Raw genomic sequence first — 72089 nt, forward strand, 5'->3', positions numbered from 1 at the left:
AGCGAGTTCATCACCAGGTCAAGATAAACCACTCATTTAATGCTCATCGGGTTAAGAGAAATCTATCCTTATGCAACTATAAGGGTAATGAGGCAAGCGGGAAGAAAACAGGTTATACCTCGGGTTTCCAACATGGCCCAGTACAAAGCAGACTTTTATGGGAACATAATTCCATTCAAGTTCGAGGTACAACATATGTGGAATCAAAAGGTCATTGTAGATAAAGATACTATCGAGGCAGATAGGTACCATACCGGCCATGTATACTTCTACCCATTATGGTTGGTAGATGATATAGCGGGAGATATTAAGCTAGGGATTAATCTAAAAAATAGGGTTATAGATGACGCTGCTGAAGCACAAGTCAAGTATAGGATACTGCGCAAGAGGGTTTTCGAGGTTGAAGCTAGGCATTTGGAACAACACAAAGTGGATATGGAAGCAATCAATGAATGGAATGAAATTACTACTAAATCAATAGAAAGATTGGAATATTTAGAGCAAGGGTTAATGGAACTTGAGGGGAGTATGAGGAAGAGGCTCTCGTATTGTCAGAATACGGAAGGCAATGAGAGAGGGCATCTAGCAAGGGCTTACCTACTATTGGACATGCGCGACCTGGGGAACTTGATTGATGGATCCAAGAAGGTCAAGCATGGAGAAGGTCCCTCTAGGGCTAAGTAGATTAGGAAATGATATTCTTTACTAGCTTAGTTTTATATTTCGATTATAATAAGGCAAATGTCATTAGTAATTTTCTTATTATTGTCATTTTATTACGGATCTGATTCATTTTCGCAGTAATGAAATGACACAATTATTGGCATCAATTTTCTCCAAGTCTATGTGTCGCTTAGGCTTACCTCGGGTACAACGAGGTCCCCCAAATTAAGACGCGAATATGTTACATGATTTTGCAAAGCATGTTCAATATTGCAAGCATTCTTTCAATATCCCTTACTGACTTGGTTACCTTCTTGTTTTTCTTTTCTTTTGTTTATTCCCATTTCCCAAAGGTTGGTTCACGCATACTGGCATTATCCGCATATCACACAAGATCCAGAAGCCCTCCACCTATTCCTCCACCAAGTGATCCTAAATGTAGAAGCAGAGGGAAAGGAAAGATGGGCGATTTAAGTGGTATCATAAAGGACAATGCAGAGAACGTTAAAACTTCGGACGGTCGAAATACTCCAGCACATAATGAATTGGTCCTACGTCTGGAACAGAAAATATTGGATCTACAAGGTGAACTTGAGCAGGTCTGGAACTTGGCAAACCTTTCCCTCACCCTAAACGTCCACGACATTAACCAACAAAATACAAACACCCAAAAACCAGCACCTCCCCAAAACACACAAAATCAAAATCTGCAAAATCGTCCCGCACCACATCAATACGCCACACCTCCTCAGAACCACAACCCTCTACCGGTACCTACTTCTCAACAACACCATCACCACCCAACTCAATACCCACAAACAACCACATACAACACCCCTCATATGCACCACAACATACTCCTGACCCGCAAAACTCAACCAATGACCACCATTATGCCCAGATTCCCGGAGTCCACCAAAGCAATCCCATACATGTGGAAACTTTAACCCACACCCCACAACAGACCCTATACATACCCAAATCCTCCAAGAAGGACCTGCTCATCAAGAACATGGTGGAAGAACTCAAGAAACATACTGACAGAGTTCAAAGTGTCGAAGGGGGCAAATGCATTGAGGGCTTGAATTATGAAGATTTGTATATATTCAACCAGATGTAGAACTGCCAGAAGGTTACAAACCTCCTAAGTTCGAAAATGTTCGACGGGACTGGTGATCCGAAGGTGCACCTGAGAACGTATTGTGACAAGCTTGTGGGAGTTGGCAAGGATGAAAGAATCCGCATTAAGTTGTTCATGAGGAGCCTCACCGGAGATGTCCTGTCTTGGTACATCAGTTAGAACCCAAAGAAATGGGTTAATTGGGTGAGCATGGCATCAGATTTCATGGATCGTTTCAGGTTTAATACAGAAAATGAAGCCAACGAAAACTTTCAGAATCTCAGAATCTCAGAATCTCAGAATCTACATTCAGAATCTCAAAATGAAGCCAACGAAAACTTTCTGCGAGTATGCTACTTGGTAGAGGTCTGAAGCAGCAAAAGTAAGGCTAGCACTGGGAGAAGAACAGATGAATAAGTTCTTCGTCAGAGCTCAGGATCCACAATACTACGAAAGACTGATGGTTATTGAAAATCATAAATTTTCTGACATCATCAAATTAGGAGAAAGAATAGAAGAATGGATCAAAAGTGAAATGGTGACAAATTTTGAAGCACTACAAGCCACAAATAAATCTTTACAGTCGGGAGGTATCTCCGAGAAGAAAGAAGTAGGTGCGGTGATGGTAGTCCAAGGTCGAAGGTCTCCTCTTACATACCAAACAACCCCACCCACATATCAGCCTTCACCTCCCAGATACTAACAACATGCCGCCACTTACCATACTTATAACACCCAACCATCATACTACCACTCACCACCAGCCCGCCAAAACTACCAAAAACCTAGACCAAATTGCGACCGCAGACCACCCAGATAATACACCCCAATTGCTGAACCCATAGACCAACTGTACGAGAGACTAAAGGGTGCCGACTATGTCACTCCCATTCCCGTTGTTGCTATGGAAAACCCCTCTCAGTGGATTAATCCAAATAAGACATGTGCCTCTCACTCAGGCATGAAGGGTCATACTATTGATGAGTGTCGTACTTTGAAAGATAAGATTTAAATATTAATTGACACCAAAGTCATACAGGCAAAGGAGGTTGCACCCAATGTCCATAACAATCCTCTCCCAAATCACAGGGGTGAAGGGGTAAACATGATAGAGACCGATGAAGAATGGGACTCAAAGGGGTCAATTGGACTCATTCGAGAAGGGGATAACCCTAAAACATCTCCAGTCACTCTCACACATATCGTGGTACAAACTCAGACACCGATTGAAGTTGAGGTAGCCGCACCAATTCCATTTAAGATTGAGGTAACAACACCCTTCACTGTGATGGTGGCACCCACGTCGTCTTTTAAGTCCAATGTTATACCTTAGGATTATGTTGCGGAAGCAAGAAGGAAAGGAAAGGCAAAAATGGAAGAAACGGATGCAGCGCAAGGCATGACCAGAACTGGCAGGGTTTATATACCCGAGCATTTGGGAAGAACAAGCAAAGAAGCCGCCTCTAAGCCGCATGTCTTTGAGACTGGCCCAAATGATCTTTGGAGAAAGTTGCAGGCGACAGAGTATTATGTGGTTGATCATCTGAACAAAATCCCTGCTCAAATATCCATTTTATCATTGTTGCAAAACTCCGAGGCACGTAGGAATGCCTCGATGAAGGTGTTATATGAAGCTTATGTACCAAATAACATCACCAGTGGAGAGATGGCCAACATGGTAGGGCAAATGTTAGAAAGTCTCAAGCCACCGGAAGGACTAAGCCACAAAATGGCACTACATATCACAGTGCAGTTTGAGGATAAATTCATTGCCAGGGTCCTGATAGATGGGGGTTCGAGTCTCAACACCTGTCCACTAACTACTTTGAAGAGGTTGGGTAAAGTTCTGCACGAGATACGAGCAAGGAGTATGAATGTGAAAACATTTGATGGGCCTCAAAGGGCCACAATTGGGGAGACCAACCTCAGCCTACAGATAGGCCCGACCTGGTTCGATGTTGAGTTTCAAGTATTGGATATATCTGCTACATACAATCTGTTGTTGGGGCGACCGTGGATACATACTATTGGGGTCGTGGCTTCTACTCTACATCAGGGCGTGAAGTATGAGTGGAACCATCGGGAAGTGATTATCCATGGGGACAGAAGTAATCCCATTTACATTAATCAAACTGTTCCGTTCGTCGAGAATAGAAGGAAGTTGGATGGAGAAACATACCATCGCGTTGAGCGCATCAACACAATTGAAAAAAGACAAATGGTGGAGCAGTAAGATAGAAGGCATATTGGCATGGACAGGGTATGAACCTGGCAAGGGTATCGGTAAGAATATCTAGGGGATCACCAAACCAATACAACTAATGCGTCACGGCATAACTTTTGGGCTTGGGTATGAATACACCTGGCACGAGTATCATAATTGGTCGCCATCGTGGCATGGTCCTTATTACCCTCTAGAGCAGCCAGTACCACGTTTGAGCTAGTCGTTTCATCAAGCTGACATGATGTGGGGGTTTGAAGAAGATGAAGCTCTAACTGGCATAAAGAAGCTATTTATAAATAACAAAGACATGGACTGCAGTGTGAGTTGAGGAGAAGGATGAGGAGGAAGACCTTATTATTCAGATAATAAAGAAGGGAGCTATTCTCAAGAATTGGATTGATGTGCCATCAAGGGCCTGTCGAGTTCCTAGGTAGCCTGGAAATTAACATCATTTATTTTTAAAAGCAATTTTATGGGCATTTAAGACATTTCCAGTATTTTGTTTTTTTAACATTTTTGTTTTGAAATAATTGCTCGAATCATTGAACTGCAGTTGTTTGACATTTTTAAATATTTATCAATGGATTGTTGTTTTAGTATTTATTATTATCCTTTATATATTCTCTCTACATTGTTATTATTACTTATCCTGATGAACCTACGACTATGACATGTAACGAGACAACGCAACATAAGTATGGTGATTCAGAGGATCTGGAAGAGGATATAATACCCGAGGAAATGCCAGAGTAGTGGAAAATTTTAAAAACAAGCCTAAGTTCAATTTGGATGAGACTGAAATCGTTAATTTGGGAGACTCGAAAACAGTCAAGGAAACTTGTGTAAGCATTCACCTATCGCCGTTAGATAAAGAATAATATATCCGGTTCTTGAAGGAGTATGAGGATATTTTTACATGGTCCTACGATGATATGACCAGTTTGAGCACGTCCATAGTGGCTCATAAACTACCTACTAACCCTATGTGTCCGCCTGTAAAGCAGAAGCTTAGAAAGTTCAAACCAGATATGAGTTTGAAAATAAAGGAGGAAGTCACCAAGTAGATCAAAGCCAAGTTTCTCATAGTAGTTGAATATCCAACTTGGTTGGACAACATTGTGCCGGTTCCAAAGAAAAATGGGAAGGTCAAAGTGTGTGTCGACTATCGGGATTTAAACAGAGCAAGTCCCAAAGATGATTTCCCTTTGCCCAATATACATATACTGATTGACAATTGTGCCAAGCATGAACTTCAATCCTTTGTGGATTGCTTCGCGGGATATCATCAGATCTGGATGGATGAAGAGGATGCCGAAAAGACAGCCTTTATTACACCATGGGGCGTATATTTGTTACAAAATGGTGCCATTTGGCCTAAAGAATGCTGGAGCCACCTATATGAGGTCCATGATAACCATTTTTCATGACATGATACACAAGGAGATAGAGGTGCACGTGGATGACGTTATCATCAAATCCAAGAGAAGCACATATCATATAGCAGATTTGAGGAAATTCTTTGATCGACTTCGAAGGTACCACCTGAAACTGAATCCCGCAAAATGTGCCTTCGGAGTCCCTGCTGGAAAGCTGTTAGGGTTCATCGTCAGCCACCGAGGAATTGAGCTAGACCCGTCAAAGGTCAAGGCTATCCAAGATTTGCCACCTCCAAAGAACAAGAAAGATGTGACGAGTTCTTAGGGCGTCTTAATTACATCAGTCCTTTCATAGCATAATCAACTGTGATATGTGAACCAATTTTCAGAATGTTAAAGAAAGACATTGCAACAAGTTGGACTGAAGAATGCCAGAAAGACTTTGACAAGATCAAAGAATATTTATCCAAACCACATGTTCTGGTCCCACCGGAACCTAGGAGACATCTGCTACTCTATTTAGCTGTACTAGATGGGGCTTTCGGATGTGTCTTGTGACAACACGACAAGACGGGAAGAAAGGAACAAGCCATATACTATTTGAACAAGAAGTTCACACCCTACGAAGCATGATATTCTTTGTTGGAACGCACCTGCTGATCTTTGACATGGATAGCGTAAAAGTTGAGGCACTACTTCTGTGCCTACACCACATATCTCATATCAAGGATGGATCCGTTAAAATACATCTTCCAGAAACCCATGCCCACGGGGAACTTAGCAAAATGTCAGATATTACTAAGTGAGTTCGACATCATCTATGTAACTCAGAAGGGTATCAAGGGGCAAGCGTTGGCGGATCATTTGGCAGAAAATCCTGTAGACGGAGAGTACGAACCACTAAAAATATATTTTCTCGACGAAGAGGTATCATTTATATGAGAAGATATCAATGAAACCTATGATGGTTGGAGAATGTTCTTCGATGGAGCTGCAAATTTCAAAGGAGTGGGTATTGAAGCAGTTTTAGTATGCGGACAGGTCAACACTATCCAGTATCTGCAAAGCTCAAATTTTCACGTACCAACAATATGGCAGAATATGAGGCTTGCATCTTGGGACTCAAGTTGGCCATTGAGATGAACGTTCAGGAATTACTAGTAATTGGTGACTCAGACCTTTTGGTACATCAGGTTCTAGGAGAATGGGCTACAAAGAATACCAAAATATTGCCATATTTGTACTATGTACAAGAATTGAAGAAGAGAATCACAAAGATAGAGTTCAAACATATTATGAGAATCCAGAATGAGTTCGCATATGCATTGGCCACTCTATCTTCCATGATACAACACCCAGGCAAGAATTTCATCGACCCTATCCCGATAGGGATTCATAACTAGCCAGCTTATTGTGCTTACGTTAAAGAAGAAATTGATGGAAATCCATGGTTCCATGACATCAAAGAATATTTGGCAAAAGGAGAATACTTGGAGCACGCAAATCATACTCAGAAATGCACACTTTGAAGATTATCTAACCATTCTTCCAAAGTGTGTGGGGGGAGGGGGGGTTCTGTATAGAAGGACTCCAGATTTTGGGTTATTACGGTATGTCAATGCCAAGGAAGCATCCAAATTGCTCGAAGAAATACATGCCGGAACTTGCGGACTAGACATGAATGGCTTTATCTTAGCTAAGAAGATATTAAGAGGAGGTTTTTTTTGGATGACTATGGAAACAGACTGCATCAGGTATGTCCAAAAGTGTCATCAATGCCAAATATATGCTGATATGATACGAGTGCCACCCAATGAACTCAATGCAACAAGTGCACCTTGGCCTTTCTCCGCTTGGGGGATGGATGTCATCGGTCTAATCGAACCCGCCGCTTCAAATGGGCACATGTTCATTCTAGTGGCCATAGACTATTTCACAAAATGGGTTGAAGTCGCATCTTACAAGGCTGTAACTTAGAAGGTCGTATCAGATTTTGTTAGGGATCGTATTATCTGTCGATTTGGGGTACCGGAGTCAATCATCGCCGACAACGCCGACAACCTTAACAGTGATTTAAAAAGATCCATGTGTGAAACCTTCAAGATCAAGCATAAGAATTCCACATCATACATGCCACAAATGAATGGAGCTGTGGAAACCGCTAATAAGAATATCAAGAAGATACTAAGGAAAATGATAGATAATCACAAATAATGGCACGAGAAGTTACCATTTGCCCTACTTGGATATCGCACCATGGTTCGCACATCAACTGGGGCAACTCCTTATTTGCTAGTTTATAGTACTGAAGTCGTCATTCCCGCCGAAGTAGAAATTCCTTCTTTGAGAATCATATAAGAGGCTGAACTTAGTGATGCAAAATGGATACAAAGTCGTTATGAACAACTGGCTCTCCTTGACATAAAAAGAATGAATGCGGTATGTCACGATCAACTTTATCAGAATAGAATGTCCGGAGCTTTCAATAAAAGGGTCAGGCCCAGACAATTCACACCAGGGGCAGTCGGTGCTAAAGCGGATCTTCCCGCATCAAGATGAAGCCAAAGGAAAATTTTTACCCAATTGGCAAGAGCCATACATGGTTCACAGAGTACTAACAGGAGGAGCACTCATACTTGCAGAGATGGACGGAGAGATTTGGCCAAAACCTATCAACTCAGATGCAGTCAAGAGATATTATGTTTAGGATTGTTTACATTTCTTCACTTGATGTAACTGGAACTATGCTTGACCTAATTCCCGTTTAAGAGGGGATACGTAGGCAGCCATGTGGGTTCGGTCACATCTCAATAAGATCTTCATTTTGCCGTGGTCAGAACTAGGGTAGAATTTTGAGGAGGACCCTCAAAATTCTGAAGCAAGTCCAGCCAACTTCGTCATACACAGAACAGTTAAAGAATTCCTTTTAAACTGGGACAAAATTTTGAGGAGGACCCTTAAAATTCTAAAGCAAGAAGGTCGCAATGTCCCTAAAATATGTCACAGTCATGGGTTCATCTAACTTACTCGATATCGCGTAATACTATATTTAAAATCAACTATATTTATCAAATGCATGCATATTTTTTTCGAAAATTTTATTTCTATGGCAGCCAGATGCTACCCAGGGTAACTCAAACAGGATCTAAAGACAGGAGCACAGGCAAGGCAGAAGGCAAAAATACGAATCAACCTTCCCCAATAGAACTCACAATTTTTCTTTGAATGCAGGTATAATAAGATAACGATACTCGCATATACATCAAGACACTGCTTTTAGATTATCTAACATAAATATCTTCAGTTAAGAAATACTTTTCTACTTGCCTTCTGTTATTTGCATGAGGCTAAGCATTGCCTCCTTAACTGTATAAGGTTAAGCATTGCCTTTATTTGCATGAGACTAAGCATTGTCTCCTATTTTGCATGAGGCTAAGCATTGCCTCCTTAACTACATAAGACTAAGCACTGCCTTTCCTTACATCGAGACTAAGCATTGTCTCCTATTTTGCATGAGGCTAAGCCCTGCTTCCTTAACCGCATAAGGCTAAGCACTCTTTCCTTTTCTTGCATGAGGCTAAGCATTGCCTCCCTAATTGCATAAGGCTAATCTCTGCCTTTCCTTGCATCGAGACTAAGCATTGTCTCCTTTTTTTGCATGAGGCTAAGCATTGTCTCCCTAATTGCATAAGGCTAAGCTATGCCTTTCCTTGCAACGAGACTAAGTATTGTCTCATTTTCTTGCACGAGGCTAAGCATTGCCTCCCTAATTGCATAAGGCGAAGCTGTGCCTTTCCTTGCATCGAGACTAAGCACCATCTCATTTTCTTGCATGAGACTAAGCATTGCCTCCCTAGGCTAGCCTCTACCTTTACTTGCATCGAGACTAAGAACTGCCTCTTCTTCTTGCACGAGGCTAAGCATTGCCTCCTTAATTGCCTAAGGCTAAGCATTGCCTTGTCCTTGCATAATACTAAATGCTATCACCACGCTATTTAAAACCTAGCACTATTTTCTATTCGACCGGGGCTAAGCACTACCCCAATCTTACACAAGACTAAGCTCTGTCTTGTTTTACTTCGCATACGATCGAGCATCATATCTTGCATCTCATGGGCTGAAACATCGCCATTTGTCCAGAGGCGTCATAGTCTGAATGCATTATCCTCATATCCGGAAGACACCATGCCATGGCCTGAGGATTTCTCAATATTGCACATCATTATTTAAAGGCGTCATGGTTCAGAGGCACCATTTTCATGGCCCGAGGACATCATTTCATGGCCTGCGAATCCCTTATCAAATGATTCATGGCTCAGGACATCATGGTCTAAGGACATCATCCTCACCGTCCAAAGACAACTTTCATGATCTAAAGGGAATTTGCATCATGTTTAAATTCTCGCAATACCCCGTATATACGTGCATGCATTATGTTTTAAGTTTTGCAGGTAATCCAAGAAGTGACCGTTCTCCTAACGGGAGCAATCTTCGCTCCAGTTTCCACATTCGAATCCTGCAATTATTTCAAACGCAACCAACCACCATCAGTTACCCACTTTTACTTGATAACCGTTCAGATATTCATTTTGAGATACATCCATAACTTTTCAGATTCACATTTATGATTTCGCGTAAATTCATCTGGTATTGTTCTACCCAAAAGAACCCTTTTCCGAAACATACGACCATTCCTATAACAATTCCAGCGGTTCAATTCACAGATGGATCCAGAACTACACACGGCATGATTTCCGTAACACCTGGGATATGTAGGCAACTCAAGAACCAGGGTTCGGCCCCCATTTTTTCAAATCATATTATCCCTCGTTCTATTCGGTCATCATTTTCTTTACCCGACAACTCTGTCATCATTCCCGAGTAAAGAGGGGCAGTTATTGATACCCAATTTTGCCCTCATACTTTTCAAATACATATATACTTTCAAAATAGCATATTTGCATCACTATTTAGTTTATAAACCTACACAAGCATTTTCTATAATTTTTCTTATATTCTAATTATAGATAAAATCCTTTAAATTATTTTCGTGATGACTTACTTGCCTAAAATAATTATTTTGCACCTATAATATATGTTTCAAACATTTTATTTCATTCCATATAATTACATTAGCATTTTTTAACTATTTATCTAATTTTGCAATAATGGCCTATATTCTACAAATAATTGCGTTTATTATATTATTTATGCCAAAGTATTATTTTATATTTTTATAAGGTTGAGTTATTATTTTAAAAATAGTTTTATAGAATAAATTTTATTTTTACCATTTATTAGAAGTTTTAATAATTTATTTTTAATTAATTTTTTAGGGTTTCAAGAGCTGGCCCAAAATAGGCTAATTTTCTAACCAAATTTTGGCCCAAACCATTAGCCCAACACCCCAATTACCCCGCGCCCAACACCAGCAACCCAATACCGGTCCATTAACCCGACTCGGCTCTTTTAAAATCTTGGTTGTTGATCTCTAAGATCAACGACCCACAATCAATCCCCATTTTATTATTCTAACCCCTAACCCTAATCCTCATTCCCTCTTGAACCGCCGCCCTAAAATCCTCTCCCCTCTCTCCCACACAAACCATAGTCGCCCTTTCAATCTTCTCCGAATCCATCTAAATCATGGATTCCTTCCATGATTCTCTTGCCTTTTATGTGTTACCTCAGTATTATTTGCAAGACTATGGTGTTACATAGTACTTGCCCCAATTTTGGCAAGTACCAGTCCTCAAATCGGATTCCACCGCCTTCAACCTTTGAGATTTAGCCATTATTTCGTCTATATGCACTCATTATCAGGCTATATGGTCTGATTCAGTGAGATTTTCGACCATCTGTGCTTTCCTTTTGAACTAGAGTTCGGGATTTTCCTTTATTCTTTACTGATTTTCGACTGATACTCTTCCCTTTCTCGTGGTTGACCGATATTCCTTATTTTTGTTTAACCCACCGTATTTTCCTATTTTTACTTTTATTTGCCCTTAGACTAACTTTAATTGATTTTCGTATGATATTTTCCTTATTCTCTATTCAATCTATTGTATTCCCTTATTTTAAGTATTATTTGCATGTTATTTTTCCTTATTCTCTGTTTAATTTACTAAACTTCATACTCTATGTATTATTTGCCCTAAATTGATTCTAACTGATTCTGGAATATTTCCTTATTTTGTGTTTAATTTTACCATATTTCCTATTTTATGTGTGAAATATGCTACTATATAAACCCCTCCTCTAAAACCCCTAAGACAGTGATTTGAATCCCGATCCCTGCTACTAATTTCACTACTCTCTTCTCTAACTCACTCACTCACTATTACACTCGAGCACTTTCTAAATTATTGAACAACCTCCTCCGGTGCAAGCACTGCTCGGCGCCCATTCTCGAGGCTCTTGTGAACTATGAAGCATCGGGGATTTGGGGTTTTTTCTATTACACTCTTCGTTCTTTGATTCTGCTACTAGTTAGTGTCTAAACTCTTGCAATGTTCAATTTTCATCATTCTTTTGCAATATGTATTTGAACTTGCATGAGCATGATTCAACTATGATAATGTTCAACATTTTGATGTCAGTCTGTGTTAATTATACGCATGAGATAACCTACTGTTTGTGTTATGCTTCTCTATGATTTTCACTCTGCAATCTCTTGTCTTCTGATATGGGTTATGTACCTTGTAGCATCTTAACATGTTTAGTTTTGGACTTCAATAGCAGTCCACTTCAACATGTGCTTGACTATTGTGATTGTATGCTGTTAAGTTACCAATTTCTGCATATTGTCTTTATATATTACCCTAACTTTATGGAAATTCCTCCTTTACTTGAATGAACCTTTTGGTACTGAGTTGTGTGTATATTGGAATGCTCTTTGTGTATTACCTCTAGTTCTACGAATTGTTGGCCTAAAATCTGCTATAAACTTGTTTCATGCTATCCTGATTTTCTAAAAGACAAACACTCTATTTTTCTATTGACTGGGACTTTACTCCCACGCTAATACTTTTCTAGTATGCCTTGGTTCATTTGCTATTCTATCCCTTATGTGATTATCAATGTGTGTATCCCTCCATCATGGCTAAGTATTGATTAATATGGAATTAGGTTAGACTTAAACTTAATTTAGACCCGTAGGTTTCAACCAGTTCAACTTTATGCAACTTATGTATGTTTGCAAACCTGTTTCTTCTCCTAATTCTTGTGATTGTTGTTTATGTGGTACTTTGGCTATGTGAACCTTGCTGAATTTATTGGGCTACTTGACCAATTGTGTTGTATGCTCAGTCTGGTGATTTCTGTCCACTCTTCTTACTTGTTACTGTGATATTCTAAATTTCTATTCTTAGCCGGCTGAAAGCCAAGGCTACCTAGGTTCTATTGTTGGCCTCCCTAGTGTGAGAACTGCTCGGGGTCCAATTGAGGCCCTTGTGAACTCTGACACACTAGGGCTTGGTCCTAGTCATTCTCTCAACCTCCAAAATTGTCCCTAATACTCTACCTCCCTGTCATGTACTGTATATCTATATTGGTTGTTCCAAGTGGTGCAATACTTGGTGCTGTGGCTCATTGAATTGGTATGGGCTCTTCTATGGACCCATAATCTTGTATTGAACGTGGCTCTTTGTTGAAGGCTTAAATATGCTATGTAAGAGATATTGAAGCCCAGTAAGACTGGGTATTTAGTTATTTTATTTAGGCCTACTGTGGGCATGTTCACTGTTATGTAATATTTTTACTCATTGTTGGGTCTGTAATAATCTTTGTATAAACAATTGGGGTTGTTAGTAAAAGGGAATGGGGGTAGATCTTAATATTTACATGTGATGGGTAGATGACATGCCTATAGGACTTAATAATGTGTTTGCTATATGTCTCGTTCACTCTCTGTGTACACTATAGAAATCATGCTATTAGGAGAAGCACACACTCATACTACTTGTCTACCAGCAAAGCATGAGCTCAAATGCTTGAATTATCCTTGTTGCTACGTGTTATTAGAAAACATGCCTATAGGAAATAAATATCGTTGAACTTTCCTTCAATTTGCATTGCTATAAATCATGCCTATATGATTTGGATCATTTCATTTGCTATTGTATCGCACTGTTCACTAGAAACCATGCATATAGGACTAAGTATAACAATAAAATCATTTCCAAGTGCTAATCGTTAAAGATCCTACCTATATGATACCACAATTCGCCTTAATAGCTGTTAATGATGCCCCTCTCAACATTGTTTATTGCTCACTTAGACCACTATCAAAAGCGTGTGTAATTCTGGGTTTCTCCTGATAGATTCCACTGTCTTTACTGAATAAATCACTTAGACGCAACACAACAGGGTTAATATCTGGAAATCTACAATTTCAACAATCGATATGCGACAACTGTACACTCCTGTCTATGGGCGACGCTTGGTATCTGAAATTGCTTGCATGCCTTAACGCCTTGTCACATCGAAATCATGTCTATAGGGATCTAAGTTCTTAATTCTGAACTGCTCAACATATAATTTTGTCTTGCGTGCATTTGTTGCTTAAGTGTGGAGGCAAACTTGAGCCTTGATTGCCTATATGTGTAGTCCAATATGTTTTGTATGTCGCCTAGTTTTGACATTTCTGAGCAGCCTAAGTGAGGTCTAGAACCATCCAAAGTAAAGGTCCAATACCTACTGGACCATAAGTATGGGATGGATAGTGCACGCATAGGGTACGACCTATAATTGAATTAGAACGCTTTTAGGTAACAACTTTAATATAGTAATCGGGTAGCAAGAGATGATAGTCTGTGCCCACTGCATAATATGAGTAACACCCCATCTTGAGTGAGTTACGAAGTATTATTTATGTTGCACTGGGTGATCCTTTAAGCTAAAAAACTTAGGACCCCCCTCCTCTTTATATGTTGTTATTAGATCTAAATAGTTGTATCCCTATATTCGCACTAAGATCTGTATTAATCATGTTGTAATAAAGTTCTTTGATTTCTGAATTCCCTTTGTTTACTTGTATCCCTATATTCGCACTAAGATCTGTATTAATCATGTTGTAATAAGGTTCTTTGACTTCTGAATTCCCTTTGTTTACTTGATCACCTAGCATAATAGTAATCCACATAATCTTAAGTTCGGTCGGGACTCACAGTTGTGGACCTCGAGGAGTGCCTAACACCTTCTCTTTGAGGTAACTTGAGCCCTTACCCGATCTTTGGTGGCGTTGACTAGTCAAACAGAGTTATCTGCATAAAAGGTGCCCTAACGTATCTTAAAAATCGTTAGGTGGCGACTCTTCTCCTTTAGCACTCTATCTCCCAATCTAAAAGGAGTTGTCACGTGTCGAAGCCCACTTTTCGTGAGAAAAACGGGGTCGCGACACCTCATATAGCACATGAAATTTATTTCTCAAAAAGTTCTGTTACAAGGCAAATCCTTAGTTGGTTTTTTCGCAACTTTAATCCAATTTTTTTCAAACTTCATATTTTCTATTCAAACATCATATGTAACCATATTATGACTTTAAAATCATTTAAATCATGATTAACAAGTCTCATATTCATTACGTCACTTTGAGACACATAGAGTGTAACAATTATGCTTCATAACATCTATGTATTTCTATACTAGAGTTGATAAGATTTAAATGTGTTAGTCTTATTTGTTAAATGCTAATGGTAAAAAAAATTATTGTGTTTTTTATACATGAAATTTTAATATGAATAATTAAATATTTTATTTTTTGCTAGATATGGTGAACCTTCACCCATAGCCTAACAATGGTGCTGTAAATCTTTGGAAAGTAGGATGATAGAAAGAAGAGTTTTAATGTTTATATTCGGAAGAAGATGACAAAATGGAGATTCCAATAATTTTTTGAGAAAATTACTAAAAGGGGCGTGGAGTTTTGATTGGAGAGATGATCGGGGGGTCTCTCGACGAAAATGTGATGCAGGGAGGAGGCTTTTTGGCTAACAACGTTTTATCTTTCTTTTTTGGGTTTTTGAGGTATTTTTTTTCCGTTCCAGCTACTCAGGCACATAACCTCGTGTGAATATCACTCCTTATGTCATGTAAACATTATATTGATTGACAAGACGCGTGATGGTGTTAACGAGAGGTTAGAGTTTTGGAGGCAGACCCTCGAGTCTAAAAGTTTCAAGTTGAGTAGGACTAAAATTGAATACTTGGATTGCAAGTTCAGTAGCGTGAATCCGGGAGCGGGTTACGACGTGAGGCTTGATTCGCAAGTCATCTCCAAGAGACACTACTAAAAAACAACAAATTTGTGACCGAGAAATCGGTTGGAAATCGTGTTTTTCCAACGGATTTCCGACTGAAAAGTGTCAGTCGGAAAACACGTGGTCGCAATATATTTGTGACATAAATCAGTCAAAAATTTGCGACGGATTCATTCGCAAACTAAAACATACGGGGCCATTTGAAATTAGGCCATTTTGCGACCGAATCAGTCACAAATTTAGCGACTCATTCGGTCGTTGACTAGAATTTGAAAAAATAAATATAAATTAAAAGTTTCGATTGATTCCGTCGGAAAATTAAAAAATAAAATTAATTTTTAATTAATTATTCCGGCTGAAACAATTGTAAATATTGATCATTAATTAAATTAAAATATCGATATTTCTCCATTTGCGACTAATTCAATCGCAAATCCTAATTAAATTTTGTTAGGAATTTTCAATTTGCGACTAAATCAATCGCAAATCTAGGTAATTACTGGTGAAATTTACGGCTGATTTAGTTGCAAATCTGGGCATTTTTAAGCAGAATTCTGTTGTATTTCTAATTACATCCCCTGCCAAATAAAACAGCCAACCAAACGCCTATCAACCAAACAAAAACCTAATATAACAATCCAAAAACCTAATATAACAATCCAAATCTAATATGTCCTACAAAAAGAATAGTAATATTTATAATAATTCAACCAACTAATCAAACAACCAACTATCAAACAACATAAATTACACATATCTCTAACTTCAACTCTAAAACATTCAAATAGCCTATTCATAATCAATCTCCTTCTCACACTTAGACTCCATTGCACCTCCTTTCTTGCTTTTCTTTTTTAACAAATTTTGAATCAAATCCTCAGTTGCTTGAAATTCTTGTGACATTTGATCCACTTTTTGACGCATAGCTTTCATGTCTTATTGGGAAACTGATGCACCATTGAATAATATTGTCGGTGGACGACTGGAGGATGGATGTACTCCAATCCCGTAGACTTGACCTTTATTTATTATTTTCACGATAAATAAAGAAAATAAAGTAAAAGAAGTAAGAAAACAAACACGCAACTTTCAAACTAATACCAAAATAGATAATTACATAATATTTATACCTTTAATCACGCCACCACCCGCATGTGTCTAAATTGCAGTCATATCCTCCGGGGTCGACTGAGTTTGTCGCCATGCATCAAGATCAATATGATACTTGTCCAGAAATAAAAATAATACACGTTATATAAATAAAACAAACCAAAAGGTAAAAATAATATAGTGTTGGTGTTGGATTGTACAAATGTCTCTCAAGCACGCGATTCGACCCATTATTCTCTTGTGCCGCCCTTCTTCTTCTTCTTGTGGGTTTCTGCAAAGACCTCAGCATAAGTCACATCTCCCCCACGTTCCTTTTCCTGAAAATTAAGAAGTAATTAGTCATATATATATATATATATATATATATATATATATTCAATTTGCATACTTGTAAAACTAAGAATATTTTATAATAAAATTATCATTCTCAAACGATGGCCTGCAAAGCTAATTGAACCTCTAGTATGCAACGCTCCACTCTTAGTAGAAGCTCTGTTTAACTTTACATGTTCACTATTCTTCTTCCACTCACGGGTGTTCCAATTTGCCAAGAGCTGACTCTAGACATCTTCACGTATCCAATCAGGCCTGGTGCCACCTCTCCTATCAACATTATGTGAATTTGATATCTGCTTCTATGCTCTCTTCTCGAAATTCTCATTCACCTGATTTTTAAGTGTAGGCTGCCATACGCACCTAATCTGCAAATTTGAATAAATAATATTAGACGAAATGTGGATAAGTATTAATAAAAATTAATTTATTCTTACCTTAAATTGTTGTCACATATTCATTCTGATATGGTACGGTATCTGTCTCTAGGAATTCCACAACTCATGAAATAATGGCTTCATAGATTTCATCACCATATGCGTGGCCTAAAAGGATGGCAAAAACTTGCATTTAATTTAACAAATAAAATTTCATTAAATTCATTATATGCAAAAATTTATTGAAAGATTTTAAAAGGAAATTGAAGGAAAACTCACATGTTGCCATGGGGAACGATAGCCAGCCGATGAAGATGATCGTACTGTACAATCCCTCCAGTACACTGTCTCGCGGTACCAGCAATTGTAGAAGTACTAGTAGATGGGGATGCAGCTGCGTGAGAGCCTCCAATATCCAAGTTAGATATACTTGAAGTGGATTTATGATGGAGATGATAATTGAGTGGGTGATGTATGAGGCACAAAAGATGAACCACCATGCTGGCTACTATGATAGCTCGGGGATGCAGTCGGTGGTGAGCCATCGAACTGACTAGCAGGATCACACGGGGAAGAAGCTGGAAAATGAGGCGTGGGTATAAAACTAATGGTGGTCGAAGCTGAGCCACCATGAGAAGGCATGGAGTAATACTGAAGTGAGTTAGATGGGGGAGGGGCTGGCATGGAAGGACGAAGAGGGATAGGATGAGGGCTCATATTTGGTGTAAGTGGAGGAATTTGACTTGATATAGGTAAAGTGTGTTTTTTCTTCTTAGATTTTTTTATTTCTTTATCACAAGAATCCATTTCTGTAATGAACATGTAACAAATTAAGCTGAATTAATCGAACAACAACAGACAACTTGGAATGCACCGAGCCTTCATACAACAGACAACTAGCTTCCTCTAACTCTTTGAAGAACTTCTTAGCCTCATTATTTGGTTCAGATTAAGCCTTTGGTAACATCTCAAAGGCATCTCTCATCATGTTATTGGATCTAGAATTTTCAACATTATTCTTCATTACGGGACTACCCTCCTCACCACCATAAGAATTATGAAAATCAACATCATTTACGCTATCAAGAGTCTCCCCACGAGTAGTCCACACATATTAATTTTTCATAAATGCTTTTTTAAAAAGATGACACGTAACAACATCTTCTCCCAATAACTTAACACACTTGTATTTCACAAAAGGGCACCTAATCGTTCCTTCAATACGAAAATCATCAAGTGTCTTTGCCATAACAATAAATCCAGCAACCCCTTCTTTAAATTCATCCCTTAACACCCACACGATTAGGATGATTCCTATTATACGTCCATCTACGATGCACAAATGCCATCTATACAAACAAAAAAACTAGAAGTTGACATATTTTTTTATTTATACTACTTACTAAGTTATATTCTCCCAAAGGTTATCTAAATAGTTTAATTATATATTTTACTGCAATACTTGGGTGGTTTCGGTGTTAATATGTACATTAAACAATTATAAGAATAAAAAAATCCTAAAACATAAAAATTAATCCAATTTGTTTTAAATTAGCATATGATAGCGCTCTAATACTTAATTGATTGCATTTTCTTCTTTTCGTTCTAATAATAAATAATATAGTTAACACATAGATTGGGCATGGAGAATTTCCAAACGAAAAGCCGAAACAGAGAAATATTAGCACTTAAGTTGTTTCTTAACTAACATAATTTGAATGTATACCAATTCTAACTTTTTAAAATATTGTTCAACCCTAACTATTATAACCTAAATTATACGAAGTATTAGCACTTAAGTTGTTTTTTATATAAACAAGAATTTCATACTTATAGAACATACCCAAATTATTCTACTTTTTTTTTTGATTTACTATTGGATACATACAGGTATACTAGCCATTTTCACAAGAACATCTACCTAAAAAGAAAAAAATAACTAATTAATCTAAACAAGTAAATTTTTAGCAAGTCACTATATACATATTGCAAAAATTATTGCTAATTTATTTATACTATATTGCAAATTATATAGCTAATTTTTACATACTATTTTGCTAAATTAATGCAAAAAAAATAATATGGAAGACAACCAATGGATCTGCTGCCGAACCACCATCGGAGGGGAGATGAGTCGCAGGATTCCTGCACCAAAAACGAGTTAAACAACTTGGGAATAAAAAATTTAGGGGGGGGAGGCTTGACGGGTAAATGGAGCGGGTGAGGGAGAGGGAGAGTGAGAGAGAGGGAAATCATACCTTATATGGTTAGATTAGAGGAGAAAAACAAGAAATAGAGTGTGTAGGGGTAGAAGAGAAGAGGAGAGGAGAGGGGAAAAAGCTAGAGTAGAAAGAAGAAAAAATGGGTCAGGGTTGTATTACAAAAAATGATTTGCGAATGAATCGATCGCAAATTAGAAATTTGAATTTTCAAATTACGACAGATTCGGTCGCAAATCCCGTTGACCAGTAAGACCTCATTTTTATTGCAGATTCCGACCAAATCGGTTGAAACATTTAATTTAATTTTTTTAATTTTAATATTTGCTAATAATTCAGTCGCAAGCCATACGATATATTTTTGCGGTATTTTCCGCATAATTGAGCGACTGAATTAGTAACAATTTTGAACCAATTTTTTTTAATAAAAAAAACATGTATTTTTAATAAAATTTTCAATGGGAGAGAGGGAAATCATAACTTATATGGTTAGATTCGAGGAAAAAATTAATAAATAGAGCGGGTGGGGGACAGAAGAGGAGATGGGATGAGAGGGGGAAAAGCTAAAGAAGAAAGAAGAAAAATCTGGTTAGGGCTGTATTACAAAAAAGATTTGCGACCGAATCAGTCGCAAATTTGAAATTTGTATTTTCAAATTGCGACTGATTCGGTCGCAAATCCCGTTGACCACTCAGACCTCGTTTTTATTGCAGATTCCGACCAAATCGGTTGAAATATTTAATTTAATTTTTTAAAATTTTAATTTTTGCGATTGATTCAGTCGCAAACCATAAAAATTATTTTTGCGACTGAATTGGTCGTAATTTTGAGTCAAAAATTAACATGTATTCTTAATAAAATTTCCGACTGACTCAGTCAAAAATTGCGACTGAATTAAACCGGTCGGAATTATTCAGTCGCAAATTTGTTATTTTTTAGTAGTGAGAGAAAGTTTCAAATACCTTGGGTCAGTTATCCAAGAGAATTGGGAGATCGTCGAGGATGTCACACACCATATTTGGGCGAGATTGATAAAATGGAGGCTCGCTTTCGGTGTTATGCTTGATAAGAATGTGCCATCAAAACTTTTTTTATAGAGCGGTGGCCATACCGATTATGCTGCATGAGGCGGAGTGTTGGCCGGTCAAGAACTCCCGTGTCTTGAAGGTGATGGTGGCTTAATGAGGATATTGAGATGGATATGCGGGCATACCAGATTAGATAGAATTATGAATGAAGATATTTGGGACAAGGTGGGCGTGGCTCTTGTGGAGGACAAGATGGTGGAGGCGAGACTTACATGGATGCACTGGTGATGAGGTGTGAGAGGCTGGCATTAGAGGGCCAACGAAAAGGCAGAGATAGGCTGAAGAAGTATTGGGGAGAGGCGATTGGGCGAGATATGGCGTTGCTCTAATTTACTAAGGACATGACCATAGATAAGAAGGTGTGGAGGTTGAGAATAAAAGTAACAGGTTAGGTAGACGAGCATTGTCCGTGTTTGTAGCATTAGCTTTGATATACCACTTAGTGTTTTTTTTATGTATTTTCGTATCTCTATACTTCTGTTATTACTTGTTACTGCCTTTGTTTCGATTTTCTGTTTGCATTTTTTTGTGTTAGTTTTGTATTTTCACTTCGATTGTCAGATTTGATTTGCTTGTTATTGCTCCTTCTATTTATCTTTCCTGAGCCGAGTGTCTACCGGAAACAGCCTCTCTGCCTTCTTAAAGGTAGGGGTAAGGTCTGCGTACACTCTATTCTCCCTAAATTCCACTCATGGGACTACACTAGTTATGTTGTTGTTGTTAAATATTCAATAGATAAATGCGTGAGTTGAGGTGTTTAAAATTAATATCAATTATTAAGAAGCCATTTATATATTTAGCCAATTTACTTATTTGGTAAAGCTTGACCAGATTAATAATTCCATTTTATTTTTATTTTTCTTCAAATTATTTATTTTGAGCCTCGTTTGTCCATAAAACAATTTGGTCTTTTTCAAAAATGTGTTTGTCTATGAAAGTTTGCAAGTTTTAGAAATTTTTTCGAAAATGAGTTTTTTAAGAATTTTAAGAAAACCTTTTTTCCCACCCACAAAACTGCAATATTTTTCAAGTGAAATGCATGTCCAAACATAATTTTAAATTTCAAATACTATTTTTCAACTTAAATCCAAATACTACTTTTTAAAAAAAATTACACTCTTTTTTGGGTAGAAATGGCATGGGATAGCCGTTTTATAACATGGTATTTAGTTTTTATCTAGTATTTTTAATGCTGACCAAAAATAGTCACTACTCTATTAAAATTAATACGAAAAGACATTTGTATCCTTTCTTCATGAATGTTGTGTAAATATTAAGGACACTGTGTCCTTAATATTTACACTGCACACATGAAGTTAAGGACGCCATGTCCTTAACATTTACACTGCACATATGAAGTTAAGGACATGATGTCCTAAAGTTTAACAATGGAAGGTGCAAATACACGACACTTTGTCTTTAATATTTACACAATATTCGTGAAGTTAAGGACACTAGTCATTAATATTTATACAACACTCATAAAGTTAAGGACACTATGTCCTTAATATTTACACAATGCACATGAACTTAAGGACACCATGTCCTTAACATTTACACTGTACATATGAAGTTAAGGACACGAGGTCCTAAAGTTTAACAATAGAAGGTGCAAATACAAGTTAAGGACATTATGTCTTTAACATTTATACTGCACACATGAAGTAAATGACGCCATGTACTTAACATTTACACTGCACATGTGAAGTAAAGGACATGATGTCCTAAAGTTTAACAACGGAAGGTGCAAATAGAGGACATGTTGTCCTTACTATTTACACAACATTCATGGAGTCAAGGACACCATGTCCTTAATATTTACATAGCACCCATGTCTAGCATAAGGGTATTTTTATCTGAATGGGTAAAAATTTATTAAGCACTGACTAAAGAGTAAAAAAATCTCTAATTAGTGGACTTCTTTATCCCCAATATTTTATGAAAGCAATGGGAGACTCCGTATAATTTATTTTATCCAAACACCTACTTAGTCAAACAAGCATCCAAAAAAGATATTAAAATATTAATCACAATCACAACTCTTATGAGGAACTACTCATCATGCCATTTTCATAAGCCATGTGAATATCGTTGATCGATGCGACTAAAAAGAATTAGAAAAATTCGTTAATGTTATAAGAAAAATCAAATTATGGTGGATGTCTACTCTTCCTCCATGATCTTCTCAAATGCTTAATAACATATTCAATGACATGTTTCTATGCTTAATGACATATTCAGTGACATATTTTTTTCACTTTTCATGCCTATATAAAGGCCTTGTAATAGATAGGAAAATACACATAATTGAAGAAGAAATAAGAATCTCTCATCTCTTTCTCTCTATATCTCTTAGCTTATTTTTCTTTGTTCTATATTGTTACTTTGAGCTATATTTCATAACACGTTATCAACACGAAGTCTCTAACCCCAAGGCTGAATTCTACTTTTGGTAAGGTATATCTCGATGATCTATTGTCAAAATTATCAAAATTTTATTCAGAAAGGTATGTAGTGTTACAGACACGTCTTTCTGCTACAACAACAAGTCTGAGCTTTAAACCAGATAAGTTTGTACCACTATTTAGAATAAGCAATGGTCTGGTTATTAGAAAATTAGTATTTATGTGGCTGCTAAAGATGTCACCTTGTTAAATTTTCATGAACTAAATAATAGGTGGCATGCGGTATATTAAATAATCTACAAAATTAAAATAATACTTTATTATGTATGCTAATGGTTTTACCTTATAATACGATTTTAGTATGCTTAGTATAATGATTATACATTAGTTTACGGTAAATATAATATAATAATAATAATTGTAACTATTTTATTTTGATAAGATAAAATATTAGTACAAGAAGTATGTACTACACCAAAATTTTCATTGATGATAGCTCTTATCAAATCAACATTTTGAATCATTTCTATATGGAAACCATATAGTGGTAGATAGCACACAGAGATTTGTCTACTATTTTTTTGATTCCCCGATTGACTTAAAGGTTTTGCTATGTCTTTTTATTTTTCTAGAGAGCATAATACTTAGTAGTGTATGGTAACTAGTAGTACTATTATTATGTTTGATACATAATGTTTTCTTAATGTTACGGTCATATCACTTTCATCTTGGAGTAAGCTTATTGCAGCAAAGAACACATGTGAATTTTCAATATTATTTTGTATTTTCATATATCTCTTTGACACTAATTACTTAGCTGATTTGAGTAAACGAAAGTCTATTGTTGAGAATTATATCCAAATGACATTATGAAGAGTTTAACACAATAGGTAAGCATTTACTTCGTATTTGAAATTATTTTTGTTCTTTGCTATTAATGACATCAACTTCAATATGTTCAAGTCACAATGCACCATGAGGGCAAGACATTAGGATCAAGTCCTGATGCTTCATGATGATAAGAGTTGGGTTTGAATCCCAATTCATTATGGCCTAACATGCATTTATATTGGTAAGACATTGGGTATGAGTCTCACTATACCATATTGATGATATAATAATAATTAAAGAAAAATAATATATTTTTCATGAAAAGGCATGAATATTGTCCCTCTTAATTTGCTCCATTCTTGAAGTGAATGTGGTAGCGACGCATAATAAGTCTAAATGAAGACAAGTGGTTGAACTATGAACGTGTGCGTTCCAAACATCAAAATAATAATAATCATCACTATGATTATAAAAGGAGAATAATAAGGGTTCTCAAAACAGTCCTTCAAAATGTGAAGGCACTGTTTACCATCAAATTTGTATGAAAAATAATAAAGCATACCGCTGATTATGATCAATTCCTTGAAGAGAATATGACTTGTGATAAGCATTGAGAATCCAGACCCATTCTTAAAGGTGAATGTGGCAATATGTGATAAAAGTAATGAATAAAGACATGCAATGCATGATTAGATAAATACCACACAACTCACCTCCAAGGGAGGTTTGAGTGAAATAAAGAAAATAAATATTATTATGTGGTTACATAAATATGCCATTGGTCGCGTACATGTGATACGCCAAAAAAAATATTTTTGTTGTGCCTTATAAAAGGTTATTAAAGGCTAAATTAAAGCAAAAAATGATTTTGCTTATGATGATTTTGACCATGACAATTTATTATGATATAATTTTCTTCGTGAAGGAGATATGTACCACACAAATGGTGTGACAAAAGATCTTGTAGTACAAAAGTTGTTAAGAACTCCGAAAAAATTAATTTGTTATTATCCGAATGAATAAAATTATTCACGACATTGATATTGTAAAGTCTCAAAAGAAACTTTTTGAGTTTCAAATGTATAAGACAAAGTGGTTGGCATATTGAGACTATAAGAATATTGAATATCTTCAGATTTCTATAATCATAACGGGTAAATATGAAAGGTTACCCGATTTTCTTTCTATTTGTATTACACAAATACAAGCATGATGATGGAATTATATGTCACAAGTAAACTGGAGGTTTACTGAAACAAATATTAGTTGGCATGACCGGTTGACCATCCCGGTTCAATTATGATGCGAAAATTAATTGAGAATTACATTGACATATATTGAAGAAATAGAAGATTTTTCAAGAATTCTCTTGTGCTGCTTATTCTCATGATATACCAATTAAGGTTGGGATTGAATCCCTTGATTTCTGGAATAAATAAAAGGTGATAAATATATGGGCCCAGTCACCTTCCATGTGGACCATTTACTATTATATGATTTTAATAGATGCATCTATTCTATGGTCACATGTGCATTTGTTATCAACTTGTATTAACTACTGCCACCCGGATCTGGAGTTACCATTCACGAACATTCTAGAATTTACGACAAGTAATAGTCTCAAAGAAATACAACTGTCTGAATGAAAGAAAACAGTATGACATAAAAGATAGACGGGGACTTCAAGGTCTCTGAACGCCGACACATCTACCTTGAGTCTCCGGACAGCGGACCAGTAGCAAATCTTGATCAACCTGAGCCGGTATCAAAATCTGCATAGAAAGTGCAAAGTGCAGCATCAGTACAACCGACCCCATGTACTAGTAAGTGTCGAGCCTAACTTCTGCGAAGTAGTGACGAGGCTAGGACAAGACACCCACATATAACCTGAATAGTATAATCATGCTAGTGGCAACGACAGTAAATAAAGCAATAACGCATAAATAATGGAAAGGGAACATACAGTAGGGGAATACAACATAAAGAGTGAGAATAATGAAAAGACACAATTAAACAGAAAATACTTAAACGAATTGAGCAATTTAAACAACAAGGAAAACTGTACGACATCACCCTTCGTGCTTTACACTCTTCCTCACAATATAATTAAATTATGCACGGCATCACCCTTCGTGCTTTATACTCTTCCTCACAATATAATTAAATTATGCACGGCATCACCCTTCGTGCTTTATACTCTTCCTCACAATTCACAAATTCCATAACCACAGATTGAGAAAAGTTTCACAAGAAATCAATATTCACAATTTTATCGACCTTGGTGGAACCGGATACAAGTCTCCCAACATTTTAACAACAACAATAAGCATGGATAACAAGATTTAAGACTACAAATTTGCAAGAAATGAAATTTCACTCGCATGCTATGACTCGACCACAACGTATAGATGCTCGTCACCTCAACCATACGTCGTATTCAACAACAAAACACGTAGTAAATACTCACACAATACTTATTCCCTCAAGCCAAAGTTAGACACAACACTTACCTCGCTCCGAAGGCCACTTAATTCTCAATCACAATTTTTTCTTTGGAATTCCCCTCTAAGCCACTCATATTTTTTCAAAAAAGACTCATTCATATCAAATATTGCTAAAGGAATCGATTATATTTCATAAATTAAATTTCCAAAATTTTCCTCCAAAAAGTCAAAAAAATAAAATAAAATATTGACCCCGGGCCCGCTTGGTCAAAACCCGAGGTTCGGACCAAAATCCTCTTACCCATTCACCCCCGAGCCCGAATATGTAATTAGTTTTAGAATCTGACCCCGAATTGAGGTCTAAATCCCCAAATTGCTGAAATCTCTAGTTTCTACCCTAACCCCTAATTCTACCATGAAACTCTAGATTTTAGGTTGAATTCTAGTAAAATAAAGTAAAAGATTGAAAGAAACGAGTTAAGAAACACTTACCTATGATTTGGGGAAGAAAATGTCTTTGAAAAAATGCCCTAGGCCTCCTATCCTTTTGAAAACGAGAAGAAAAATGGCTGGAGTCCGAATTAAATGCTCACTGCCCAGCGACCTTCGCACCTGCGCATCCGCATGTGCGGGCACACCAGATTTGGTGCACCAGCAGCCTTGTTGAGGTTTGAACTCAACCCGCGCATCGCCCGAATGGCACCCGAGGCCTCGAGGTTACAAACAAAACATGCGCGCAAGTCTAAAAACATCATACGGACCTGCTCGCGTGATCAAATCGCAAAAATAACACCTAGAACTCTAAATTTAGCACCAAATCAAATGAAATTCTCAAGAACACTTTAAAAATTCTTATACGTATTGAAACAATCAGGGCGCATGTGGTATAATCGCCTGAGTGAGTACTTGTTGAAAGAAGGGTACAAGAATGATTCAATTTGTCCTTGTGTCTTTATAAAAAGATCTGGATCTAAATTTGTTATAATCACCATACATGTTGATGATTTAAATATCATTGGAACTTTTAGGGAGTTTCCTAAAGTAGTAGACTATTTAAAAAAAGAATTTGAAATAAAAGATCTTGGAAAGACAAAATTTTATCTTGGTCTACAAATTGAGTATATGAAAGATGAAATTTTTGTCCATCAATCAGCATACACTAAAAAGATTTTAAAGCGATTTTATATGGATAAATCACATCCATTGAGTATCCCGATGATTGTGAGATCACTCGATATAAATAAAGATCAATTCCGACCTCATAAAAATAATGAAGAGTTTCTTGACCCCAAAGTACTATATCTTAGTGCAATTAGTGCACTAATGTATCTTTCTAACATTACAAGGTCTAACATAACTTTTTTAGTTAATGTCTTAACAAGATATAACTCTGCTCATACAAGGAGACATTGGAATGGAATCAAATACATATTGCGATATTTAAAAGGGACTACTGATATGAGATTATTTTATAGCAATGATTATAGTCCCGATCTTGTTGGTTACGCCGATGCTAGCTATTTATCTTACCCACAGAAGGCTCGATCTCAAACAGGCTATGTGTTTACATATGGAGGCACTGTCATATCTTGATGATCGACTAAGCAATCAATCGTGGCTACTTCATCTAATCATGCTGAGATAATTGCTATTCATGAAGTAAGTCGAGAATGTGTATGGTTGAGGTCTATAATACATTTTATTCGAGGCAAATATGGTTTGAAGTGTGACAAACTACCCACAATTTTGTATGAAGACAATGCAGCATGCATAACCCAATTGAAGGGAGGATTCATAAAAAAGGGATATGACAAAGCACATTTCACCAAAGTTATTTTTCACACATGATTTAAAAAAAAAGAGTTATATCAATGTGCAACAGATCCGTTCAAGTGATAATATTGCTGATTTGTTCACCAAATCTCTACCGACGTCAACCTTCAAGAAACTAGTGTACACGATTGGGATGTGAAGGCTCAATGATGTGAATTGATACTCTCATCAAGGGGAGTTAATACGCGTTGTACTCTTTTTTCCTTATAAGGTTTTGTCCCATTGGATTTTCCTTGCAAGGTTTTTAACGAGGCAACCAAAAGGCGTATTTCTAAACATGTGTACTCTTTTTCCTTCACTAGGATTTTTTCCCTTAGGGTTTTTTCATAATAAGATTTTAACGAGGCACATTATCTATGGACATCCAAGGTGGAGTGTTATAAGAAAAATCAAATTATGGTGGATGTGTACTCTTCCTCCACGATCTTCTCAAATGCTTAATGACATATTCAATGACATATTTCTATGCTTAATGACATATTCAATGACATATTTTTTTCCACTTTTCATGGCTATATAAAAGCCTTGTAATAGATAGGAAAATACACACAATTGAAGAATAAATAAGAATCTCTCATCTCTTTCTCTCTATGTCTCTTAGTTTGTTTTTCCTTATTCTATATTATTACTTTGAGCTATATTTCATAACAGTTAATTTTTTCCGCTTAACCAATCCTAATCACTTCAAAACTCCAAGATAAGACATAAGCCTTTGTCTTTTCTTTTTTCTTTTTTTCCCCCTTCTTTTGCTTCAATTCACAAACCAACATTATTGTGTAAAAATGACACGAGCAAATACTGACTCGAATACAAAGTTAGTGAGCTTTGATTTACATACTCAGAGGTCCGATATGTAATATTTGTTAGTTGTGAAAGAACTGATTCTGAAAATTAATTGAAAATAATTTTGAATCGAATTTAAATGTCTCTGTTTCAATTTATGTGGTGGTGTTCGAATTTTTATAAGTCAATTTATTTTTCTTTAGTCGTAATTTTTTTGTATGTCTTTTAAATATTTCAAATTATTAATTATTGTGACTTATAATATTTTTTAAAGGGATGTTTTTCAAATATGTAACTTATATTTCAAAATTTTATAAAATTTATGTTCGAATTCATAGTCAAAATTAAAAAGTTTGACTATAAAAATCTAAACTATGCCACGTAAATTAGGATAAAAGGAATAATAGATTGTGCTTGAGTTAGCTTGCCCGTTTTCTGTGAACAAATAATACTCTATTCAAAATGCGACAATTTTGCCTCTTACATGTTGGTTTTCGTCAAAAAGTGCCCTCGCACTCTAGGAGAGTATTTTTGAGCTACCTGGTTAATGATAACACACATTTGGACAAATAAATGACGCATAGGGCAAAATTTTCCAATTTTGAATAGTTCAGCAGCGAAATTATAGCTTGTTTGACCAAGTTTTATTTTGGGCCAAAAGTTCTTTTGGCAAAAAAATGAGTTGTCTGGCTGGACTTTTAGAAGGAAAAAATTATTTTTGAGTAGAAGTAAAATCAAATTTTGAGAAAACAGAAAAATATAGCTTTTCTCCAAAAATACTTTTGAGAAAAATACACTTAGAAACGGTTTTCAAAAGGTTGACCAAACACTAATTACTGCTTAAAAATACTTTTTAAATTAATTAACCAAACACAAATTGTTTCTCAACAAAATTACTTTTTTGAAAAGCAATTTTTTAAAAAGTATTTACCAAAATAAATAAATTTTAAAAGTTTGACCAAACAAACTATTAATCTTGTTATCTCAACATTAGTTTATATCAGTAATGAGTTATAATGCATTAAACTCAAAAATTGTGGAACAAGCAGAAAACATCTTAGAAGAGAAGTTTACAAATTTGTATAACGAAAACAAAATTACTCGAGAGTCTAGTATAGGAGTGCTGGGCGGGAAAATGAAGCGTCTCACGAGTATCGAGGGGGAAAAAAGTGAATTTTGAAGCCAGCTTCGTTCGCTTATTTTGCTCTCTTCACTGTGTCGCAACTCTTTCATCCTAACTAGCAGCTATTCATTAAAACCCTACAAATTCAAAAAAGCAGAATCCCCAAAATGGTGGTTGCCGAGCTTTCCGATCACAACAATGACTGCACGGAAGTGGTGGTCCCAAGACGTTGCAGTGCTAGAATCAAGACTTTGCAGAGTCAACAGGAAGCTCAGCGAACACGGTGCCGCTCCAACGACGACCCAGCTCTTGAGAAGAAAGCAAAGGCTCATAAGGCGAGAAAGGCGGATACTCCCGCTATGACACCACAAGCTATTGATAATGACATCACGGGGACCAATCCGCCAAATGACTGCACCTACGATAATCATCATCCTGTTGCTGAAGCCTCCCAGAGTCAGAGTCCCCATCTTAACGGGGACGGGACTGAGAAAAGTGCGCATCTAAGGGTAACAGAGACTGTTCGGAGATTTAACAAGCATTATCTCCATCTCGTTCAGGTACATTTCATAAAAACATGAGAGGAATCAGCTTTAAAGCATCTCTCTCTCTCTCTCTCTCTCTCTCTCTCTCTCTCTCTCTCTCATGTGCTAATGATTTTCTTGACCATGGTCAGGAAGAGGAGATAAGGTGTAGAAGAGTTCAAGATGAACAGAAAACAAAGAAGCATTCAAAATCTAAGGTCAGCCCTCCCCCGACCCTGCTTAGTTAAATTAGAAAAGTACAGTAGGTAGTTAGAACCAGGATACATATCAACATACAACTTCAGTATCATCCTATTCTCTCTTTGCGCTCAAATTTTGTTTTAGTCGTTTGTCCTTTTAGTGCTCCTTTACTCATATTTGATTTATGATTTCAATCAATAAATTTTCAGTTTTTCTGATTATCCTCATCGTCATTTAAATTGCAGACTCACCTTAAAATTGGTGGATGTTTATTCCATGCACACTTTACATCTTGAGTTTGTTCACCCTGTATGCCCCAACACTCCCTCAAGCACTCATTATGCATTATATGGTTTGTTTTTTTACCTCTCAAAAGTCAAAACATTCTTGTAAAATTTCCTTTATAAATATTTAACAATAACTTATGTTGTTATCCTATCATAACAAAATTTGGCGACTTAGAATTTTTTTATGTACATATCCCAGGAAAATTGATTTTTATGTACACATAGTATACCATATTAAATGGCTATTTTCTTATTAGAAATTCATTTATGTACAGAAGTTATACAAATTTAATCTTTCATATTTGAATCTATTGTTAAAAATGTGAAGTCCGGGACTTATGCCTATGCTTAGGAGCTAACATTAAGTAAAATAGCCTGTTATGTGTCTTTGCTTTTCAAACAATGATGTTCATCTCCATGCGCCTTAATTTTTGTTATATTTTTATTATGATGGTAGTCCTTGACCTCTTCATTTTGGATAAAATAAGCAAAACATGGTAGTCCTTAACGTTTTTCGCTTTGTAAATTGTAACACATATGTGCAGGAAGCTGAAGATGATGGTAAACGCAGTTCCAAGCGCCCTGATCTAAAAGCGATTTCTAAGGCATGTATTGCGTCATAAGTTCATCCTGGTCGTGTTAATACCCTTATTTGCCTTAATGTGGATACTTCATAAAAGATTTGAGGCTCTGTTGAGTAGTTCTACTCTAGTACTACTGATTCTTAACGAGAAAAGCTTGCAGATGATATTGGCAAAGGAGGTTTTGAATTCTGAGAAAATTGGCTCCATTCCAGGTTGTTTGTCTACTCTTGTCATGCAAATATACGTTTCATTATATGATTGATTTAGCAAATGATGGCCATTTGTGTATGGTTGAGAATTATAAGTCTCCACTTGCTTTTCTCAGAAAAACAACTTCCTGCTTCTAGAAGCTTACTTTCTATTTGAATTTTAGGTAATATCATAAGATTTTATGCTTATTAATCACTTAATACCTCTTAACATATATTTTTATTTTACGTTGAATAGAGCTTCATTTCATATTTAATTTCTAGATAAAGGTTAGCAATTGCAATAATATTAATCCACATAGTTTTGCTTTGGTGGCTCTCAAATTTTAATGTTAATTACTTTCACCCATCAAATAATAGCCTTAACTTCCCTTTCCGATTAGTTCCAACATAGTTCCTACCTTGCATGGTATAAAATTTTTACGTGAACCTCTTTTACTCTTATCAATGCAACCTAAAGAGAACTTAATTAATTCTCTTAGTTTCCTCTTCTCTCACTTGGATTTTCACATGTATAAAGAGGCTCTATGATGATGGTAGGGACTTAATTAGCTTTTGCCTAACAATGATTGGCCTTTTCCTTAAAGTTTTTTCTTCTTGTCATAGTTTTTCTATTCCTTATAATTTTGGTGATTGTTCCTGCTATATTACTATTTCTTTGGCGATTGTTCTAATGGCAACTTATTTGAGCAACTTGAGTTTAAGGGAGCTTGTTCAAAGTCAATACAGATATTGACTTAGTAAATATGTCAGTACATGCACCATTGTTTTCTATTTATTGTGTTTACACATGTATTTGCATTTAATACTATATTGTACTCTTGGCTTGAGGGTTTGAGGTTATGAAGTTTACCATATCACCCAAAATTAAAAAACAAGAAAAGAAAAACCAAATTTGTTCTCTCCTTCTCTATCAGATTTCATGGACCCAACATGGTCTCTCAACATGTATTAAACAAATCTAATTTCTTGCGTTTGGGTCAATCCGGTACAGTGAATGCAGAGGAAGAGTGTCTTAAGTTTGATAATGTGATTTACAGATTTTTCTTGCAGCATGTAACTTTTCTCTTTTGCATGAAATGCAATAGAAATTGATTTACCATCTGGCTTTTCAAACAAAGTAAATGTTTGCATTTTGACCAAACGTACACATCTATGGCATACTTTGGCTATAGAAAATGAGAACTTTGATGATGATGAATGGGCTAACAAGCTTCTAACATAGCACATCTAGAGATTAGACCTTTAACTTATGTGTCAAGTAACTTCTAGAAGCCTGCATAACATTAATATTGGTCCTTGTCCTTTACGTTTGAAAATCCAATCAATCTATATGGTTTAATGGTATGTTCTCGCATCCAATTATGTTTTGGGTGGCTACATTTGTTTTTGAGAATTATAGGTTTAAGTTTATTGTGGCAGGCATTGATGTTGGTCATCAATTCTTTTCGCGTGCGGAGATGGTCGTTGTTGGATTCCATAACCATTGGCTAAACGGCATTGATTATGTTGGCCAAACTGCTGGGAAAAAAGGGGTATACAATTGGCCTTTGAGTTTGAGAAACAGTTGACTAGCAAAGAATTTCATTCTTGAATTACATATATTCTTCCTTGCTCTACCTAGAATAGTGAATACTGTTTGCTTTTCATTTCTTCTTATAACTCATTTTCCTCCAAATGTCACGAGAATTTCTTTTTACTCAACATTTATGGGCGTAATTTCAAAACAAACATATTCAAGGATGTTGTGGTGGTGCCTTGGAGAAAGAAGATAAGTTGTGTCATGAAGGATGTCGGTTATCTGGTTCATTGTTAGAGAAATTTTGATCCTTCATGATCACAGTCCTTTACTGCCTAGTCTGTTTTTGCAGTTAGACATTCTAGAGGTCTTTTTTTTTTTTTGGTTAAAACTTGTGTTGCCGCCTGTTGAAATATGACCCCTTCACATCATATAGGAGTACAGAGGCTACAGATTGCCCCTTGCTGTATCTATTGTCCTATCAGGACAGTATGAGGACGACCAGGACAACTATGAAGAGGTTGTCTATACTGGTCAAGGTGGAAATGATCTACTTGGTAACAAGCGCCAAATAAAGGATCAAGTCATGGAACGGGGTAATCTAGGGCTCAAGGTTCGCAATTTTTCTTCTTTCTTTGAAGCTATTTTTGTTAGTATCACTTCATTTATTCTGAATTTAATATATTATGCTCTGTCATGGGCTTGTGACAGGTTAACTGACAATCCCAGTTTATGCAACTCTGCTTTCATTTACCGTTCCATTCCTATAGAAATATGACTTGCAATTTTATACTTTGATGTGTTATTTCTCTATCTAACTAATTTTTTCAACCACTACATTAGTTTTTTCTTCTATTTTGTTTAATATAAGTCAGATTTAACATCTTAATCCGTGCCAAGACAAATACCTGTTTTATAAAATGGAAAAAAGGCAGTAACTTTATGAATTGAAAGAAAGACTCATTTTATGCTCTCTATGGTTTCTCAAGCATAAAAATCTTGACAACCAAGGTTCAAAGGGAGACTTTTAGAGAAAGGGGCATGTTGTTCTCTCTTGTCTGGTGAACTGAGTCTCTTACATTGCATGAGTTCAATGTATGTGTTTAGTGTGGGAAATAAGAAATGTTTGCCCGCTTTAATTTCTTTCGCTTTAGAGACAATGATAGAAACGTGAAATAGTTTTGTTATAAAATCAATTATTATAACTTCTTTGGAGTAAGTCAATTATTAAACGCTTGATGTCCTACTATCTTGTTTGTCAGACAGGTTTCATGTCGTTTTCTTTGCTGTCAATTCTTTTGTCTAACAATGAAGAATAAGCTAAGTGGGGGAAGAGTGGAATAGTGGTATTTACCTGAATAAGCAGTGAGAAAGATACCCAATTGTAAATTGTGTATTGTGGAGGTTTTTGGTTGGGATTGTGGAAAAAAACATTTGAACAAGGGAATTTTATTTTTTTTGAATTAACATCAAGGGTAACAAATAAGCAGAGATGAAAACCCAAAGCTTGGAAATATTTTATCAGCAGTAACTTTTCCAGTGAGATTTTGGTGATCTTGTTCTGATATTTTAATAAGCAATAAGCAACTCTAGGTGATTTTCCTTTCCCACATTTAGCTGGTGAAAATATTTCTAAAGAGGCATGATTAAGAGCCCGTTTGGACATAAGAAATTTTTCCTTTTTTTCCAAAAAAAAATCACTTTTTTTTTGAAATCAGCGTTTGTTCATAAAATTTCCAATTTTCACTTGAAAATGCATTTTGGAAATTTTTGAAAATTTGAAAAACTCCAAAAAGTTATTTTTCAAAATTTTCACTCAATCAGTCACAACTTCAAAAACAACCCAAAATTATATTCATGTCCAAACATAACTCTAAATTTCAAATACCATTTTCACTTGAAAATTTTTTCCCCCTATTTTGGAATTTTACGATTCTTATGTCCAAACGCCCACTAAAATACGATACTAGTACATTGGTGAAATTCATGATTTCGATGAAGCCATTTATATAGTAGCACATATTGTTCTATCTGTTCATATTGTTCATGCTGTGGTGTTTTGCGGATAATGTTTCAGCTCTTTAGGATTTGATTGGTATTTTTTGGCACTTATCTATGTTTTTATATTGTAAAATCTTCATGACTAATGATGTTTTGCTTTTTTGAATGTTTAGTTTAATTTCTTTTCTTTTTGATAGTTAATATTGTGGTGCTTATTGTTTTTTTGAAGTCTTTAGGAGTGGTCAAGTTGTTTGTCTACATGACTTGCTCTCTATTTGCAGAATTGTATGGAGCAATCTGTCCCTGTTAGGGTTACACGTGGACATCGGTGTGTGAATAGTTACGTTGGAAAGGTTTACACCTATGACGGCTTGTATAGGGTAATCAATTTCCTCATCTTTGAATCCCGAAAGATTTCTTTCTGAATAGATGCAGAATGTGCTTGTAAAAGTTGAGACATATTTCTATTTGTTGATACGAGGTTTGTCATTCAGAGCTTCCCATCTTTGTTCTATCTTTAGCATTAGTTTAAATGGGTTGTTTTTAGAGTTAGTATGTATGTAAACAGCTGTTGCTAGCTGCTAGCAACACAACAGTAACCAAATAGGAGAATATGAAAGCAACATTCAATCAACATCTGGATGTGTGAGTGTTGGCTATGTAGGGTGATTTGAGTGGTTTACTGTTGGTGAATATGTGCTTAATCTCGTGATATTGGACCATTTAATCTGGTCAGATGTGGATTCTGACCGTGACATGTTTAGTTATGTAGGACTGACCAATCTACCTGATATTTCTCTTAATGGCTAAATGGCCATCAAATTGAAAAGGAAAAGCGCTGAAAAAAAGTAAAGAATATAAATCAGCAATGTCATTTTTTAGCCTTCTGTTGTTTGTGCCAGTCAATTTTTACTTTCTTCAAAATTATGGTGGTGAAGATTTGGGTGCTGTTCAAATGTTAAAACATGGATATATTCAAGTATTAAGTCAAATTAGCTTTGTTTTGCAGGTTGTAAATTACTGGGCAGAGAAGGGTATTTCTGGATTCACCGTTTTTAAATACCGATTAAAGCGTATCGAGGGACAACCTGTGTTAACCACCAACCAGGTTTCTTTCCTTTTTTAACTTCACTTCTTTTGCTGTGGTATTTTATGCTTTAATTTTAAGCTTTTGTTCATGTGCCAAAATATTAAATGTCCTTTTGCACTCTTTGGTTTTCTATCTTGGAGTTTGGGGACTGAAAAATAACGAATCTCTTATATTTTAAGGTAGAAACTTCGAATTTGTAATTTCACTGATGAGTAGATACCTATGTTTCTTGAATTTGTTGTCCAAAAAGTTCAAGCAGTTTGTTTCTTGAAAGTCTTTCTTCTCTAGATCTTCACTCGTTTTACATTGTCTTTGTGTCACTTCTAAAGTTACCTCCAAATTCAAAGCTTTCACGTGGTTTTGAATTCATAGTAGGCTACACACCTTTGATTTCTTCTAATTAGGGGCAAAAGAATCTATTTCTCCTAATGGATGTTTAATATCAAGAAATTTTGAGCATACTCCTTTTTGCAATTTTGGAGAAACAAAGCTCCCTGGGCCTAGCTCAAGTGGCAAAGGGTGGTGGATTTGTGTCTTAAGTCACAGGTTCAAGCCCCCACACCATGCAAAGCAAAGCCTGGTATTTAAGTGGAGAAGGGTAGAGGGGCGTGCCCATTATCCACCGAGTTTCGAAGGCTGCGGTTGGTCCAAAGGATCGGCCACAGACGGATTTCTCGATCATCAAAATTTTTTTTTTTTTGGAGAAACAAACCAAATGATGTGTTACTAGTTCCGGTTTAACTTATACGAGAATGTGTGTAATATTTTTTACGGAATAAAATGTAGATTAAGAATACAAGAATTAGCTCTAAGGGCCTGTTTGGCCATAAAAAAGGATTCCTTTTTTTGATTTTTTTTCACTTTTTTTTTTAAAATCAGCGATTGGCCATAAAAAATTTAATTTTTCACTTGAAGTTGAATTTCGGAATTTTCCGGAATTTGAAAAACTCCAAAAAATTATTTTTCAAAATTTTCACTTCAAAGCACTCACAAAAATTCAAAAACAGCTCCATATTGTATTCATGTCCAAACACGACTCTAATTTTCAAATACCATTTTCAACTTGAATTTTTCCCCCACTTTTTTCAGAATTTCACAATTCTTGTGTCCAAACGCCCACTAAGTAGATAAGAGTATGTGAAGACAAAGGTGCCCTTAAATTAGGCAATCCTTCCATGTGTTACTATTTACAGCATAACAATCCCATGCATTATTATTCAATGCGTAGCAATTCCTGTATTATTATGCACCGCATAAACAATCCTCGCATTATAATTTCTGCATAACTAGACCGTAAACCAACTATCCCTAAATGTTGCAAGGTGATATTTGTTGTTTTGAGTGTTGGTTAAATGAATAATATATAATAAAATAATATTTCTAATGGTTGTAGGGCAAAAGCACCACTTTCTAATTTAGTAGCAACTTTATATGACACTTGTTATGTGGTTGCTCCTTTCCTTTATGTACTTTCTTCAAAATATTTCCTTTATATACTATCTATGTAGCTGCTTTTTTCTTTATTTGCAGTAAGATGCAGTGGGATTTGCGAGCAACTCTTAGTTTGTGCTTTACTTGTTTCATAACTTCTGATATCGCTTATTGAACTTACAACTCATGGGCATTTTGGTTTACTGTCCCCAAATTCTCTTTTGTGCGCTGCTTCTCTTTAGCTTTGGGATTGCATCCGTCCCTAGAGCTTTAGTGCCTAGATGCCTCTTTCTTTTGGAAGACAGTAGAAGCTTATTATAGATTACCAGTAGTCATTGAAAATGAGGTCCACTATTTTTTAACTTTGGTACTGCGATTTTTTCCCGATAAGTTAATAAATTTCATTAAAGAGTGGCAAAAATGTGCCTGTATAAAATAGGTATACCAAAAAATAGAAAACCTTACTCTACTTGCAACAGCCTTATATTTTGAGCTAAGAGCTAATGTAGTACAACGAGAGAAGGGATTTCATGTGCCTTAGCTTTTTGCTTATTACAATCAACGATGCAAGTGCCTTCATGCAGAAATAGAATTCTTTAGGTGCTGATCTTAATTAGCTTAATTATTTAGTCACCTTGATCTCGCCTACTATTCTACTGGGGCTTGGTGTCCTTATCTTATGTTCATTAGTGTTGTGTGACCTACTCATCTCCTCACTTCATAAAGCTTTACCAGTTGCTTATCTTTTTTTTTTTTTTTTTAAAAAGTATCCATATGCCTTTTCTGCTCTGAAGCAGCATCTCTACTTCAGTTAGTGAGCTAGCTGCAACTATGGTTAAAAATTCAGTTGTGCAAGTGGCTTGTTAGTTGGCTTAATCACGCTTAAAGTCCTGTAGCTAAATGACCTCTTTGTATTTTGTCGCTCCCTGCACCTTCAGCCACTTCCTTGCCTTCAACTGATCGAATTTTAACTTTCCATATTATTTTGCTTCTGTTGCATGCAGGTACATTTTACTCGAGGCTGTATTCCCAATTCTATTTCTGAAATACGAGGGTAATTAAATTAGAACTGATTAATATTGTGAATTAAATTAAAAGAAGGCAAACTCTTACATTTTCAATATATAGGTTGGTATGTGAGGACATTTCTGGTGGACTGGAGGATATTCCTATTCCCGCAACCAATTTAGTTGATGATCCACCTGTAGCACCGACAGGCAAGTACCTATGTCTTGGTATTATGCTGTTCTGATGGCTTTCTTAATACCTCCTTCCTCATTAGCAACGACTTTCATGTTAAAGCCCGAAATCATTTTGTACCTATAGAAAATTTTGACTTGTCTGTACTATTAACTTTTAGCTCGATCTGAAGATAAGATAGCAGAGAAGATATAACGAGGCAGTTGTCTCCAAGTTGAGACAGCAGCCTGGAAAATCTATGAATTGGAAAATATCTTCTCTAAGCTTTATATTGGAGAATAAATTACTTATATTTGTGTATTTCAGAGTGCTCATTTTACTTTAACTTGTATAGATGACTGGTTGAGCGTTGTGAAAAGCCACCCTTTTCTCATGAAAAACTATTGCAATGTGTTAAATGCAATGGAGATCGGATTCGAGGGTAAGGGTTCTCTATGTTATATCCATCTCCTACCCACAAACTGTAGTGGTATTTCTCCTACACAGACACTCTTCCAGCCTTACATGCTTGTTTTAAGGTGGCTGGAAAGGTACTTATCTTTAAAGCAACACCATCTCCATCCTCCTAACTCTTTTCCATTTGTTTCCTTACTTTTTCTTATTACGTTATTTTGTCCAAATGATTAGGGTTTTTAATCTATCGAAGGAAGTTATGTTAAAAGACTTATTTATCTCTTGGTTTTCATACATATTTTGCTGAAAGTATTGGTAAGAGTTAGGAAATTATTAATGTGAAAAGTACCCATTCGTTGTATATAGAGGAAAAGGTTTAGAATCCCTATAATTGTGTAAGTAGGAATACGAATTATTAAGAATTACTTTCCTTTCTTTTTTAGGATTACTTGCATACTTCCCTTTCTGTTTTGGGATTACTTGTAAGCACAATATAAACCCCAACATGCTTGAGGGAATAAAAAAGCAATCCATTTTCAAATCTCTTCGTTCTTTACAAATATATCATAGTTAAGAAAAAGTTCATATATGCAATACTAATTTGTTAGCATTAACGGCAAGTTATTGTTACACTTGCATTAGTTTTGGTATTTGTCAAGATTATTTGTAGTCTAGTTAGAGTTTTGCATGTAATTACAAAGATAAGGTTTCATGATTATATTTCACGGAATGGATATATGGAAGATTTATATAGATGATGACAGCTGGCTTGGGATAGAGGTATAGTTGATTGATTATCTTATGATTAGGGTTCTGAATATTTTTGAGTTTTGAATTGCGATCATAGCAGCTTGGTTTTTGATACTTGATGAAGGATCCTGGTTGCACTTTCTGCCACCAAAATAGTTCACATGCTACTCTTGTGCCGTTTAAATTTGCATTATCGCGTCTCCGTCTTACCTACTGCATGAATCCTCCAAGCTTTATCAATTTCTACAGGAACTACCTAAATGTGTTTTCGTGTTCCGATTTTTAACTTCCCTTGATTCTTGTCAGTCTTATGTGCTTAACAAGGGATTTCTGATGGAAGTCGTAGAGTTAGTGGAGATATGAGTAAGTTAGTTGGGAGCTTTTGCTGTCGGTCTTAGACTGATTGAAGCTTAAATTTAGGCAATGTCGTGCACGTAAACATCTTGCCAATGTGAATGTATTGCTCTTATCCATTTGTGCCTATCTTTTTGACGTTAAAACTTTACACAACATTCAGGTTTCACTTATAGCAAGCATATTATATGCGCCAAAGGTATAAAGCTCCCTTCAGCTTCCACAGGATGCAAGTGTCGTGGTTCATGTCTTGATCCAAGAGTTTGTTCTTGCGCTAAACTCAATGGTTCTGATTTTCCCTATGTTCACAAAGATGGTGGAAGGTGAGTGCAGTATTTCTATCCTTTGTCAGAGTATGTTAGTTTAAATTAAAGATGAATTTCATTTTCCTTGTTTTCTAACATCCACTTGTGCTGCTAACTTTACATGTTTACTGGCACAAGAATTGCCTACTGTCGATGCATGATTATCTGGGCTTACATGCTATGTGTTTCCTTCTTTATGTTATTTGCACTTTGATCTTCTCTTTCACATATAAATAGTGCTCCTTTTCCTCTTATTGTCCTTTTTTAATTCTTGGTTTGGTATATCATGGGTGATGCCAATTGCCAAGCATTGTCAAGGAGTTAATGTTCATTTGGAAATGTGGGTCGTGGGATGAGGAGGACATGGCACAGGGCATGGAATGTTGGTCCACTAGCACTTATGTGGGTTATTTGGAGAGAGAAACGGGAGAGCTTTTGAAGGGGTAGAGATGATTTTTTATTGAGTTAAGGAGTAGCCGTCAATCCCATATTTTCTTTTGGCACCCATGAAGATCCTTCTTGTGTAAATGATTGGGTGTCTTTCATAGAAAAACCATGTCTTTTTGTAGGTTTTCTACTTTTTTGGTATACTTGTATACAAGTCGTTTTGGCCCATACAATAATGAAATGTATTCACTTTATAAAAGAAAGAATAAATATATTAAGGTCTCTTCGGAGTTCTTGGTGAATTAGCAAGGGTACCTCCTTTAACTGCTTCTTTTCCCATTTGTGATGAAAGTCCTCAATTTACTAATGGAGAAAAAAGTTGGAAGGAGGTTTTATCAGGGTATTCGTTGTACACAATAAAGTAGAGGAAGAATTTCTATATCTGATTGCTCTCTCATGATGCTTTATCTTTTGTGGGCCTTAGGTTATGCCGAACATTATTATGGTTCTATAAGCCCTGAAGATAGGTGCAAGACATGATATCTGCTTTCCTGAAGTCTCATTTAGCAGGTTCTTTAGTGCAGTCACCAAGACTCTTAAGGCATACGTATCATTGCCAATGGGCGTTATCCTGAAGAGCCATGACACGAAACAGTAAATATTTCTGATATAAGAACCAAGAATTCTTTAAGGTCCCTGGTCTATTATAAAAAGCATTTTCTGGTCCCTGTTATTAACTATTTTTGATTAATAGAACAAAAAATATTTCAAGGTCCCTTTTATATGTATATCACTTATCTCGTATCTATTTGGTTTATTATAGTTCTGATAGACAATTTACTTGCCCGTTAGCTCAGTGTAACTATATGAGATAACATAATGCAGTGTTACGAGTGTTGTTTAATTTGTGAGAAGTGTTGATTGGGCTTTGTCTGGTGCTTGACAGCAAAGTGCAGAGCTTATTAATGTTCTGTTTGCAGTTGACTTGCAATAGAATTCTTTTAACATGCCTTCTGTTTTCGGTATATTTTTCTCTGTAGACTTATTGAGCCAAAGGCTGTTGTTTTTGAATGTGGTCCAAATTGTGGATGTGGACCTGCCTGTGTCAACCGCACTTCTCAGAAAGGATTGAGATATCGGCTTGAGGTTCTTTCACTTGTCCATTAACCAGAGTTCAGATTTTTCTATACAGAAGAGTGCTGCATATTCATTTCTGTGGATGTTTCATTGTCAATGGGAACAGGTTTTTCGTACTCCAAACAAGGGCTGGGGTGTGAGATCATGGGATTATATACCTTCTGGAGCAACCATTTGTGAATACATTGGTTTTCTAATGAAGACAGATCATATTGACCCTGCAGCAGAAAACAACTATGTTTTTGACATTGATTGCTTGCAAACAATGAAAGGGCTGGATGGGAGGGAGGCAAGTGTTCATATATTTGAATCCTTAGTTTTCCTTTTCCGTTTTTCTTATTCATATACATTTCTTCTAGGATTAGCCGTATGTCGTTTTCATAACTATAGTCTTATTCTTATCATTTGCTTCCAGACATAAAATAAAGATTTAGCCATGTACAGATCATCACTCTTTTGTGCTCTCATATTTTTGGCTGTTGCAGTTTTCTCAGAGATCAGGAATCATAATAATAGCATTAGTGGGCATTGGTCCTTTAGTTTGTCTTTGTTTTCTTATCCATGTCATCTTCTTATGTTCTGTAGAGACGGTTGGGTGAGGTTTCTTTGCCAGGATATTGGCAGAAGGATGTTGAGAAGACTTCAGATGGAGGGCCAGAGTATTGCATTGATGCAGTCTCTGTTGGCAATGTTGCGAGGTTTATTAATCATAGTTGTCAACCTAATTTATTTGTTCAATGTGTGTTAAGCTCCCATCACGACATTGGCTTGGCAAGAGTGGTGCTAATGGCAGCTGACAACATACCACCTCTGCAGGTTCTTGCTGAATCTTTGTTACTCGTGTGTTTAATGAACTCAATAAAAATTATTCTTTTTGTTTCTAATTGGACATCAATGGTTAACTTGGTGTGGTAATGGAAAGTAGGGTTGTGATAAGAAGATTGTGATCCAGAATCATGGAAAATGTAAAAATATCAACAAAAGGGTTACATGAGATGGATCTTTTGGTGAGGAAGCAGTGAGAAAGCACTCCAGCTTTTCTAAAGGTTAAAAGGACTGCTGCCTAAAGCCCCTCAAAATCTTGAGAAAGTCTACTTCGGACTGGCTGAAAATACAACCTCTCCATGTTTATGCCTTCAGTTTGCACTATTATGAAGTTGAATAATGTGCTTGGAAATATTCATATAAAAGAAAATGAACCTTTATATACTTGTGCTGAATTAATTTCTAACAAGTTAGTGCTTCAAGATTAATAATTCATCTCACCTGAAACTCTGTGACTGGAAGCTGTGGCTTCCAAACTAGTGAACTCCTCATTGAAAGCTGTAGCTTTATAGTAAACTGTTTGGACCAATCAAACAACAACAACAACAACAAAAAACCCTGTGTATTCCCATAAATGGGGTCCGGGGAGGGTAGTGTGTACACAGACCTTACCCCTACCTTATAAAGATAAATGCTGTTTCCGATAGACCCTCGGCTCAAGGAACAGTGGAGTGGAGATAAAATAACAAGTAACAAACAATAGTAACAATAATATATTAAGTTAACGGTAGCGAACGACACATCATGTAATAGTAAAGAACCATGAATAAGATAATACAAAAATAATCCTAGTACTACTGGTAAGCCTAGGAGGAACACACTACTATCTGTCAACCTATAACCCGAATCTTCGACCAACACACCTCTATCGTGGGTCACATACTCGGTAAGCTAGAGCAATGACATGTCCTGCCTAACTACCACTCCCCACTACTTCTTAGGCCCTCCCCTTCCCTTCCTCATACCCGCAATGGACAACCTCTCACACTTCCTGACCGGAGCATCTATGTCTCTCCTTTTCACATGCCCGAACCATCTTAGCCTCGACTCCCGCACAACTTGTCCTCCACCGATGCCACTCCTACCTTGTTCTTAATAACTTCATTCCTGATCCTGTCCTTTCTGGTATGACTACATATCTATCTCAACATCCTCATTTCAGCTACTTTCATCTTCTTGACATGGGACTTCTTGACGGGCCAACACTCAGCCCCATACAACATAGCCGGTCTAACCACCACTCTGCAAAACTTGCCCTTTAGTCCATGTGGCACACTCTTATCACAGAAAACCCCCGAGGCGAGCCTCCATCTCATCCACCTCGCTCCAATACGATGGGTAACATCTTCGTCAATCTCCCCGTTGTTTAGATCAATCAACATGCTAGAAAAAAGGCTTCTTACTTCAAGAGAAGGAGAAGATGTCTGTTTGCCGGGTTTGGTGGAAGGTGTTTCTCATTTCTTTTCTTTCCTATTTTTAAGTGGGAGGAGCTTGTTGAAAGTGTTGGGGGCAGAAGTGCACAGGTTTGATTGTGTGATTCAGATCTAGCCTGACCCTTAATACTTAGAATGGTTGGATAAGAATGAACGGAAGATGGAATTTATCCCTTACTGAGCAATACTATAATATGAAAAACAGTACGAAGCAGCCTTTATACTATTAAATTGCTCATTGATTTGTTTATGTTTCCCTGTAGGAACTCACATATGATTATGGCTATGTGCTGGATAGTGTTATGGATCGTGATGGCAAGGTTAGACAAATGGCTTGCCACTGCGGTGCTGCTGATTGTCGTAGGCGTCTGTATTAATGGGATTTATAACCATTCTTTAGGTGTTACCTGTAGCATACATTACACATTTTTTGGGAATTTATATGTTGATTTCTCATCATCTGCTCTTCTGCGAAGTGGTTACCGAATGCTGCTGGGAATTTGCCCTAGTGTGCATCTCCCTGTCCAAATGAGAAAAGGAACTTGTTCTTTTGATTTCCCACTCATTGTGAACGTGCATGCTCTTGTTAAGTATATATTACCAAGTTCCTGTGACTGTCTTTAAGTAACGTGAGATTAAATTAGCTAGCAGGTCGATTTCTTTTATTATGTTCTGGTTTTCATTGTGCTGTAGATTGATTATCTGTCTTATCCATAGCATAAACTGAAGAGAAATGATGAAAAGTTCGGCACTGGAACTTATTTTTGAGTTTGTTTTGGGACTGCCCAGTTTATGAACCGCCAGCCTTTGACTTCTATAGAAGTGGCATGTCCCAACCCAATGCATTTTCACGTTGCATAAATTTAGACTTCAGATACTGAAATGAGCGAAAAACAGTGCAAAGATTGTGTGCGTCGCAAGTAATGAAAATTAACTGAAGTGACGCCTGATCAATACATTGATAGTTATGCTTCCTGTAGATGAGGTGTGTTGAGACTAGTACTTCCTAGTGTGTCGATCTGGAGGATAAGGCATTAGATTACACAAACAAATGTCTGAGAGGATCTGTCTGATTCACAACCATGCGAACTGCTTTGCGTTTTCATTTCCTCAGATTGTACCAATGTTATAGAGAGGCAAATGACTTGTGTTTGCAGTTTCTTTTCATTTTGTTATTCGGATGGAGGATGCCCCAAAGATCAATAATTGGTTGTTGTTGATAATGATTTTTTTCCCTCACTTAAAAACAAAAGGACAGACAGAACAGGTGTAGACTCTATCCAAAATGTATCACACAAAAGTGAAAATCAAGCATTGTGGTCGTCAATGTCCATAGTGGCCCTAGTTCTATAGCGTCTGCTGTGCTTCTGCAGACTTCCAGGTCTACTAGCTCTGTCAGCTGCTCATCTTCTTTCATCGCAGAGACTTGAGCATTATCGGATTTTTTTCTCACTTGCATTTGTTTTGCCTTAGCGCCTTTCTTACCCATGCGCTTCATTCTCAGGTTAAATGTGGAGGCAATTTCTGGAAATTAGTGGAGCTATCATCCTCCAGATGTGCTCGCTAAGAAGTCCATGTAGGCTTTCCTGTTGGATGCTTCATCCATATCATCTTAGGCATCAAGCGTATACTTGGAAGGTTTCCTTATATAATCTGGGTCGCGCGGATAAGCAAATTAGAATCTTCCTTCAACTTGAACCCTTTAGGAGAATATTGTGCATCATCGATCAGGAGGTGGCATGGAAGTGAAATGAGCGCGCATCTTCCTGGAGCCTGAGCTTGGCGGCCAGGTTAATTAGCGCGAGGATCTCTCTCTCAACTTCCTCAAGTGTAAGAGGAAACTCATGGTAGGTGCCCGTAGCCCCGCAACTGTTGCTTCTTTTTCCCTACCGACGGTCACTTAATTAATTTGTGAAATTCGTCTTCTTCCTCCCTCCTGGTTATAATCAGCGTATGCATGTGCTTCTTTAGCAGGTAAATAGGGCTGCCCTGCCGTCGGTTATTCTTTGTGAATTATGATAATTAATCCTGACCCTAAATTTGTTCATATTGGTATTGAATTTGGTATTGTATTAAGGATTTGTTTAATTATTTTAATTATAATTTGGTATTGTATAGATTTCATGGGCTTACGCGCTAAAAAAAATGCCTTATAAAATACTAATAGAAGGTTATACTATTTCATAAGGAATTAAATTTTTAAGACATTTTAAGTTATGACATTATAAATATCACCTATGTGAAATTAATTTGGTATTACAAACTTGAGCATTTCCCCTTAAGCTCAAATCTTTTAACATTTAACACCACAATAGTGAATACCATGGCATCTCAATCGAAATAAATAGAGTGTTAATGTTATTTATTTTATCTATCATGGTGCTATTAGACAAGAGTGGGTTGCTCTAGTGGCAGTGAGTTCTTGCTACTTGTCATGATTGAATTAAATGGTAGAAATGATACCAGATAGTTACGCTAAAGGGATGTTTTTAAGAATTAGTCGGTGCGTCCTGTATTTCAATTTTTCAGTTCAAATTCTTGGGATAAAAATATCCTAAAGTTAAAGATTTTTAGTTTAAAATTTCAGGACAAAATAAGTACCGACTAATTTTTAAATAACATTCCTGAGAATGACTATTTGTGCACTTGCCCAATTAAATGATATCTTAAAAAACTTTTAAGACATTTCAAAATTCATAATCAAGGGGAGGAAAATAAAAGAAGTGTTTAAACTATAACCTATAAAAATTAACTTGAGACCATAATTAAAAGAACTATTTTGAAATGTCTTAAAAGTAAAGAACTATTTTGTACTAGTTAATGCAATGTTAGAAGTAATGTATTCATTAACTAAACTGTTGGAATGGCTAAAGGGTGTTTTTGCCAAGTTGTTCCCCCGGGGGGTTGGGGGTCCCGGGGGGGGGGGGGGTTATATATTTGGGTCTTCGGAGGCTAAAGCCCGAAAAGATCAACAGCAGTAACCCCCGCTCTCTGTAATCTCCCAGGAAATCTTTGTGGGAATTTCATGTCCATCTTGTCCGCCCATAGCGACAATCACACGGCTTCCTCTTCTTCTTCCCCAAGCTCTCCAAACCCTAACTCCAATCATGGATCCAAACAGCAACAAGAACCCTCTCGCCCACTCGGCGACTCTCCCTCAATTTCCTCCGACAACTTCTCAGGTATTATGCTCTTTTACCTAATTCAACTCTGCCTATGTTATAATGTCATATTGTTGCATTTTTCTTGCGTCATACCTCTTTTTCAGTTGAGTTTTCCTTTTCCTCTGTTTGTTTTTCAAGGGAATGAGTACCTCTATCATAGTACTCTTCAGCTTGCCCAATGTAGATGTTTTCTCCATATCATGCTTTAGTTTTTGTTTTCTCAGGAAACATGGATCCTACTACATCACATGCTACTGGTGGATCTTCCAAAAAGGTAAAATTTTGCACTTTGCAACTTCTCTTCTCTTAAACCATTTAATTATGCAGCTCTTTCACAAATGCACCCCTTAGACGCTAAATGTCATGATCTGTTTTTTAACTCCTTATTTGTTCATCCCATTGCCTGTTACTTGGATGATTTGCGCTCTTCAAAATATTGCAGGTGAATAGCCTCAGTGCCAGTCAAGATGGTTTCAGAAGTTTGGGACGCCACAAAAATGGTAGAATCTCACTGCATGAACCAGGGAAATCAGCTGGGACGATTGATCCTTCCAGCAGACGCGACCATTTTGGCTCCAACAGTCCTCAAGGAATTGCAACGCGCTCAGCTCCAAGAAGAACCCAGATGGTTAGTGGCAACCACTTGCTGAATTTTCATTATGATCCCATTTCTCGTCCACAAACTAGGGCGCCACCTCCAAGGAGATACATGAAGAGAAAGCCTTACAACAAAGACTTGTTTCTCCAAGCAAATTACAAGTTTGTTCTGTTGGATTCAGGCAATTACACGCCTGACTCAATGGATCCAGACAAAATTTTACAATGGGAGGATATTGTTTGTGTGAGATATTCCACTCCATTTCATGTGCAATGCCCAATATGCTTAGAGGATCCTTTGTGTCCTCAGATAACATCATGTGGTCATATCTTTTGTTTTCCTTGTGTTATGCAATATTTAATGATCTACGAAGACGATGAGCATAAAGACGTTTTCAAGAAGAAATGTCCCTTGTGCTTTATGATGATATCTTCGAAGGATTTGTACACCATCCAAATTGAGAACGTTAAGCAACATCGTGTTGGTGATGCCGTAGAGTTTGTCCTTTTGACCCGCCACAAGGATTCATTTACTTTATCTTTGAAAAATAATGATGGCACTGGTGCTACAGAGGAGGTTCAGAAGTCCTTTTCTAAGTTCACATTTACTTCAGATGTCGACCTTTCTGTCCGACAGGCAGTGTCTGATCTTGATAGTTGGTTAGCTAGAGCAGATTCAGGCCTAGTTGATGACATGGAGAAACTTCCCTTTGTCTGTGCCGCAATGGAACAATTGGAGCAGAGGAAGAAATACTGGAATGAGCAACACATTGCTGTCAAAAAAAACAACACTAGCAGAGACCATTATTTGGGAAAGTGTCCTAATGGATCTCTGTCACCAGAAAGTTCTCAGACCCCGTCTGCTGGTCAATCTACTCCAGAAATGCCATCCAGTCATCCCGCTGATAAGCTGATATCGCAGGAGAAATCAACTCTCTATAAGGCAATGAGGGACTCTCAGCTTATTCAAGCTGCAGATGCTGAATCAGTAGGAGATTGTGCGTTGACCTTATATGATAATAACAAGAGCCTACAGAAAGACAATAGTGGCGTTACAGACAGAGAAGAGATCAATTCCTACAGTTTCTACCAGGTGAATTTAATTGCAGATCATGTTTTTTGGTACCATATGCATAGGGGAGGAATGATTAAATAACCTTTTTGTGAGTAATTATTTTCTGTAAGTATGTGGAATTCAAGAGCGGGAAGGTGGGCGTGGCTTCCATGGAAGACAAGATGTGGGAAGTTAGGCTTAGATGGTTCGGGCACGTGCGGAGGAGAAGCATGGATGCCCCGGTAAGGAGGTGTGAGCGGCTTGCCTTGATGGGTATGAGTAGAGGTAGAGGGCGGCCTAAAAAGTTTAGGGAGAGGTGATCAGGCAGGACATGGTACGACTTCAGATTTCCGAGGACATGGCCCTTCATAAGAAGCTGTGGAGGTCGAGCATTAAGGTTGTAGGTTAGGAGGTAGGAGGCTAGTCTGATAGTGTTGTGTCTTAGGCTGGTGGTAGCTCCTATGTGTCCATATTACTTCATTAGGGTTGCAGGTTAGGCTAGTGGCTCTTGTTGTGTCATTATTACTTCCATTATGTCTGCAGTGCTATACCTTTGTTACTGCTTATTGTTATTGCTTTTCTTTCTGCTGTCTGGTTATCACGTTGGTGTTATTTTTCTGACTTCCTTTGATGTTACAGCTTCACTGTCCTTTACTATCGTCGTGAGCCGATGGTCTATCGGAAACAGCCTCTACTCCGGAGGGTAAGGTCTGCGTACACACTAAGGGTGTTAATCGGGCCAGCCCGGCCCACTAACGACCCAGTTCGACCTGGTTCGGCCCGGGTCAGCCCGGTTCAGTAAGGGGTAGGACGGTTTGGCTAGGGTAGGGGGGTTGTGCCGGACGGGGTCGGGCCTTTTTTGGCTACCGGTGCACCGGAACCCGGCTAGCCTGCTAACACTTCCAGCCCGGTCCAGCTCGATCCAGCCCGGTTTATGTTGTAATTTATTTTTTTTAAATTCTGACCGTTGCCAATGGTCAAAATAAAAAATGACCGTTGGGCAACGACCATTTTTTGCACTTTTAGCCATTTCGGCCTATCCCCTTGCTATAATAGCCCATCCACCCTCTAATAATTGATAAATTACATTCTTAGTCTTTTAATAACTATAAATAGCCCCCTTTTCTTCATTTTTTTCACAACTTGTTCTCTTCTTCACTCTAATTCTCTCTCAATTCCCTTGATTATTGAATTGCTTATTGCTCTCAACTTCTCAATTAATTAATATTTCAAGTTTTATCAATTATTTATGGTAGCCACTACAAAATTACAATTATCAAGTGAAGTGTGGTTATCATTTTTGTTAGGTTCAAGTTAAATCATGCCTCGTGCTTCTAGAGTGCGCTTACATATTTGGGGACACTTTGAGGTGGTAGAAGAAAATGAAGAAGTTCGCAAAGTAGAGTGCAAGAACTGTGGTCGAGTCTTTAATGTTCATCGAAAGTGGGAGGCACAACTGGTTTAAGGAGGCATATCAAGGGTTGTCTTGTCCGTCCTCTAGTAATTCGTATTTAAGTTGATTTGAGATAATTTGGGTTATTTTGAATTTGTTAGACTTATTTAAGTTTAATGTGTTAGTTTATAAGACAAGTTAATTAAAATATTATTATGCAATGAAAATATAAAATGGAAAGCCTTTGAAGTTTGATCCTTACATATTGGTCTTATTAATTAATTTTATGTAGCCACTTAATTTCAATTTTAAAATTCAAATTTCAAATTTAAAACTTTAAACTTTTAAGTTTAAAAGTTTAATTTTATGCCTTAAAATACATATTTTATTATTTAAAAGTTTGCAAACACTTAAAGTAACAATTACATTGAACAAGGAAACATAATACACTAAAAAAAAAAAAAATAACCCGGACCTGATAAGCCCGAACCCGGGCGGGCCCACCAAAACCCGGAATATCCCAGCCCACTACTAGCCCGGAATCCCAGTCCACTAACCAGCCCGCCCCACTAACCGGACGGGCTGTTTTTTCCCATGTCCAGCCCTTCCGGTAAACATCCATAGTGCACACTACACACTACCCTCCTCAGACCCCACTTGTGGATTCCACTGGGTCGTTGTTGTTGTTGTTGTAAGTATGTGGAATTCAAACTGCCATATTCTCGAGGGAACATCTCAATTCAAACCTTGTCATGTTTTCAAAAGAACATCTTAATCCTTCTCAAAAAAAGAACATCTTAATCATTATGTTGTCTTTCTTATGCAAGTACTTGTGTACTATATTTAGATGCATGTTTATTGTTAAGAAACTGGACATTTGGCTTAACTCACCCCTAAAGCTAGCTCATGAGGTGAGGATTACCCGGAAAAATATAAGGAGGCAGTAACCAATTTTTTTTTACAAATATGAGACACTTATGTTAAACCCCCCCTCCTCTGGTCCTGCCCCTTACGTCAAGGACTGGACATTTGGAGAGTAGACAACATAGCATGGTAGCCACTATTGAGTAACAAAGAATAGGGATGAATCTAGCTCTGATACATAGCTAAGCAAATGGACCTTGAGCGTAGCTCATACTAAAAGTTAGCTCATGAGGTGATTAGACCTTGTAAGAAGAAAATAACCTATTTCTTCAACGACTGTGGCATACTTGACAACAAAAGTAGTAAGATCATATGTGCTTGACAGGTACCAATGAAATAGCCAAAGATCACTATTTTCTTATAATGATGGTGCCATGTCCAGCTTGGTGTGCACTATTTTACCGAGGACCTGCCAAGCACAAGTACTCGGTAACCATGTCCATCAAGGTTTGGCAGATGGAAAAACATCCCGAAGCGTTTTTTTTTTTCTTTTTTGGAATTTGAACCTTGGTCTCTAAGATCACTATTTTTGTTGGATATTTGGTTCTTTTCTGTTTGCATGGTACTTATTCCTCACCTGAGTTTCATAACATTATTGAATTGAAGGGAGGTATAAAAGAGAAGTCTTTCCAGTGTTTTCATAACATTGTGGGTTCGAGTCCCACCGGACGTGTATCGTTTTCCGACCCCACTTGTGGGATTTTACTGGGTCGTCGTTGTTGTTTCCAGTGTTTTCAGGCACTCAGTTTGTTGCTGGTGGTTGGGATGACTTGTAGCAAGTTTCAGACTTTATTGTTGTTTTGAAGTGATTGATTTCATTCTGTTGAATCTACCTTTTCATGAACAAGTTCTTCGGTGGGGTTTTAGCTGCTGATCAAAAACTCTATATGTAGATATAGATATAGATAGTTTCCCTTACTTAAATACATCAGGCAAAGTGGGGGTAAAGCCATTTTCCACAAAGAAAATTCCGTTCTTAATTTTGTGTAGAACCTAGTGATGGGATTTCATTGACAGAAACGGGAAGCCCATGTATGCAAAAATATAGATGTACCATACAAAGATATTGTTTTCCATGATGGTCATCTGATCATTCGTAGAAACTTGAATGCTTTGGCTTCAAAAATAGACTGAAAAGAGTGACAGACTTTCCACTTGTGAATATGTGTTATTGACACCTTCAAAGGTCCTCTTTTGCCTCTTCTTCAAATGGTCCAATTAATTGCCTGGGGGTCATTTCTCATGCTTTCTTCTGCTTCCGGGGTCTGGGGAGGGTAGTGTGTACGCAGACCTTACCCCTACCCTGGGGTAGAGAGGCTGTTTCCAATAGACCCTCGGCATCCTTCCCTCCAAGAACTCCCCACCTTGCTCTTGGGGTGACTCGAACTCACAACCTCTTGGTTGGAAGTGGAGGGTGCTTACCATCAGAGCAATCCACCTTGTCAACTCAAACTAAGCATAACATTTCTGTTTAGTCAATATCCTTCTTTTTTCTTTTTGTTGTGTGTGTGAGATATGTAATGCACAACTTTATACATGTTTTATGTTTTTCTGATTATTTCAGGCAATTGATGGTCAGCACCTTATCCTTAATCCACTGAACATGAAGTGTCTTCTGCATTATTACGGTGGCTATGATAGTCTTCCTAACAGGTTTGAAAGCTAATTACATTCTTACAGTAAGTTATGCTGTATTTTCCAGTGATAGGTGGCATAGGGGTCTCTGTTTTGTTTTTTTGATTGTTCATTCCTCATTGACATCGGCGAAAGGGATCTCTGTTTTATTGTGTCTATTTTAGTTGGTTTCAAAGGAACTGCACACCTAAGGACCCATCAATATCAGTTTTGATACATTTAGGTTGTTTTATACTTTACCGTCATTTGTAAGGAGGCAATGATCAGATTGTACGAATGTCTTAAGTGGATTAATTTACTCCTTGATGGAAGTTGCAATTTCGTCCCTATTCTTCTGGGGTTTCAATTTTGTCCTTGATAGATGTATTCTGTTCCGGATGGTCCTTGGTGCGATTGGCTACTAGAACTTAGCTCTATTTTGAAACATGTGACCTACTGGACAAAGTTTGGAGGTACAATTTGAAAAATCTTCTTTTGCTAGATAGCTGGCAAGCCAACAAACAGATTAAATCCCAATACTCACTTTTCATCAGAGAATAGCTAATTCAGAAAGGGATTCTGGAAGAGGTGTTCTGTGAAGGGGGAGGTTTTGACGATCTCGGCAAGCAAAGGAAGGGCGTGATGCATCTGAATCATAGGAAAAAAAATGGTTACGACAAGTTCTAGGGAGGGACAGAGATAGTGAATAGTGATTGGGAAAGGAGCAGGGGATATGCTAAGCTTGGGGTGTAGAGGAGTTTGCACAGGGCTATGGTGTGCAGGGGGTCTCAAAGGGTGTGAGAGTATGAATTATAAGGGGCGTTGAGGGGAGAATTTCTGCAACAATGAAGGAATGTTTCGGCAAAGCAGGCGAGAACAGAGTGGCCGGCTGGTAGTGTCAACAGTCTGTTGAATGTGGTCCTCCCTTTCTTTTCCCTCTTTTCTTGCCTTTTTTTTTTTCTTTTCCTTTTTAGTGCTTATTATTTTGCTCAACTTTATCCTTAATATTCACCATATCTAGCTTGTGCAATTTCATCCTTCGTCAAATTTTGGTTTCATCTATAGACCAAATCATAGATTGGTTATGATATTGGCACAACCAGGTAACTGGTGAATCTATCGCAACTTAGGTCACATTGGGGGAAAGATGAATGTTACTCACCCTATGTTCTTCTTGCGGGTAAGAACGGTGAGGTTTGTGTTAATGTCCCTCCAGCCCCTTAAAGGTTACCTTTTTATGTATGCATCTTTTATAAGGCCCCTTCTCCCAAAATATGAAGTGGGGATTATTAGACCAATTTATCTAAGTTGCATAAAAAGGAAAAGAGGGCTTTACATGACATGAAGGGGGGAGTCCCCTCCCCTCAAAGTTTCAGCTTAAATCTCATTTCAACCCCCTTTACCTTCTCTCACCTACGTAACAGAAGGTAGTTAGCTTCATTTTCAGTTCTCGAACTGTGATTCAAAGTGAATTTGGGTAGGGGAGTCATATAATTTGGACATATTCTAGAGGAACTGTAGGTGCTGCTGGTAAACTGACCAGAAGGGTTGGGGATGGCGATTCCCTCTGGCTTGCGAAGGCCATAGGAAGGATGGATTTGCTATGACAAAGGGGAAGGATGGATTTGCTATGATAAAGGGGAAGGATGGATATGTGGGAGTTAGAAAAGGCACAGGGTTGCCGCTTGCTGTGACAGGTTTCTTTTATTTTGGGGTAGGTGGGTGAGGTGAGGGAATAGGTTTACCAGTGGGGAGGGACAGAGGCTAAAGGGTGGTAAATACCATGCTTACCCAAAAATAACATTATATACCTGTCTATGTGAATATATTTGAGCATATGCCATTTGTTAACCACTTAGAAGAGGAAATTTTGGGTACAGAATTTGTGGGAAAATATTACAAATGGAGTCTGTGACGCAATCTGAGGCCATGAGAAGGCGCTACCGCTTCTTAAGTCATTTTTCTTTGACAACAACGTTTCAGGTACTTGCTACTATGATTCTTATTTCTGGAAGTGTGTTGACTTTCCTTCATTAATTGTTTGGTTTGCTCTAATTATTTTCGCTTGTAATTTTCAGCTCTGTGAAATTGATCTCAGCAAGATATTGCCCATGGATGCACTTTCTCCATTTATGGAGGAGATCAAAAGTAGGGAAAAACAAAGGAAGTGGCTAGCTAGGAAGGTTTGTAGCCCATGCTTCTCATCAGAATTTCAGTTGATTTTTCTGTTCTTGTGCAATTGATTGGTTTAACATCATGGGTTTATGATCCTTAGAAAATCCCAGAGTGAACAACGGAAAGTGCTAAAAGATTCAAGTGCAGGATATAAATAACACCTGCTGAAGATCAGTGGAGGGACTTTTAAGAGAGAAAATGTGTAGGATTCCACGGTCTACCTTTAGCATGTAACTAGATCCTTTTTGTGTTATAAGATTAATTTTCTTATAGCAAAATAAGAACGCTTAAGATCAACATATATGTTATAAGCTAAAAACGCATCAGAATTGCTCTGGTTCACAATAAGATTGACAAGTAAAACCGTTAAGCCAGTCCTTAACTGATAGTTTTATACTAGGAAGTCCCTAATCCATCCTACTTCAACAACAACAACAACCCAGTAAAATCTCACAAGTGGGGTTTGGGGAGGGTAGAGTGTACGCATACCTTACCCATACCCCCAAGGGGTAGAGAGGCTGTTTCCGATAGACCCTCAGCTCAAGCAGACGAAAAGACAATATATCAGTACCAACAACAGAAGGCATAAAAATAGTAACAGAATCAAAAGTACCAGAAAATAGATGAAAAACAATAACAGTAGCACGTAAGAAAGGCCCAGTACTATGAAAAGTGAAAGAGAAGTGTGGACACAACAATAACCACTAGCACTCTAGGACACAACCCTGTCAGACTAGCCTCTCATCCGGTGCAGAGTAGCAAAGAGCTCCGCTACCCCCTATCCTACAACCCTAATGCTAGACCTCTACACTTTCCTATCAAGGGCCGTGTCCTCGGAAATCTTAAGCCTCGCCATTTCCTGCATGATCATCTCTCCCCAATACTTCTTGGGCCACCCTCTGACTTTTCTTATACTTGTCAAAGCCAACCGCTCACATCTCCTAACTAGGGCGTTTGGACTTCTCCTCCGCACGTGCCCGAACCATCTGAGCCTAGCTTCCCGCATCTTGTCATCCATCGGGGCCACACCCACCTTCTCCTGAATATCTTCATTCCTAATCTTATCCATCCTAGTGTGCCCGCATATCCACCTCAACATCCTCATTTCTGCTACTTTCATTCTCTGGATATGCGAGTTCTTAACCGGCCAACACTCTGTCCCATACAACATGACTGGTCTAACCACCGCTCTATAGAATTTACCTTTGAGCCTCAGTGGCACCTTCTTGTCACATATGACTCCAGGTTAGCATCCTGAGTCCTCTTTTTTTTTTGATAAGGTAAATTGTATTAATCAAAAGGAAGAAAAAACTCCCGCATACAAGAAGTATACCAAAAAGTAGAGAATTTACATCAGAACATGATTCTCTACAAAAGATGCTCAATCTTCTACACATGTAGGGGTTGTATGTGTGCACCAAAAAGCGATCAAAGATAAAAGACTATTCTTAAGATGTAAAGTTGTATGTGTGCACCAAAAAGCGATCAAAGATAAAAGACTATTCTTAAGATGTAAAAACGGAGACTCAATCCCCTCAAAAACTCTCCTATTTCTCTCTCCCCACACTATCCACATGAGAGCTAACGAGGCGAATTTCCATGCCTTTTGCTTGCTTCTTCTACGGAAACCGGCCCAGCTATATAGCATTTCCTTTACAGTGTTTGGCATCACCCATTGAACACAAAAAAGATTCAAGATTTCCCTCCACAAACCCCAGGACACAGGGTAATGCAGCAGAAGATGATCAACTTCTTCCCCTGAGCTTTTACACATGTAGCACCAACTAACAAGTGTAATTCCTCTCTTTCGCAGATTTTCAGCTGTCAAGATCACTCCTCTCGCTGTTAGCCATGCAAAAAAGCACACCTTCGTGGGCGCTTTAGGAATCCAGATCGATGAGTATGGAAAAGTGGCCTCCTCTCTCGCCAACACTCTGGTAAAATGACTTTACGGTGAACAAACCATCGCCACACAACCCCCATCTCCAAGAATCGCAAGATGGATGGGGCCTGTCTTGCCCGTATAGCAGTGCTAACAAATTTTGGAGCTCTGAAATCTCTCAATCTTGCATGTTCCTTCTAAAAGAGAGGTCCCATACTACCCCCTCTTCATGCTTCTTGCGAATCTGTTGGACCATCAATTCCTTCTGGTTTGAAACTCTGAAGACGTGGGGGAAAAACCCCCTCAAAGTATCCTCTCCACACCACCTGTGATTCCAAAAGTTGATTCTCCTTCAATCTCCCACCCTGTAAGTGATGTTGTCATAGAAAGCTTCCCGATTTTCCATGATGTTCTTCTGATGTAAATTCTCTACTTTTTGGTATACTTCTTGTATGCGGGAGTTTTTTCTTCCTTTTGATTAATACAATTTACCTTATAAAAAAAAAGAATTTCGGATGCTAACCTGGAGTCCTATGTGACAAGAAGGTGTCACTGAGGCTCAAAGGTAAATTCTATAGAGCGGTGGTTAGACCAGCCATGTTGTATGGGACAGAGTGTTGGTCGGTTAAGAATTCGCATATAGAGATGCTAATCCATCCTACTTCATTTAACCCAAAATAAGATGGACAGTTGGGCCCAAGAGATGACTTATAAAGCCTCTAGAGATGCTCTCACATCTTATATATAAAAAAGAAATCAAAATGATATAAAAAAAATTGACGAGAAGAAAAATAAGTAAAGCGGTGAAAGAGAAGAAAAACTAACCTAACGGGGGGAGTACATCATTGACATCCCTTTACCCAGCTATAGATGGCCTTGCCCCACTGCCATCCCTTTTCTTGGCTAGATTGGAATAAGGTCGTTATACTGGTTTGGATGTCTTGTATTGAAAAACAACTTGTTAATGCTCTGTCCACATCTCTTTCTTCTCAGCATTGGTTACGCTCTGATGATACCCCAAGTTGACAGTGCACACGATTTGATAAGAAACTTGGTTTGGATGATTCCTTCTTTTTTTTATTGTTGAGAAACTCTTCAAAGATGATATTTTTCTTTTTTCAGGAACTGCGTGAAAAAGTTAAAGCTGAAGCCATTGGCATGCACTTAGAGCCTTTGCCTTTTAGCTTTGCAGGACCTTCTTACACAGAACAGCCTAATTTCACTAGCGATGACTTCGAAGGTACGTCAAAAATTGCTATTTATGTAAATGGGTTTATGTTCTCATCTTACGTGGTTTGGAATTTTAACCATCCCAGAGTATATATGCTAATTTCCCAGTCTTTATATAAGTGGAAGATGATCATACCATTACTTGGTTGGTTATAAGACAACTATATTCCTTTAAGTGCATAATCTTCATCTAATAAAGTGCTTAATTTGTGCACATTGTTGAAGTGTGTGATCTATCTTATCTAAAAGTTTAAGTTGTTAGAGAGATTACACTTGTCTTTATTTAATTGTCTCTTTCACACGCCCCTTACCTGCGAGATTTGATTCAATTTCATGTACCAAGCACGTGAAATTCATTTCTAATAATGGGTGGCGGTGAGACTTGAACTTAGAACATTTGCCGGCTCTGCTACCATGTTGAAGTATTTGATCATATCATCTAAAAGCTTAAGCTATTAGAAAGAACATACTGTTATTTACTTAATTATGTCTCAACATATACAATCACTTTCTTGCTAGTAAGTATGTGAGTCAAATCGTTATAGAAAATGGTTACTGTTGGAAGCTAAATTGAGCTTGAATACTGGTGGGTTTTTGAGAAGTTTGACTTTTGCCGTATGCAATATTGACACCGACGCTATTAACTGTTTATCTCTTCTTCATGATTGCAAAAGCCTTGGTACATTTGGCATTTTTTGAAGTTCTTATAATATTGCTTTACCTATGTGCTAGCCGTTATCCCGTTAGTTGAAATGATTGTTCTTGTGTTTGCACCTGTGATAAGCTTTGGGAAGTACGAGTACGACTGTTACATCATCAAGCTCCCTAGTGCCTGGAGGCAAGCAACTGTTTTCCAATGTTGCAAGGCTTGGTTTTGCCGCTGGATGTGATCTTCCAGCACTGAAGACGGATGAGCCCAGACGTGATTCTACTGTTGCATCTGGTATCTTTTTAATTCTCATAGTTGACTTTTGACATTGAATATCTGCTATAATCTCAATTCTTCTCTATCATGTTTTCATCACAATTTGCTGTAAACATGCTATTGTTTGGTTTTGCTTATGTGGGATTAGTGCTCATAACCTGTGGACTTCAGTTCTCTCAGGAACAAGGAGTTCTGAAACCCTGTCCTTTGCAAATGTAACGTCCAAAGCAAAAGCTGTTGAAGGTCCCAATGCGTCTAAATCAAATGATGCTGCAGGGAAGAGGGGGAAGAAGCCAAATCGAATCCTAATGTCAACGTCTGGTGGTAGGCGTTACTGAATCTTGAAGGGACATGATAAGGAAACCTATCTGTATATTAATAGTTGTTTTACCTTTTATCTGGAACCGAGATTTGCTAGTTGTGACTCACCTAGATTTGAGCATGGTGTTTTTGCAGTGTTGTGAAGTTGTAGAGTCAACCTTTTTTGCTTCCTATATCATCTTCCTTTTTTAGTTTACTGTGTTAACTTTGATAGTTATGTCCTATCCTTCCTAGTATATGATAAAACTAAACACGGTGAGGAAATATTTAAGCAAACATGAAGTTCCAATATACTTTTAAACTTTCAACTTCAAATATTCTTTTTTTTCAACTTCAACTAAATATTGTCCAAATGCTTACTATACCTTCTGTGAAATATCAAAAAATGAAAAAAGATCTCTCATACTAACTCATGACCTAATAATATTGTACCAAGTTATCGAGTACTAGATAATAAAACAAAAACATACCATGTGAATTGTGGTTCAATATGTAAAAGTAAGTTAAAGAATGAAATATTTTGGTGCGTATGAGCTCAAGCAGTATAGCACATATTGGTTAATACCTCATGAGGCTTTTGGTCCTTGTTAATGTTGGGGGAAGTGTACATAAAGCCACTGATTAGAGATGTCTTTACTTTTTAGCCACTGTTTTAAATGTATTTACTCTTTAGCTAGTGCTTAATAAATTTTTATCCGCCGGACAAAAATACCCTTGTGCTAGACATAGGTGTTGTGTAAATATTAAGGACATGGTGTCCTTAACTTCATGAATGTTGTGTAAATATTTAGGACAATGTGCCCTGTATTTGCACCTTCTGCTGCTAAATTTTAGGACACCATGTCCTTAACTTCATATGTGCAGTGTAAATGTTAAGGACATGGTGTCCTTAACTTAATGTGTGCAATGTAAATGTTAAGGACATAATATCATTAACTTGTACTTGCAACTTCTGTTGTTAAACTTTAGGACATCATGTCCTTAACTTCATATGTATAGTGTAAATGTTAAGGACGTGGTGTCCTTAACTTCATGTATGCAATGTAAATGTTAAAGACATAATGTCCTTAACTTGTATTTGTACCTCCTGTTGTTAAACTTTAGGACATCATGTCCTTAACTTCATGTGTTCATTGTAAATGTTAAGGACATAGTGTCCTTAACTTCATGAGTGATGTGTAAATATTAAGGATAAAATGTCCTATATTTGCACCTTCTGCTGATAAACTTTAGGACATTACGTCCTTAACTTCATATGTGCAGTAAATGATGTATAAAAAATAAGGACATGGTGTCCTTAACTTCATATGTGCTGTGTAAATGTTAAGGGCATAATATCATTAACTTGTATTTGCAACTTCTGTTGTTAAACTTTAGGACATCGTCTCCTTAACTTCATATGTGCAATGTAAATATTAAGGACATGGTGTCCTTAACTTCATGTGTGCAGTGTAAATGTTAAGGACATAATATCATTAACCTGTATTTGCAACTTCTGTTGTTAAACTTTAGGACATCATGTCCTTAACTTCATATGTGCATTGTAAATGTTAAGGACATGGTGTCCTTAATATTTTACACATCACTAACGAAATTAAGGACACCATATCCTTAATATTTACACATCACTCATGAAGAAAGGGTAAAAACAGACTTTTCGTATCAATTTTAATAGAGTAGTGGCTATTTTTGCTCAACATTAAAAACACTGGCTAAAAAGTAAATACCACTTAAAAAAATAGCTATATCACGCCATTTCTACGTTAATGTTCCGTATATGGCTGGCAAATGGACCGGTCTAAGCCCGGAATCGTGGGCCAAATGGGCCAAACGGGCCAGGACCGTTAGGACCGGTTTTAGTGGGTTTGGTCCGGTCTCGTGGGCAGGTCCTATACTTTGAGCCCGCCAGGACCGGGACCGGACCGGGCCAAACGGTCCCAACAGTCAACTTTAAAAAAAAACTAAAAATTAAATATGTATACATATGTTATTGTATACATATGTTGTTGGGGAAGAAACCACGGAAAGAAGAAGAGGCATGCAAATAGACACAGAAGACCTAGACAAAAAGTGTAAAAATGACGTGTGGTAGCCACTAAATAAGGTGGTGTTTATTTTTTATCCATTAATTCTAATGTTGAGCATAAATAGCTACTACTCTATTAAAATTAATATGAAAAGATATTTTTACTCTTTCTTCTATTTCTTTTATTCTCAAACCCTTCCTTTATACGCTTCTCTCATTTAAGTTCAGAGCCAAAATTTCATAGGCAAAATTTCGCTCTCTCAATATCGTTCCTCCATGCAACTCTCTTCTCTCGATTGAAGTTCAGAGCCAAAATTTCATAAGCAAAATTTCGCTCCCTCAAAATCGTTCCTTCCCAGCCCACAACAATTCTCTGTGTATACTTTGTCCAACTTAATCTCTTCTCCTTTGTCATCTTCTCTGCAGCGAACCAACGTATTAGTATGTTTTCGATTTTGCTTTTATGCATTTTTCTTTTTGTATATCTCTAATCGTGATCAATACTGTGTTTGTCATCAACTATGTGTGAAATGTCCAAAATAATGATTATAACTTGATTCGCTGAGGAATAAGGTGCAGATTTTTGTGAGAAAGTTATAGAGAACCTTTTGATATTGAAATGTGTTTGTGGTTCAATCAATATATTGATTATGTAAGGACATTTCAGAAAAATAGTCCTAAGAATTTGTAAGCTAACTGTGTTTAGGAATTTTAGTTAACTGTGCTTCTATTAAAGATGCATCTAATTAGGTCCTGGATTTTAGTTTTTTAGTTTAAATATTAAGGACATTTTAGAAAAATATTCCTAAGAATTTGTAAGCTAATTTTAGTTAATTGTGCTTCTATTAAAGATGCATCTAATTAGGTCCTGGATTTTAGTTTTTTAGTTTAAATATTAAGGACATTTCAGAAAAATAGTCCTAAGAATTTGTAAGCTAATTTTAGTTTATTGTTCTTCTATTAAAGATGCATTTACTTAGGTCCTGGATTTTAGTTTTGTAGTTTAATTATTAAGGACATTTCAGAAAAATAGTCCTAAGAATTTGTAAACTAATTTTAGTTTACTGTTCTTCTATTAAAGATGCATCTACTTAGGTCCTGAATTTTAGTTTTGTAGTTTAAATATTAAGGACATTTCAGAAAAATAGTCCTAATGTTTACGTTCTATTTCCTTCTTTGTAGTGTGCTAATGGAAGGAGATCGTGTTTTCGAGTTTGATGATTGGCGTAATTCGATGAGCTATTGGAAAGGAGATTTTCTGTATAAGGAAATAATAAAAAGTTTCTTGTCGAACACGCAATGGAAGAAGTTGAGGGATGGTGTTTTCAGAAACTTTTTCCGATTACAAGGTGTGAAGTTCTGTGGTAGACTTATTCATTGTGTGTTGCTTTCAGAAATTATAAGCAATGACTCGCATTCAATGACATTCAAATTTTTTATCATGAAGTAAAATTTACACGTGAAACGTTCCAGTGATAATTACTGGGTTGAAATGTTCTTCTTCAGTGGACTTCAAAGTTTTACGTGAAAGAGAGAATAGGCTTTCAAAAGACTACTTCCCTAGAAAGGATAGAATCGAGTTAGGCGATTTGTGGCATTTTATTATTAGTCACCCATATGGTACAACTGCATTATTTGTAGGCAGCCATGACGATGCAGTGAAGTTGGCAATAATTTATTTTGTTGAATCTGTGTTGATGGGGAAGTGCAAGAATCGGAATGTGTCTGAGCGGGTAATGAAAATCGTAGATGACGATGAACTCTGCTCTTCTTTCAATTGGGGCTCTCTTTATTATGAAAAGTTACTAAAATCATTGAAGAGTTGCTTGAAGCCCAAACAAAATACTTCAGAGAATGAGAATGAGAATGAGAATGAGAATGAGAATGAGAATGAGAAAGAGAAAGAGAAAGATAAAGAGAAGGACAGTTATACTATACTTAGCTTCCCTTTCGCCTTCTGTGTTTGGATTATGGAAGTATTCCCAATTTTTCAGGAAAAATAATTTGTGAACTTCAGAGAATGTGGGTTCTCTCGGATGCTATGTTATTCAGATATGAAATCTCCACATTATGACACCCTATGTAAAAATTACTTTCATAATGAAAAAGTAAGTTAACAGGATTACTAGCTATTTTTTTGTTTATGTGTTTTAGTTCTGAATACTTACATTTTTTTTCTTATATAATAGTTGTATCAGTTGCTCGAGATGGTACCATTTCTTTCTTCTGAAGTAGATGCGGAGCCCGCTAGTGTGCACGTGCCATTGTCTCAAGATCAAAGTTCAATGCCTTCAACACAATTTGATGAAGTCTTGCTTAAAAAAATTGTTAACGTATGTTTTCTGTCTTTGAATACCATTAGTTTTTGATTCAGAGATTATCGGAGAAGTTCAAAAAGGATATGGAGGTAGAATGTACTAGAATACATCAAAAAATAGCTTTATCAGAAAAAAAGATTCAAAATGACATCAAGGTAATATCCTTAATTTCTGTGCTTGTAACTCTAAGTTAAGGACACCATGTCCTTAATTTTTGAGCTTGCAACTCTCAATTTAGGACTTCCTATCCTTAACTTTTGAACTTGTAACTCTAAGTTGAGGACTACTTGTCCTTAACTTTTTAACTAGTAACTCTAAGTTCAGGACTACATGTCCTTATTTTTTGAACTTGGAACTCTAAGTTAAGGACTATATGTCCTTAGTTTCTGTGCTTGTAACTCTAAGTTAAAGACCAAGTGTCCTTAATTTGTGAGCTTGTAACTTGAAGTTTAGGACTGCTTGTCCTTAACTTTTTAACTTGTAACTCTAAGTTCAGGACTACATATCCTTAACTTTTTAACTTGTAACTCTAAGTTCAGGACTGCATGTCCTTATTTTTGAACTTGGAACTCTAAGTTCAGGACTACCTGTCCTTAATTTCTGTGCTTGTAACTCTAAGTTAAAGACCAAGTGTCCTTAATTTGTGAGCTTGTAACTTGAAGTTTAGGACTACTTGTCCTTAACTTTTGAACTTGTAACTCTAAGTTCAGGACTACATGTCCTTAACTTTTTAACTTGTAACTCTAAGTTCAGGACTACATGTCCTTAATTTCTATGCTTGTAACTCTAAGTTAAGGACCAAGTGTCCTTAATTTGTGAGCTTGTAACTAGAAGTTTAGGACTACCTGTCCTTAACTTTTTAACTTGTAACTCTAAGTTCAGGACTACATGTCCTTAACTTTTTAACTTGTAGCTCTAAGTTCAGGACTACATGTCCTTAATTTCTATGCTTGTAACTCTAAGTTAAGGACCAAGTGTCCTTAATTTGTGAGCTTGTAACTTGAAGTTTAGGACTACCTGTCCTTAACTTTTTAACTTGTAACTCTAAGTTCAGGACTACATGTCCTTAACTTTTTAACTTGTAGCTCTAAGTTCAGGACTACATGTCCTTAACTTTTTAACTTGTAACTCTAAGTTCATGACTACATGTCCTTAAATTATGTGCTTGTAACTCTAAGTTAAGGACCAAGTGTCCTTAATTTCTGTGCTTGTAACTTGAAGTTTAGGACTACTTGTCCTTAACTTCTTAACTTGTAACTCTAAGTTCACGACTACATGTCCTTAACTTTTTAACTTGTAACTATACTTGTTAATCGAGCCGGGCTGACCCGTTTACAATCCGGTTCAGCCCGGGTCAGCCCGGTACTATAGCGTGGGGGGCGGGCTGGGACGAGTTGGGCGGAGAGCGGGTTTCAAACGAACAGTTTTTTGATACTGGTGCACCGGAACCTCTAAGCCCGTTAACGGGTTGTTAACGGGCTACAACCCAGTTCAGCCCCCACACCCCTAGTATTTGATAAATTACAATTTTAACCTTTTAAAAATTATAAATAGCCCCCCTTCTTCTTCATTTTTCCTCACAATTCACTCTTTTACTACTCTAATTCTCTCTTGATATTATTGATTATTGTTCTTAAATTCTCAATTACTTATTATTTCAAGTTTCATCAAATATTTAGTTTAGCCATTACAAAATTATTATTATCAAATATCAAGTATTCAAGTGAAGTGTGGTATCAACTATCAAGTATCGATCTATCAATTGAAGTTTGGTTTTTGATATCAAATTTAGTGCGGCATCCGGAATCCCGGTACACTCGTTCTATATCTTTCTCTTCTTTGGTGTACATTTATTTTATTATTTACAATTATTAATTTAATTTACATAATGGATATATTTAGAGCAGCCAAAAAAGCGTGCACTAGTAGAGGTGGTAGTAAGAAAACTTCCAAAAGATCAAGAGGTGGTGCTTGTTCTTCTAGTAGCTTTACACATATTTCTGAAAGTTCACATGAAAATTTAAATGTAGATTATGAGGGACTTCAAGAAAATTATGGTATAGATGATGATTTAGATAATATTCCATTTTCCATCACCTGATAATCTTGAAACACCACCAGCTACACCTGGATAATGCTAGTCAAACTCAAAATATTAGAGGTGGAAGTCATGGCAATACAAGTAGATCTTCCCTCCCTATTAAGAAGAATCGAAGATTAAGAAGTAAGTGTTGGAATTTTTTTGACAGACTAGAAGAAGATAAAAATTATGTAAGATGTAGAATTTGTAAGGATATTTATAAACATGAGACCGGTAAGGAAGGGGGAACGGGTCAACTTCGTAGGCACATGGTAGACAACTACCCTCTTGATTGGGGAGTAGATGAGGAAGATGGGCAATAAAAACTTAACCAGGGTACTGGAGGGTTAATGAGTAAATACGATATTAAGAAAGATCGGGAAGAATTAGCTAAAATGATTGTTTTAGGTTGTTTACCATTTAGTTTTGCTGCTTCACCATATCTTGTTACTTATATTCAAAGAATTTGTAACCCTTTGTTTAAAGGTATTCCTAGAAGTACTTGTAGAGCTGATATCTGTAGCCTTTTTGGACAATATCAGACATATATATATTATTTATTCGCCAGTCTTTCTTGTAGAATTTCTCTTACTTCTGATATTGGTCGTGCTGTAAATGGTAATGATTATTTGACTGTTATATGCCATTAGATAGATGGTAATTTTTGTATGCAAAAACGTATTATTGCTTTTAAATATGATGAAGATCAAAGTCATACTGGTGCATTTATAAGTAATACTATCCATGAAGTTGCTATATTTTATAATCTTTCAGAAAAAATTTTGTGTGTGTCATTTGATAATGCTTCTAACAACAATGCTGCTATTACAATATTACAATTGCATCTACGCCCACCACTTCCTGAAATATATCATGTTAGATGTGCATGTCATATTTATAATTTGATTGTGAAGAGTGGCCTTGAATTATTTAGAGATGATATCACTTTAGTTAGAAGAGTTGTTGGTGTAATTCAAGAAAATAATAGAAGTGCTAGATTAAATGCATTTAAAGAAAAATGTCTACACTATGGACTAAAATCAAGACTCATGCCTGAAGAAATAGTTACTAGGTGGAATTATACTTATTTATTCTTAAAATATTGTTATAAATATAGAATGCCTATAACTGAAGTTGCTAATTCTCATTGTACCGATCCTAGCCGTTTGTTAGCATCTAGAACTTGGAATGTCATTGAAGATGTTGTAAAGTTTTTATAAAAAATTTATGCGGCTACACTTGAGTTTTCTGGAGCTTATTATTCTACTATTGCAAATGGTTTAGTTCATATTGCTGAAATTTCTCTTTTACTACATAATTTGAAGAAGAAAGAAGGATATACTTATGTTGTTGAATCTATGCTAGATAAGTTTAAAAAATATTTTTACCCAATTCCCCCTATTTACCTAATTGGTGCTATTTTAAACCCTTCTATCAAAATGGCCACTTGTCGCCAATTAATCACTGCTTTATATTCTTATATGGATATTGGACCAACTGAAACTCCTGATATTGACACTTGTATTTCTGATCTACATAAATATTTAGAAATATTATATAATTATTATGCTAACATTGTTGATGCTTCTTCTATTATAGATGCAAATATTCCTTCAAGATCAGTTTCAACATCTGGGACCAATGCTTTGGATGATAATGATGGTGTTGAAGATTATTTGATTTGGTCTACAATAGGGGAGCATCAACAAACCAGTAGCAGGAATATTGATGAACTTCAATTCTACTTGAAAAAGTTAGCAGAGCCCCACACAAAGGAATTTCTACCACTGGGTTGGTGGAGGAGCAACTCAAATCAATTTCTTGTTCTTTCGGCCATGGCTCGAGACGTGCTAAATGTACCGATTTCAACAGTCGCATCAGAGAGCGCATTTAGCCAAGCAAGGCAGCAACTAGGAGATACCCGCCATTCATTGGGTAGCAACGCTTTGGAAATTCTAGTGTGCTTCAGAGATTGGATAAGATCAGAAAGACGAAATCAAGGGCGTGACGAGGTAGATGAAGCGGAGGACCAAGAAATTAGAGATATAATAGTTTATGGTTCTGATTCAACTAATGCCGGAAATCAAGAACCTCATGTTGACATGGATGAACTTACAAAAATGATGCAAAGCATGTGATGTACTATTTATTTTTTATAATTATTATAAACTTTTAATTTGCAAGTTCAAAAATAACAAAATCAAAAAAGAACTTGCAACTTAATTTGAAGTATTATATATTATTCAATAAAAATATCAAATAAAAGTCTTCGGAGCTTGATCCTTACATATAGGTCTTATTAAATAATTTTTTGTAGCCACTTACTTTCAAATTTTAATTTTAACATTATAAAATTCAAATATAAAATTTAAAATTTTAAACTTCAAAGTTTAATTCTAGGCCTTAAAAGTTTGCAAACACTTAAGTATCAATAACATTGAATAAGAAAAATAAAATTTACTTTAAAAAAAAATAAAAAAATCCACGGGCCGATAACAACGAACCCGGACGGACAAAAAAAAAACTCGAAAAAGTACAGCCCGCAACGTTAATCGGGCGGACTGATTTTTTTTGTGTCCAACCCGTCCCAACCCGCCCGTTAAACACCCATACTTGGAACTCTAAGTTCAGGACTACATGTCCTTAATTTCTATTCTTGTAACTCTAAGTTAAGGAACACTTGTCCTTAATTTGTGAGCTTGTACCTCTATGTTAAGGACCAAGTGTCCGTAACTTATAAGCAACTAACATTCTGATTCTTATTTTGAATACTATCTCACAGGCTTTAAAGAAAAACCTAGGATTAAAGATTGATACTTTATTGAAGCTTCTTGACAAACCTCATGAAAGGACCATAGAGAGAGAACCTAGTGTTCCAATTAGCAAAGATGCAGTTGATGATCAATGTGATGATATAGATGTGCATGTAGAAGATCATTATGAAAGCGATTATAGAGATGCGCATCTAGAAGATGAAACTGATATTGACATCGAAATTGGGAATGGTTAGATACAGTTTTTGAATTTGTTATCATTGAAATTTATATTCAAATGCGTAATACATATAAACTTTTTTTGTGATTACAAATGTGTGTAGAATCTTTTGATGGAGTGCAAGTTTAATATGGACTGGAATGTCAAGACCAGGAAAATCCAAAAGAGACAAGTGTAACAGAAATAATTTATAAATATGGAGTGCAATCTCAGGATTTAGAAAATCCATTGGAAACAAGTATAAGTGAGATTGTATGCAAATGTGTTGAAGAAATATATGATCTATCTACACCTCTCTCACTTAAATGAAATTTTCATGATATGTTGAATGTTAGTTTTAGTAAACTATTAGTAACAAGTATTAATTGTAAATGTTACAGAATCTTTTGAAGCTGCAAGGAAAGAAGATGGAGTGGACTATCAAGATGATGAAATTTCAAAAGAGAGAAGTGGAGGAGAATCTCAAGACATAGAAAATACCCAAGGAACAAGCATAAGTGAGATTGTTTGCAAATGTATAGAAGGAACATATGATATCTCTACCCCTCTCTCTCTTACAGACAATATTGGAAGCCAAACAAATGCTAGTCAAGATAATAATTTAGCTGGCATGATCTTGACAGTTGCAAAAGGTTAGACCGAGTTTTTTTCATCTTATACATGCTTATTTTAATCAAAGATTAGTAACAAGTACTAATTGTTTTAGCTCTTGTAAATATTTTGCAGAATCTTGTGAACTTGCAATCGAAGAACATGGAGAACAGTTGCAAGATAAAGAAAATGCAATCAATATGTCAGCTCCATTGTCTGTTAAAGATATACAAAAAGGCAGTGTGGCCAACACAGGTATTGATTGTGTCCTTAATATTGTATTCATAATTCAAATTGTCAGGACATTTAAAAAATTATGCCCTTAGTTTTTGTCTCTTCATTTGACATTTTGTCATAGAATTGACGACTTGCACCAAACTAATGTATATGTAGTGTTGCTTGCAGAGCAAAACAAAAATGAAGTCGTTAACCAATATACTAGGAAAAGGAAGAGTGATAGTATTGGTTTTGATGGTCCATCATTTGCTATTCTTACTCCTACTCCTCCGACTACACAAATGAGCATTGATGAGGGTTTGTCTATGGAGGTTGAAGGAAATGTTGAAGAAGAGCTTGGTCGAGGGAAAAGGAATAAGAAGCTTAGTTGGCAATTGAAATCTCTTTTTGAACAGAAAAGAAAAAGAGGAATATCGATGGCGCACAATGAAAATACTCCCAAGTATACAAGCTGGATAAAATCAAAATATACTCGTACATGTATTTTTTATTATGCCAAAGATGATGAAAACTTATTGAAGAAATTCATTGGGTGGTTGGGCAAGGAGAAAAGGAAAGGTCGCAAAAAAGTGTAAGTCCCTAAATGTATTCATTATTTCTTAATTGCTTACATTTGTGTCTTGAACTTGTAATTTTAAATTCAGGACTAAGTGTATTGAGCTTCCAACTCTAACTTCATGACTAAATGTCCTAAATTTTTGAGCTTGTAACTCTAAGTTAAGGATTAAGTGTTCTTAACTTTTGAGATTGTAAGTCTAAGTTCAGGACTAAGTGTCCTTAACTTTTTAACTTGTAACTGTAAGTTAAGGACTACATGTCCTTAATATTTGAATTTGCAACTCTAACTTCAGGACCAAGTGTCCTTAATTTTTGAACTTTCACTCTAAATTCAGGACCAATTGTCCTTAACTTATGAGCTTGTTACTCTAAATTCAGGACTTTAATTTATGAGCTTGTAAGTGTAAGCTAAGGACCAAGTGTCCTTAACTTTTGAACTTGTAATTGTAAGTTAAGGACTATTCGTCCTTAATTTTTGAATTTGCAACTCTAACTTCAGAATCAAGTGTCCTTAATTTTTGAACTTCCATTCTAAGTTCAGGACCAATTGTCCTTAAGTTATGAGCTTGTTACTCTAAGTTCAGGACTAATTGTCCTTTAATTTATGAGCTAGTAAGTCTAAGTTCAGGACTAAGTGTCCTTAACTTTTGAACTTGTAACTGTAAGTTAAGGACATTCTGTCCTTAATTTTTGAATTTGCAACTCTAACTTCAGGACCAAGTGTCCTTAATTTTTGCACTTCCACTCTAAGTTCAGGACCAATTGTCCTTAACTTATGAGCTTGTTACTCTAAATTCAGGACTTTAATTTATGAGCTTGTAAGTCTAAGTTCAGGACCAAGTGTCCTTAACTTTTGAACTTGTAACTGTAAGTTAAGGACATCCTGTCCTTAATTTTTGAATTTGTAACTCTAACTTCAGGACCAAGTGTCCTTAATTTTTGCACTTCCACTCTAAGTTCAGGACCAATTGTCCTTAACTTATGAGCTTGTTACTCTAAGTTCAGGACTTTAATTTATGAGCTTATAAGTCTAAGTTCAGGACCAAGTGTCCTTAACTTTTGAACTTGTAACGGTAAGTTAAGGACTACTTGTCCTTAAATTTTGAATTTGCAACTCTAACTTCAGGACCAAGGTCCTAAACTTATAACCTTGTTACTGTAAGTTCATGACCAAGTGTCCTTAATTAG

At 36.7% G+C, this 72089-nt stretch overlaps 2 protein-coding genes across 2 annotated transcripts; both read left to right on the plus strand.

The window, feature by feature from the left end:
- Window positions 1–30177: 30177 nt before the first annotated feature.
- On the plus strand, window positions 30178–45432 carry LOC107776831 (histone-lysine N-methyltransferase, H3 lysine-9 specific SUVH4-like). The gene is made up of 15 exons (XM_016596766.2): window positions 30178–30748; window positions 30865–30930; window positions 31746–31805; window positions 31945–31996; window positions 33416–33528; window positions 33949–34125; window positions 35795–35893; window positions 36523–36621; window positions 39039–39088; window positions 39163–39251; window positions 40895–41054; window positions 42464–42569; window positions 42667–42849; window positions 43146–43376; window positions 45082–45432. Exons 1-15 carry the CDS (start codon window positions 30356–30358, stop codon window positions 45193–45195), a joined length of 1992 nt encoding a protein of 663 aa, XP_016452252.1. The 5' UTR covers window positions 30178–30355; the 3' UTR covers window positions 45196–45432.
- A 2335-nt stretch (window positions 45433–47767) lies between these two features.
- On the plus strand, window positions 47768–60288 carry LOC107776832 (uncharacterized). The gene is made up of 9 exons (XM_016596768.2): window positions 47768–48000; window positions 48207–48256; window positions 48425–49672; window positions 53515–53603; window positions 55445–55547; window positions 55643–55747; window positions 58744–58861; window positions 59636–59794; window positions 59948–60288. Exons 1-9 carry the CDS (start codon window positions 47844–47846, stop codon window positions 60112–60114), a joined length of 2196 nt encoding a protein of 731 aa, XP_016452254.2. The 5' UTR covers window positions 47768–47843; the 3' UTR covers window positions 60115–60288.
- Window positions 60289–72089: the final 11801 nt, after the last annotated feature.

Source organism: Nicotiana tabacum, chromosome 17 (assembly GCF_000715075.1).
Source record: "Nicotiana tabacum cultivar K326 chromosome 17, ASM71507v2, whole genome shotgun sequence".
Classification (NCBI taxonomy): domain Eukaryota; kingdom Viridiplantae; phylum Streptophyta; class Magnoliopsida; order Solanales; family Solanaceae; genus Nicotiana; species Nicotiana tabacum.

Excerpts from the sequence above, each read along its gene's own strand:
- LOC107776831 (XM_016596766.2), top strand. The coding sequence starts at position 30,356 with ATGGTGGTTGCCGAGCTTTCCGATCACAACAATGACTGCACGGAAGTG. Across the intron at positions 39,089-39,162 it reads TCTATTTCTGAAATACGAGG|GTTGGTATGTGAGGACATTT; the intron begins GTAATTAAATTA and ends TTCAATATATAG. Across the intron at positions 41,055-42,463 it reads GTTCACAAAGATGGTGGAAG|ACTTATTGAGCCAAAGGCTG; the intron begins GTGAGTGCAGTA and ends TTTTCTCTGTAG.
- LOC107776832 (XM_016596768.2), top strand. The coding sequence starts at position 47,844 with ATGTCCATCTTGTCCGCCCATAGCGACAATCACACGGCTTCCTCTTCT. Across the intron at positions 48,001-48,206 it reads TTCCTCCGACAACTTCTCAG|GAAACATGGATCCTACTACA; the intron begins GTATTATGCTCT and ends TTGTTTTCTCAG. Across the intron at positions 55,748-58,743 it reads GGAAGTGGCTAGCTAGGAAG|GAACTGCGTGAAAAAGTTAA; the intron begins GTTTGTAGCCCA and ends TTCTTTTTTCAG.